Source organism: Portunus trituberculatus, chromosome 49 (genome assembly GCF_017591435.1).
Source record: "Portunus trituberculatus isolate SZX2019 chromosome 49, ASM1759143v1, whole genome shotgun sequence".
Classification (NCBI taxonomy): Eukaryota; Metazoa; Arthropoda; class Malacostraca; order Decapoda; family Portunidae; genus Portunus; species Portunus trituberculatus.
Window position 1 is genome coordinate 4,998,879 of NC_059303.1, and position 72,089 is coordinate 5,070,967.

Here is a 72,089-nt window from a genome sequence, read left to right on the forward strand (position 1 = left end):
TATTTGTAGGTTTTCTTTGCATATGAGAGTGAAAACAGTGCCCAAATGTTGAAAAGGTGATGGGTCTAACGAGCAGTTGTCGGTATTACCAGCTATTATTTGCTTCTTTGACTCACCGTAAGCCAAACATGTGTCAGAATGCAGCCACTACTGTGTTTCCTGGCCAAGTTTTCCCGATGGCTTAATTTTGTTGTGGTGAGATAATAAATGCAAGATAAGGATTATGGAGCCCGCGCTGCAGTGTTCCCGGATGTTGTCTCCCGCCCGGCCTCATCCCCGCCCCGGAACCCCACCCTGGCAACCTGCGGGTTCCAATACTTTTTTTGATATATTCTCTAAAAATAATATTACGCTTCCATGGTGTGTTTTTATGGTTTCTCTAAATATTTGGTTGTATTTGAAGTGTGTTCCGCGCCTGTGTTCGGTAAATGTGTGTCGTTTAGTGGTGTTTTATAGCTTAGATATGAGGTGCCATAACTGTCCAAATTTTCCATCTCCTGATTTCAACTCTTTTATTTCGAGGTGTAACTGGGCCTTTATAGTATATAGAAATTGCCTGTGCTTTTTTAGGCGTGAAATAATTCCATTGAGTGAAATATGTGGACTTTAAAGTGGTGTTTTGTCCTGTTTAACGTAAGTATTATTTTTTGTAATTTTATTTCTTTACGTTTCTGTTTGACGGTCAAACTCGTTGTAGAATGCCTTAAAAGAAAGCTCAGACTCTGTAGAATGTGTTAAAATACTCGCCAAGTGAAAATATCTGGACTTTACAAGAGTTTTTAATGAGTTTAGAGTTTAATGGTTTTGTTTTACATTAATGCTCTTTCACTCGTTCACTTCTGGTTCTAGGCCAGTGTTGGATGCCTGAGAAGAGAGTTTATATTGTCTAATATTTTTCGAAAGAAATATAAAGTCGAAATGGCTGGACGTTTTGGCAGCGTTATAAGTGGAAGTGTTTATATACTCTTTATATACTTAGTTTAGACAGTTGTTTAAAACTAGTTAAGCAGGATATGTTTTGATGTTTTGGATATTAATTAAAGTATCTAATAAGTCATAAAAAAGTAAGCATTCGGCCTTGGCTTCGTTTTTTCTTGAAGTCATTTTAAAAATTATTTACGTAATTCAGCCGATTCGTCACTATTCCCGCGCTCTTGATGACGTCACAGCCAAGGTGGTGACTCATCATGGCCCAGGCTGGCGTCCCTCCCTCCCTACCGCCCAGTTCGTCGATATTTTGCCTAATATCTAGTGATTTCTACGTGTTTTCCTGTGTTTCTTGGCTCAGGTGTGTAGATATTAGTAGCAGAAGGAAGAAGAAAAGAGAAATAAAGAAGGATGAGGAGGAAGGAAGGATAAAAGGGAGGAATAAGTGAAGGAGCAGGCAAGCCACAATAGCTACTCTCCCTCCACTTCCTCAATATTTTTCCTAATATCTCGTGTTTTCTAAGTGTTTTGGTGTGTTTCTAGGCTCAGGCGTGTAGATGGAAGCAGTAGAAGAAAGAAAAAAGGGAAGAGGACGAAGAAGAAAGGAAAAATGGAAATAGAAGAAGAGGAGGAGCCAAGCCACAATATTTAGGTAAGTCCCCTTTTTAATCTTACCGTTCTTTTTAACGCATATTTGTATTTTTGGGTTATACCTGAAGTATTTTGAGTATGTTTGGTAGTGTTGCAGGGTGTTTTCAGTGTGTGTTAGATGTTTTTAGGTATATTTTACATATCTTGAGTGTGGTGTAGAGGGGTATTTGAATGTATGGGTGTGTTCTGAGTGCGGTTAGGGGAATTTTGAGGTGTTGTATGGTGTTTTAGATTAGTTTTAAGGGTTGGAAGTGGTTTGTGTGTGTGGAGTGTCTTGGGAGTGTGTAGTGGGTGTTTTAAGTGGCCTTTGCATATGTGTGGAGTGTCTTAGTAGTGTGTGGGGATGATTTGGGTGTGTGCTGGGTGTTTGAAGTGGTCTGTGCATGTGTGTGGAGTGTCTTGGGAGTGTGTGGGGATGATTTTGGTGTAGTCAGGTGTTTCTAGGTGAGTTATGGGTTTATTCGTTAATATTTTGAAGTGTTGCGTAGTGTTTTGAGTGTGTTTTGGGTTAATGTACTCACTTACTTTTGTTAGTGTTGTATAATTTCATGGTATGATGGACGCAGCTGAGGTGGGCCTCCGCTGTGGCCAGGCAGTTCAGCCTTGCCGTCAACCCTCCATGTGATGAGTGAGTTGCCGGTTGAGCTGGAGTGTTCTGGTATTGGGGGCTCGTCTGGTATTGTAGACAACCATCTGTGTAACCTTTTCGTGAAGAGGTCTGGTGTGACCCGTCAGGTTCCTGATGGTGTCCGGCACAGTGTTGAAGAGGTGAGCACCATTGTGTGAGAAGGAGTTGTGCATGCAAGTGTTTATTTTATGAGCTGTTGCTTCTTCCCTCTTCACATAGCACAACCACCTTCTTCGATGTGGTCAAGTTGTATGCCCACATTTGGTACAAGGCCCTCCAGGATCTTGGGATTTTGAGCATTTTAAAATTGTTTGGGTGCGTTTTGTGGTGTAGGGGTGTTATTGGTGTACATTCTAATTCTGATTTGTAAAGTGCAGGGCAGGCAAGTTTTTTGGGGGTGATTGAAATATTAGTGTTGTCTTTCATTAACTGTGTTACTGAAACAGGAGTCTTTTAGAAATACAACTTAGGCGCCACTGTTTTTCAAAGTCCACAGTTAGGAGGAAGTTTGTTCTTAAGAGTGTTTCTGCTTTTGATTTGATAGTTATCATGTTAATCTGTCAATAGATCATCAAACGTCACTTCAAAACTGGAGGGGTTTGGGTGTGTTTTGGGGATTTTGGGGGTGTTTGGGGTGAAAGAGTGTGTTTTTGTGGGGTTTGTGTGTGTTTTTGGGGTGTTTGAGTGTTTTGGGGATTTAGGATATCTGGGTGTGTGTTTAGGGATGTTTTTGGGGTGTTTTGAGTGTGCTTTGGGTGTGTTTAGGATGTGTTTGGATGTGTTTGGGTGATGTTTGGATGTGTGTTTCATCTGCATGTTCAAACACTAGCAGGTGGTGTGACTTCATTTTTTTTTTTTTTTTTTTACTTTTCAACAATGGTTGTGGTGGTAGTGGTGGTGGTGATGGTAGTGGTGGTAGTGGTGGTTGTGGTTGTAGTTGTGGTGGTGGTGATAGTGGTGGTGTGGTGTGGTGGTGGTGGTGGTTGTGGTGGTGGTGGTGTGGTGATGGTAGTGGTGGTTGTGGTGATAGTGGTGGTTGTGGTGGTAGTGGTGGTTGTGGTGATAGTGGTGGTTGTGGTGGTGGTGGTGGTTGTGGTGATAGTGGTGGTTGTGGTGGTGGTGGTGGTGGTGTTAGTGGTGGTGGTGATGGTAGTGGTGGTTGTGGTGGTAGTGGTGGTGGTGGTGGTGGTGGTGGTGGTGTGGTGGTGATGGTGGTGGTGGTGGTGGTAGTGGTGGTGGTGGTGTGGTGGTGGTGGTGGGTGGTAGTGGTGGTGGTGGTTGGTGGTAGTGGTGGTGTGGTGTGGTGATGGTGGTGGTAGTGATGGTTGTGATGATAATGGTGGTTGTGGTGGTGGTGATGGTTGTGGTGGTGGTGGTGGTGGTGATGGTGGTGGTGGTGGTGGTAGTGGTGGTAGTGGTGGTAGTGGTGGTAGTGGTGATAGTGGTGGTAGTGGTGGTTGTGGTGATAGTGGTGGTTGTGATGATAGTGGTGATAGTGATGGTTCTGGTGGTAGTGGTGATAGTGGTGGTGGTGGTGATAGTGGTGGTGTGGTGGTGGTGGTGGTGGTGGTGGTGATAGTGGTGGTTGTGGTGGTAGTGGTGATAGTGGTGGTTGTGGTGATAGTGATAATAATAATAATAATATTGTTTATTCCATGAAACATGGTTATTCATTTGATCATACACAAGTACAAGTAAAATAAGAAAGCAAATGTAGCTACATCATCAACTTCGCGTAAGGCCATAATGCTAAAATGATGAGATAAAATCTACGAGAAATACTATAAAATACTATAAAATAATACCTAAAATAAAGCTAAAACTAAAATAAGACTAGAAACAAAATTAAAATATTGGAGAAATGTTAAAATGTGAAATCTAGCTAGATAGTGTAAAAAATAAATACTAATGTGGAGACCTAATTCAACACATTTAACAGTAGATTTCTAAGACTAGATTTGAAACTGTGTAGGCCCTCGGAGGTGGTAATATAGTGAGGGAGCTCATTCCATAACTTGGGCCCACACACCGTAGTGGCCCTGGCACCAGTGTCTGTTTTAGTTCTTTTTAAATACAGTTTATTTCCTTGTCTTGTTGTGGTGGTTGTATTATCTCTGACTGTGGGAAGGTTCAGGTACCAGTCTGGGTATAGTCCATTCATTGATTTATACACTGTAGTACACTTCTGTAAATAATATTTGTCTTTCACAGTCAGCCACTCTAGTTCTTTTATGATAGGAGTCACGTGGTCATATTTTCTTGCACCTCCAGTTACAACTTTAGCAGCGAAGTTCTGTAGTTTTTGTACAGTATGAATGAGAGTTTTGTTGGTAGAACCCCAGATACAAATACAATAATTAATGAGGCTAAGCACTAAAGACTGTACAATAACTTTACGAGTGGGTTTGTCAAAGTTCTCACTAACTCTGTTTATAAACATTAATGTTCCCATTATTTTAGTATTTAATTCTGCAATGTGCACATCAAATAACATGTATTTGTCAAAATAGACACCCAAATTGTTTACATGCGTAGTCGGGTATATATGTACTCCATTACAATTTATAGAAATGTCAGGGGGAACATGGGCTAACAGTTGCCTATTTCCAATGAAAATGCATTGCATTTTTTTGTTATTTAATAATAGACCATTTGTTAGGAAATAAAGTTCTATATTTCGCAATGCATTTTCAGTGTTGGAGATGAGCTCATCAAAATTTTCGACAGTATCAGCTTCGAGGAATTGGGTGTCATCCGCGTATTGTATCAAAGATGTCTCGACTTTCTCGTTAAGATCATTGACGTATATAGAAAATAAAATTGGGCCAAGAATTGAGCCTTGTGGAACCCCGTAACGTACGTTTTCTTTCTTAGATATTGTATTATTTAAGCGAACGGATTGTGATCTATCTTGAATATAATTTGCAAACCAAAAAATTGTCAATATTAAGCTTAGTGCACTTATTTGATAAATTATCGTGGCTGATACTGTCAAAGGCTTTTGATAGGTCACATAAAGTCAATACAGAGATTTTTTTTGAGTCCATATTATCATAAATTTTATCTGTAACGACAGTAAGAGCAGTTTCTGTAGACAGTCTAGGACGAAACCCGTGCTGCGTATTAGACAAGAGTTTATTAGTTTCCAAATAATGCGAGAGCTGGCTAGCAACTACTTTTTCAAGAATTTTAGAAAGAATAGGTAAAAGAGAAATAGGTCTGTAATTATTAAAATCATTAGTATCACCACTTTTAAAGAGTGGAACTACCACAGCATGTTTCCAAGTAGTAGGATAGATACCTGTGACAATGGAAGTGTTAACAATGCAAGTTAGATAGAATGCGATAACAGACAATGAGTCTTTTACGAAAGTTAAAGGAATACCATCAGAGCCTACTGAGCTTGTGTCTTTAAGTCCCTTTATAGTAAGAATTATAGTGTCAGTGTCAACAGGTTGCGGTCTAAAATTATTGTCACCATCAAGGGTATTAGTCATATCATTAAAAAGCATCACATTTTCACCATGGAGCATCTCTTGAGTTTTTTCATAAGTATTTCTTCCAACATCTGCAAAGTGTTTATTAAAATCTTTAGCTTTAGTAATTTCATTATCTAAGTTGCAATTACTGGCATTGTGTTTAGAATTGGGGATTATTTCTCTTATTGTTTTCCATGTCTTTGCAACATTACCTTTATTTTCATTAAGTTTATTACTGTAGTACTTGTTTTTACTTTCATCAATGAGAGTCTTGATTTGCTTCTTCTCTCCCTTATACTGATCCTGAAGGGCAGCGTTTTGTCTGTCAAATCTAAGCTTTTTTCGAGTTTCATTTTTAAGTTTTATGAGCTGTAGATGATTCGTCATCCATGGTGCAAATGGTTGTTTAATTTCTTTCGTTACATAGGGAGCACAATCGTCCAAACATTTAATAAAATTAGAAGTAAATATCTCAACCTGCCTATTGACATCGTCTGTGTATAAAATTTTATTAAAATGTTCCCTACTTTCAAGTATTTTAAAACAAAGATCTTCTTTCGTATATTTACCGAGGTGGCGGAAGGTTTTAATCATTGGCAGCCTCTTAGGTTTGTTAACGTCAACAGTTAAGCCGACGAGGTCGTGGTCTGCTACCTCCTGCGGGACAACGTCACAAATGAGCACAGAACTAGGCTTATTGGTGATGATAAGGTCTAATAGTGTCGAGGACGTATGGGTAATTCTAGTGGTGGTAGTGGTGGTGGTGGTGGTGGTGATAGTGGTGGTAGTGGTGGTTGTGGTGATAATGGTGGTTGTGGTGATAGTGGTGGTTGTGGTGATAGTGGTGGTTGTGGTGGTGGTGGTGGTGGTGGTAGTGGTGGTGGTGATGGTAGTGGTAGTTGTGATGATAGTGGTGATGGTGGTTGTGGTAGTTGTGGTTGTAGTGGTGGTGGTGGTGGTAGTGATGGTTGTGGTGATGGTGGTTGTGATGATAGTGGTGATAGTGGTGTGTGGTGGTAGTGATGGTTGTGGTGGTGGTGATGATTGTGGTGATAGTGGTGGTTGTGGAGGTAGTGGTGGTGGTGATGGTAGTGGTGGTTGTGGTGGTATGGTGATGGTGATGGTGGTGGTGGTGGTGGTGGTGGTGGTGGTGGTAGTGGTGGTGGTGATGGTTGTGGAAGTAATGGTGGTTGTGGTAATGGTTGAGTAGAAATGGGTGATGGTGGAAATGGGTAGTGGAGGAAATGGGTGATGGTGGAGTTGGATCAGTGAAAATGGGTGAATGGAAAAGAGTGGAAATGGGTGGTGGTAGTGGAAATGGATCAGCAGAAATGGGTGAAAGTGGAAATGGGTGATGGTTAAAATGGGTGGTGTTGGAAACCAGTGATGGTGGAAATAGACAAAATTAATTTTTTTTTTTTTTTTTTTAAAGTTCAATTTTTTTAATTTGAAAGTTAAAAGGTGTACACTTATCCAATTTTTCTTTGAAACTCTGCACACTCGTTGGTGACACCACTTCTTCACCCAAACTGTTCCACGTCCCAACACATCTTTGCGGGAAACTCTATTTTTTAACATCTCTCAGACATCTTCCCTTCCTCAGCTTTTTACTATGCGATCTTGTTGTTTGAATGTCATATTCTTCTCTCAATCTAACCTAACCTTGTAATTTTATTTATTTATTTATTTATTTTTCCCTAACCTAATCTAACCTAACCAAACATTTGCAGGTCCGCAGAAAACGACACGCCAATTTATTTGAAGTCAAGGAAGGAGATTAAAATGGCCTTGAAAAACACCACACCCGTTTTGTCCACCGCCATCACCACCTTCTCCCAGATCAAGGACAAAGTGTATTACAGACTCACACATAAGGAAGAGGTGCGAGTGAGTGTGTTTGGATGCGTTTGGGTGTGTTTTGGGTCAGTTTGGGTGTGTTTTGAGGTGATTTGAGTGTGTTTGGTGTGTTTTGGGGTTCTTGGGAGCATTTGGGGTGTGTTTTGAGGTGTTTTGGATGTGTTTTGAGTGTGTTTAGATGTGTTTGGTATGTTTGTGTATATTGAGATGTGTTTGGGTGTGTTTTGAGTGTGTTTCATGTGTTTTTGATGCATTTGAATGTGTTTCTGGATATTACAAGTGTTTGGGTGCAGTTTTGGGTGTGTTTGTTTGTGTGTTTCAGCGTGTATTATGATGCTAATGTATTTTAAGCTAACCTAACACCCAAGACTCTCTCTCTCTCTCTCTCTCTCTCTCTCTCTCTCTCTCTCTCTCTCTCTCTCTCTCTCTCTCTCTCTCTCTCTCTCTCTCTCTCTCTCTCTCTCTCTCTCTCTTTTCTCTCTCAATATCTTGTCAGTGATTTTTCATGTTAATCTTTGAATGGCACCATAAAACTACCCTTAAAAACCGTGTCACTGAAACAAGAATCTTTTGGAAATGCAAATTATATGGCCACTGTTTTTCAAAGTCCACAGTTTTGAGGCACTTTGTTTGTAAGAGTGTGTTTGCTTTTGATAAGGTAGATATCAATGTAATCTGTCAATACAGCCATCAAACCTCCCTTAAAAACCCATGTGACTGATACAAGAGTGTTTTTAAGATATAGGTTAGGTTGCCACAATCTTCAAAGTCCACAGATTTGTGGAGCTTAGTTCGTATGAGTGTTTTTGCTATATATAAAGTAGAAATCATATTAATAATGGATATGATAGAGTTATTTAAAATGTTCTCAGATACAAACTACTTTTTGAAATATAGGGTATGTTGCCACAATTTTCAACTGCCACATGTGGCTTTTGATATCAATGTAATCTAGATTGTCAATACAGCCATTAAACCTCCCTTAAAAACCTGTGTGGTTCTGATTTGTAAAACGCAGGGCACACACATTTTTGGGGGTTGGTTTTTGCGGGTGATTGAAATAGTAGTGTTGAAACAAGTGTTTAGGAGTGTTTTTTGGGGATTTGAGTGTGCTTTGGGTGTGTTTAGGATGTGTTTGGTGGTGTTTGAATGTGTTTGGGTGATATTTAGATGTGTCACATCTGCATGTTGAAACACACCAAAGCACCTCAAAGCACACTCTAAGCATACCAAAAACACCCCAGAAGACCCCAAAACACACTAAAACACACCAAAACAAGCACACTCGAAGCACACCAAAAACACCCAGAAGACCTCAAAACACCCTAAAACACACCAAAACACACCAAAACACACCAAAACACACCAGCATTCTCTAAGCACACCAAAACACCCCAGATGACCTCAAAACACCCCAAAACACACGAAAACACACCAAAACCTCCCAAAGCACACCAAAAACACCACAGAACACACTCAAAACATCCCAAACACAACAAAACTTCCCAAAGCACACACTGAGCACCAAAAACACCACAGAACACACTCAAAACACACCAAAACCTTCCCAAAATACCCTCGCTTTTAAGGTAACCTAATCTAACACCCCATAACCATTCCTCTCTCTCCCACAGATTTGAGTTTTGTGTTTTGAAATTTTTCATGTTTTTCTGTTTTTTTTTTTTATTTTTTTTACATAATTCCTGTGTTTTAATGTTTCCATATGTTGTTCATTCATTATTCCTGTGTTTTAATGTGTTTTTGATGCTTCCATATGTTTAACATTCATTATTCCTGTGTTTTAATGTTTTTTAATGTTTCCATATGTTTTCATTCATTATTCCTGTGTTTTAATGTTTTTTTGATGCTTCCATATGTTTAACATTCATTATTCCTGTGTTTTAATGTTTTTTTGATGCTTCCATATGTTTAACATTCATTATTCCTGTGTTTTAATGTTTTTTTAATGTTTCCATATGTTTTTCATTCATTATTCCTGTGTTTTAATGTTTTTTTGATGTTTCCATATGTTTTACATTCATTATTCCTGTTTTAATGTTTTTTTAATGTTTCCATATGTTTTTCATTCATTATTCTTCTGTTTTGGTGTTTTTAATGTTTCCATATGTTTTTCATTCATTATTCCTGTGTTTTGGTGTTTTTTTTAATGTTTCCCTTCATTTTTCTTACATTTCGTTAGGTTTTTCTAATTTTTTTGACAATTTGAGCCTCATTTCCAAACTGACCAAAGCTAGCCTAACCAGACACTCCAAACCACTCGCTCTCTCTCTCTCCTGCAGGCCATGAGGGAGGCGGTGGAGGTGTGTTGGGTTCAGCACGCTATCAGTTCATGCTTGGGATGGGACATACTAGGACAACCTCGGACCGTTGGTGGGAGCAAGACAAGGCTGTGGCAATTCTGCGGAGGTTTGCCACTCAGACCTGTTGCCATGTTACTATTATTGCACATCCTAAGAAGGTGTGTGTATGTGTGCATATGTGTGTTTACATAGTTGTATTTACCTAGTAGTATTGTACAGGGTTCGAGCAGGCCTCATAGCGTCCTGTCTCCATCTCTCCATTTATCCAATTTTTTCCTTAAAGTTATGCACATTATGTGGTGTAAGAACTTCACCACTCAATGCATTCCACTTTTCCACCATTCTATGAGGAAAACTATTTTCCAATATCCTTCACACACTGCCTCATCCTGATCTTCTTTACATGTCCTATTGTCCTTCCATCTTCTGTCACCAGCACCAGATCTTCCTTGTCTATTTTTTTCAATGGCATTGACTATCTTGTACATTATATACATGTTTTAAGGTGTTTTATATAAAAAAAACTAGTTTTTGATAAAAAATTATCTTTTTCATAAAACACCTTAAAAACACATAAATAAGATGTTTTAACAAATATAATGTAATAATATAATAACACTTTTTTGACATATTTCAGTTCCTTAAACAAATTGTTTAATAATGCGTTTTGCCTGCATTTCTATGTTTTAGTGAAAAAAAAGCTTAAAACTACGTAAATAACACGTTTTTCTTACTTTTACTTTGGTTTTCTCTATATTGGCTTGTTTTTATGAATTTTATCGCTTTCAAGCATAACAATGTAAAATGACTTGTATATACAAAGCTTTCATTCTAGATGTTTTTTTTTTTTTTTTTTTTTTTTTTTTTTTTTTAAACACCTTAAAACACATAAATAAGACATTATAACAAATATAGTGTTTTGCTTGCATTTCTGTTTTAGTGCAAAAAATGCTGAAACTACAAAAATAACACGTTATTGTTACTTTTACTTTGGTTTCTCTATATTGATTTGTTTTCATCAATTCTATCGTTTTAAAGCATAAAAATGTGAATTGACTTGAATATAAAAAATTTTCAATGGAGATGTCTTTTTTCATAAAACACCTTGAAAACACATAAATAAGAAGTTTCAACAAATATAGTGTTTTTCCTGCATTTCTGAGTTTTAGTGCATAAAATGCTGGAGAACACCATATTAACCCATTCTTTACATATATCAGTTCCTTAGACAAATAGTGTGTAGTCATGCGTTTTGCCTGCATTTTTGTGTTTTGGTGCGAAAACAAGCCAATATAGAGACATGAAAGTAAAAGTAACAAAAATGTGTTATTTTACTAGTTTTCAATTTTTTTTTTTTTTTTTTGTAAGAAAACACAGGAATGCAGACAAAATGCATGATTACACACTATTTGTTTAAGGAACTGAAATATGTCAAAAATGAGTTATTAAGGTGTTTTCAAGCATTTTATACACCAAACCAAGAAATGCACGCAAAAGACTATATTTCTTTAAACGTCATATTTATGTGCTTTTAAGATGTTTTACGCAAAAAAAAAAAACTATCTCTATTGGAAATTTTGTATATTTAATTAATTTTACATTGTTACCTATGTCTCATTATAAAATTGATGAAATCAAGCCAATATAGAGAAACGAAAGTAAAATTAAGAAAAACTTATTATTTTATTAGTTTTCAGCTTCTTTTGCACCAAAACACAGAAATGCAGGAAAAACAAATGATTACACAATATTTATTTAAGGAACAGAAATATGTCAAACATGGGTTATATTGGTGTATTCCAGCATTTTATACACCAAAAACTCAGAAATGCTGGCAAAACACTATATTTGTTAAAACATCTTATTTATGTGTTTTTAAGGTGTTTTACAAAAGTAACTTTTTATTTATTTATTTTTTTTTTCATAAAACACCTTAAAAACACATAAATAAGACTTTTTAACACATATAGTGTTTTGCCAGCATTTCTGAGTTTTGGTGCATAAAATATTTGAAAACACCTAAATAACCCATATTTGACATATATCAGTTCTTTAACCAAATAGTGTTATTCATGCGTTTTGCCTGCTTTTCTATGTTTTGGTGCAAAAAAAGCTGAAAACTACTAAAATAACACTTTTTGTTCCTCTTTCTTTGGTTTCTCTATATTGCCTTATTTTCATCAATTGTATCGTTCTGAGTCATAAAAATGTAAAATGACTTAAATATGAAAAATTTCTATCGAGATAGTCTTTTTTCATAAAACACCTTGAAAACACATAAATAAGAAGTTTCAACAATATAATGTTTTGCCTGCATTTCAGAGTTTTAGTGCATAAAATGCTGGAAAACACCATAATAACCCATTTTTGAGATATTTCACTTCCCTAAACAAATAGTGTGTAATCATGCGTTTTGCCTACATTTTTTGTGTTTTCCTGCGAAAACAAGCCAATATAGAGAAATGTAAGTAAAAGTAACCAAACCGAGTTATTTTAATAGTTTTCAGCTTGTTTTGCACCAAAACACAAAAATGCAGACAAAATGCATGATTACACACTATTTGTTTAAGGAACTGAAATATGTCAAAAATGGGTTATTAAGGTGTTTTCCAGCATCTTATGCACCAAAACTCAAAAAATACAGGCAAAACACTATATATCTTAAGACATCTTATTTATGAGTTCTTAAGGCTTTTAAAAGAAAAAACTTTTAATATATATATATATATATATATATATATATATATATATATATATATATATATATATATATATATATATATATATATATATATATATATATATATATATATATATATATATATATTTCATAGAACACCTTAAAAACACACAAATAAGACATTTTAACAAATATAGTGTTTTGCCTGCATTTCTGAGTTTTTTTTTTATTATTATTATTACCTTAAAAACTCATAAATAAGACATTATAAGAAATATAGTATTTTCCTTGGATTTCTGAGTTTTGGTGCATAAAATGTTTGAAAACACCAAAATAACCCATTTTTACATATTTCAGTTATTTATACAAATAGTGTTATTCATGCGTTTTCCCTGCATTTTTTAGTTTTGGTGCATAAAATGCTGGAAAACACCAAAATAACCTGTTTTTGATATATTTCAGTTCCTTAAATATTGTTTAATCATGCGTTTTGCCTGCATTTCTGTGTTTTGGTAAAAAAAAAGCTGAAAACTACTAAACTAACATGTTTTTCTTACTTTTTCATTGGTTCTCTATATTGGCTTTTCATGAATTTTATTGTTTTGAAGCATAACAATGTAAAATGACTTGAATATACAAAACTTTCAATTGAGATAGTTTTTTTTTTTTTTTTTTTTTTTTTTTCATAAAACACCTTAAAAACACATAAATAAGACATTATAACAAATATAGTGTTTTGCCTGCATTTCTGAGTTCTGGTGCATAAAATGCTGGGAAACACCAAAATAACCCATTGTTGACATAATTCAGTTCCCTAAACAAATAGTGTTTTATCATGCGTTTTGCCTGCATTTCTGTGTTTTAGTGCAAAAAATGCTAAAACTACTAAAATAACACGTTATTGTTACTTTTATTTTGGTTTCTCTATATTGGCTTGTTTTCATCAATTCTATCGTTTTGAAGCATAAAAATGTAAAATGACTTGAATAGAAAAAATTTTCAATGGAGATAGTCTTTTTTCATATAACACCTTAAAAACACATAAATAAGAAGTTTCAGTAAATATAGTGTTTTGCCTGCATTTCTGAGTTTTAGTGCATAAAATGCTGGAAAACAATATAATAACCCATTTTTGACATATTTGAGTTCCTTAAACAAATAATGTGTAATCATGCGTTTTGCCTGCATTTTATGTGTTTTGGTGCGAAAACAAGCCAATATAGAGAAATGAAAGAAAAGTAAGAAAAATGTTTTATTTTACTAGTTTTCATCTTTTTTTTGCACGAGAACACAGAAATGCAGACAAAACGCATGATTACACATTATTTGTTTAAGGAACTGAAATATGTCAAAAATGAGTTAAGGTATTTTCGAGCATTTTATGCACCAAAACTCAGAAATGCACGCAAAAGACTATATTTCTTTAAACATCTTATTTATGTGCTCTTAAGATGTTTTATGAAAAAAAAAAAAAAAAAAAAAAAAAAATGGAAATTTTGTATATTGAATTCATTTTACATTGTTACCTATGTCTCAAAATGATAAAATTGATGAAATGAAGGCAATATAGGGAAACGAAAGTAAAAGTAAGAAAAACGTATTATTTTAGTAGTTTTCAGCTTTTTTTGCACCAAAACACAGAAATGCAGGAAAAACAAATGATTACACAATATTTGTTTAAGGAACAGAAATATGTCAGAAATGGGTTATATTGGTGTATTCCAACATTTTATACACCAAAACCCAGAAATGCAGGGAAAACACTATATTTGTTAAAACATTTATATGTGTTTTTAAGGTGTTTTATGAAAAAACTATTAAATTTTTTTTTTTTCATAAGACCTTAAAAACACATAAATAAGACTTTTTAACAAATATAGTGTTTTGGCAGCATTTCTGAGTTTTGGTGCATAAAATATTGTAAAACACTTAAATAACCCATATTTGACATATATCAGTTCTTTAAGCAAATAGTGTTATTCATGCGTTTTGCCTGCTTTTCTATGTCTTGCTGCAAAAAGAAGCTGAAAACTACTAAAATAACACTTTTTGTTCTTCTTTCTTTGGTTTCTCTATATTGCCTTATTTTGATCAATTTTATCGTTCTGAGGCATAAAAATGAAAAATGACGAATATACAAAATTTTGAATTTTTTTTTTTTTTTTTTTTTTTTTTCATAAAACACCTGAAAAACACATAAATAAGACATTTTAGCAAATATAGTGTTTTGCCTGCTTTTCTGAGTTTTGGTGCATTTTCTGAGTTTTGGTGCATAAAATGCTGGAAAACACCAAAATAACCCATTGTTGACATAATTAATTTCCTTAAACAAATAGTGTATTATCATGCGTTTTGCCTGCATTTCTGTGTTTTAGTGCCTAAAATGCAGGAAATCATAATAACCCTTTTTTTTACATATTTCACTTCCTTTAACAAATAGTTTATAATGATGTGTTTTGTGTGCATTTTTGTGTTTTAGTGCGAAAACAAGCCAATATAGAGATATTAAAGTAAAAGTAACAAAAACATGTTATTTTAACAGTTTTCATCCTTTTTTACACCAAAACACAGAAATGTAGACAAAACGCATGATTACACAGTATTTGTTTAAATAGTGAAGTATTTGCTGTACAAAACCTTCGAATGCACTTGCTCTCTCATCAACATAGTCATCATCTTCTTTCATTCTTTCCATAGTCTCATACCTGCATTTAGATAGAATCTCTTCTTTACTCATGATTTTCTAACACTTGATTTCATGAAAAACGAGTCTACACTACTCGCCCAGGCCAGTGCAAATACTATACAACAGGTGTGTGTATTTACCTAGTTGTATTTACCTTGTTGTAGTTTTATAGGGCCTGGGCTTTATGCTCGTGTGGCACCGTCTCCATATCTAAACTTATCCAATCTTACTTTAAAAGTATGCACACTCGTTGCAGACACTACTTCTTCATTTAAACTGTTCCACGTCTCAATACATCTTTGCGGGAAACTATATTTTTTAACATCTCGCAGACATCTTCTTTTTCTCCGCTTTTTACTATGCGATCTTGTGCTTCGGATGTCATATTCTTCTCTCAGGATCAGTTTCTCATTATCCACTTGGTCCATTCCGTTGATCAATTTAAAAACTTGTATCAGATCTCCTCTCTCCCTTCTTTGTTCCAGGGTTGGTAGATCCATAGCCTTTAGTCTCTCCTCATATGTCATCCCTTCAAATTCTGGAACGATTCTTGTAGCCATTTTTTGTAGTCTCATATTTCCTTATGTGTTTCTTTTTATGAGGGATCCACACTACTCCTGCATATTCCAATCTGGGTCTTATTATAGTACCTATCAATTTCTTCATCATTTCTTTGTCCATGTAGTGAAATGCTACTCCAATATTCCTTAGCAAATTATATGTTTCTCTAAAAATTCTATCAATATGGCTTACTGGTTGATTGTTTTCTTCCATCGTCACTCCCAAATCCTTTTCCTTTTTTACTTTCTCCAGTTCTACCTAGTTGTAGTTTTACAGGGCCTGGGCTTTACGCTAGTGTGGCCCCATCTCGATATCTACACTTATCTAATTTTTCTTTCAAACTCTGCACACTCGTTGCTGACACCACTTCTTCACCCAAACTGTTCCACGTTTCAACACATCTTTGCAGGAAACTATATTTTCTAACATCTCTCAGACATTTTCCCTTCCTCAGCTTTTTACTATGCGATCTTGTTGTTTGAATGTCATATTCTTCTTTCAATCTAACCTAACCTTGTAATTTTATTTATTTATTTATTTATTTTTAACTAACCTAATCTAACCCAACCAAATATTTGCAGGTCCGCAGAAAACGACACGCCAATTTATTTGAAGTCACCACACCCGTTTTGTCCACCGCCATCACCAGCACCAGGTCTTCCATCTCTATTTTTTTCAATGCCATTGACTATCTTGTACATTGTTATAAGGTCCCCTCATTCTCTTCTATCTTGTAAGGTTGGCAGTCACATTTCCCTCAGCCATTCTTTGTATATTAGATCCTTTAGTTCTGACACCATCTTTTTAGCAATCTTCTGTATCTGTTCTAATCTTCTTATATACTTTTCAGAACTCGTGGAGACCACACCACAGCTGCATATTCCAGCCTTGGGCGTATCATGCTTGTGATGATTTTTTTCATCATATCTTTGTCCATGAATTGAAATGTCATTCTTATATTTGTCAACATTTTACATGATAATCCAAATATCTTGCTTATGTGTTTTTTGGGTTCAGATTTTCCTGTATAATCACTCCCAGATCTTTTTCCTCTTTAGTCTTCATTATTTGTTCCTTATCCATCAGGTAGTTCCATACTGGTCTTCTCTTACTCTTTCTTAGTTCCATTACGTGACATTTCTTGGCATTAAACTCCAATTTCCACTTCCTGCTCCATTCATAGATCTTGTTTATATCTTCCTGTTGTAACAGCTAAATGTCCTCCCTGGTTTTGATAACTCTTAGCAGCTTTGCATCATCAGCAAATAGATTATTATAACTGTTTACCCCATTGTGAATGTCGTTTACATAAATCTGGAACATAATGGGGGCTAACACTGACCCTTGTTGCACTCTGCTGGTTACTTAACCCCAAGTTGAGTATGTATCTCTGATCACAGTTCCAAGTTGAGTATGTATCTCTGATCACAGTTCTCATTTCCCTGTCCTTCAAATAATCCATTATCCATTCTGATAAGGTTCCTTGCAATCCTCCTATGTTCTCTAGTTTCTAAAGTAATCTTTCATGAGGGACTTTATCAAAAGCCTTTTTCATGTCCAGGTATACTGGGTCCACCATCCGTCTCTGCTTTCCAGTCCTTCTGTAACTCTCGAGTAGAAGCTTAATAAGTTTGATACACATGACCGTTTTGTCCTGAACCCAAATTGTCTGTTCTATATGACTTTTTCTTCTTCCAGATGTTTAACCCATTTTTCTTTGATAATTATTTGACACAACTTCCCCAAAATGCTTGTAAGTGACGCTGGTCTGTAGTTTAGTGGTTCAGTTGCCTTTCTTCCTTTAAATATCAGTATTACCTTGGCTGTCTTCCATTCTAGTGGAACTTTCACTTCATTTAGTGAACTTGTAATTATTTCCCAAATTGGTGTGTGTGTGTGTGTGTGTGTGTGTGTGTGTGTGTGTGTGTGTGTGTGTGTGTGTGTGTGTGTGTGTGTGTGTGTGTGTGTGTGTGTGTGTGTGTGTGTGTGTGTGTGTGTGTGTGTGTGTGTGTGTGTGTGTGTGTGTGTGTGTGTGTGTGTGTGTGTGTGTGTGTGTGTGTATTTACCTATTTGTGTATTACAGGGCCCGAACTAAGCTCTCTGTGACCTGTCTCCTTGTCCATTCCTGTCATATCTCTCTTTCATCTGATTGACACACACCGTCAACGACATCACTGCTCAGTTTATTCCACTTATCAATGCTACGATGCGGGAAACTGTATTTTCTCACGTCATTTAGACATGTCTTTTATTAGCTTTTTTCCATGTCCTCGGAGATGATTACTTGTGGTCACCTTCATCAACTCTCTGTCCAGTATGTCAATCTTGTTCACCAATTTATACATAGTTATCATGTCTCCTCTTGTTCTTCTCTCTTCTAATGTGGTCAGCCCCAGCTTCCTCAGTCTTTCCTCATAGTCTAACTCCCTGAGTCCTGGTACCATCCTTGTTGCTAGCCTCTTTACCCTTTCCACCTTCTTCACATTTTTCTTCATATGCGGTGACCAGACACATGATGCATATTCTAACTGGGGTCTTATGAAGGTACATAATATCTTCTTCATCATTTCTTCATCTAGGACTCTAGGTAGTGGAATGCAAGGCCAATATTTTGAAGCATGTTATATGTTTTCCAAAAAATCTTGTTAATGTGTTTCTCCGGTGACAAGGTGTTTTGCACGGTTACTCCTAAGTCTTTCTCCTCATTGGTCTCTTTAATTTTCTCATCACCCAGCCTGTAATCCCTGTTTGGTCTGTATCTACTTCTTCCCATTTTCATAACATGGGTCTTGTCTATATTAAATTCCATCTACCACTCCTTACTCCACTCATATATTTTATCAAGATCTTCCTGTAACTTGTTACAATCTTTCACATTCTTTACTCTCCTCATAATTTTAGTATTGTCCACAAACATGTTCATGTAACTGTCAATTCCTACTGGCATATCATTAACATAAATCAAAAACATGATGGGACCCAGCACTGACCCTTGTGGAACTCCACTGGTGGTTACCTTCTTCCACTCGGACTTCCTTCCTCTCACCACTGTTCTCATTTCTCTTCCCATTAAGTAATTTTCTATCCATTTTGCTAGTTTATCATTTACTCCTCCAATCTCCTTTAGTTTCCACATCAGTCTATTGTGTGGTACTTTATCAAAGGCCTTTCTCAAGTCCAGGTAGATAGCATCCACCCATCCCTCTCTATGTTGTAGTATGTCAGTCACTCTTGAATAAAAACATAATAAATTCCCGACGTCGGATATTCTTGGGTTGCCATTGATCGCTGGCTGTTTTAATACGCGACTCGGTATAGCTCGCAAGAGAGACACATTCTAAAATTCATATTATAATCAATCTTGAGGTATTGAGTCTTTGTACTGCAAAACATTAATTCTAAGTGTTTATCCTAACATTATCCATATGATTTGGTAATACACGCTCTACAAAAATGTTATTATAAGCTTAATACTCACAGTCGAGGTTTCAATGCTCTCGCATTTTTTACTAGTCTCAACTACATATTTGGTTTGAAAAATTTTTTCATATAGTTCAACAGAGAGCACTGTTTCTCCTCTAAATATTACAAAGGAATACATTCTGTAATAATCTTAGTAGAGCAACATTTTTGCGGCCGAAGGCATATCAAACCGAAAAGACTAACTGAACTCGGGAACAACGAGTCCTCTCAAAACACCAAAACAACCCCGCGGCCTGTGGTTGTTTGGAAGCTTGTGTGGAGTAGGGTGACCAGACGTCCCCGATTTTAGTGACCTGTCCCCGGCTACTGCTGTCCCCGGTTTTCTGTAACTGAAAGATCACTTGATGCGTTAAAAAACTACTCCTTTTGATTATGATAATTATGTCCTTTTATCATTACTCTTTTAGAATGTCAAGAATAAGGAGAAGGCCTTAGTTACCGTGAAGATGGTGAAATGTATAGCGGACACATTCTAACAGCTAATGGGTGTTCATGATCTCAGATATTTCATCAGGTAGAGATTTTTTTTTCTTTGCAACTTGGGTAAATGATTGCTGGTTTAGAAATGGTACAGATAGTGTCCTCGTTTTAGTTTTTCCAGTGCAAAAACACTACATGTTTTTACCTCCCTGAACTGAAAATGTCCCTGGAACTTGTCTCAGAAATCTGGTCACCCTAGTGTGGAGTGTTCATAGAGCTGGAACAGAATGCCGGTTTATACATGTGCTGTAGCTGACTGCAATTCTATATCAAAAAAGAAAAACCAAGGCGTGAAAGGATGGACTGTGTTTCCCAGGAAGAAAGACGGACCGTCAGCATTGCATCCAGACCCTGAACTGTTTGCCTATAATCGGTGGGGAGCAGGTAGAAACCTGCTTGATGTTGTTTACATACGGAACGGACAATCTTTCACTGAAGTCATACAAGGATTTTGCATCAAAACATCGTGTTTATTTGATATTCGTCACATTTTCTGGATTTGATTGCTAATTAATTAACTTGAAACAATGAAATGTGCTTGCTTACTGAAAATAATGTAATTCACTCAAGGTGATGAAGTGTCCCAAAACTGAGACCATGAACCAAGCATTTTTGGCTTGTTTTGCCATATTACGTTCTCTGTGCTTGGTGAAGCTAATTAGAGATGTTCCTAATAATTTATTACTTAGTTTGATAGCACATATATGACGTAATATTTTTTTTCCAGCATACCGAGTTGAATGTGCTAAATTAAGTTATCTGGCGAATCTGGCAGCTTTTCAGCACTTTCTGACGTCGGGAATTGGATACGCACAATCTTCCTTTTCTGAAACCAAACTGTCTTTCACTAAGAATGTTTTCACTTTCTAGATACTCACTCCACTGAGCTTTAATTACTTCTTCACATACCTTGCACAATATACTAGTCAACGATACTGGTCTATAATTTAGCGGTTCCATTCTACTACCATTCTTATATATAGGCACAATGTCAGCTCTTTTCCACTCTTTCGGGACTAATCCTATTCGTATGGAGGTTTCCACAATATCAAATACGGGGTTCAACAATTGATCCTTACATTCATTTAGCAACCTCCCAGATATGCCATCAGGCCCCATTGATTTATTAATATCCAGATTGTTTATAATTTTCCTTACATCTTTCTTAGTAACCATGATGTCCTGCATTTGCTTTATTTCCGTAGGCCTTCTTCCCATAAAATGCTCCTCTTTGGAAACACTTTGCAAAAGTTGTCGTTCAAAATTTCAGCTATATCTCCAGCATCCTCATATACTTCTTCCCCATTTTTTACCTTTTCTATTGCCTCCCTTATATTTAGTTTTCCATTTATGAATTTGTAAAACATTTAAGGGTCACTATCACAGTTTTCCACCATCCTCTGTTCATATTCCTTCTGTGCTGTTCTCCTTACTTCAACATATCTATTCCTTGCTGTTTTGTAAACTTCTCTTGATAATACATCATTGTTTTTCTTAAGTTTCTTCCATGCCTTTTCTTTGTTCATTTTTGCTTCTTCCCAATTTCTATTAAACCACTGTTTATTATTTAAAGTGCTCTTTCTGTAATATGGCACAAACTTTTTCACAGCAGAGTTATACAAATCCATAAATTTATCGTATTTCAATTGCATATCCCTTTCCTGGTATACCACGGACCAGTCAATTTCATTAAAGAACTCCCTTATATGGTTATAATTTGCCCTAATATAATAAAATTTTTCCTCTCTGCGTTTCACAATCTTATTCGTGCTTAATTCCGTATCCAACTCAAAGCTTAGGACATCATGATCGCTTTTCTCCAAGGGACATTCATGTTCAATTTCCTCTTTTAGAGAGATGCCCCTGGTAAATACCAAATGTGTGTGTGTGTGTGTGTGTGTGTGTGTGTGTGTGTGTGTGTGTGTATTCACCTAGTTGTATTCACCTAGTTGTGATTTTACAGGGCCTGGGTATCATACTTATGTGGCCCCGTCTCCATATCTACACACATCCAACTTTCCTTTAAAGCTATGCACACTCCTCGCTGACACCACCTCCTCACTCAAACCATTCCACACCTCCACACATCTTTGTGGGAAACTATATTTCTTCACATCCTTCAAGCATATTCCTTGGCTATCTTTTTACTATGCGATCTCGTAGTTCTATTTAAGTTTTCCTCTCTCAACATCATTTGCTCATTATCCACTTCGTCCAGTCCATTCAACAGTTTATAAACCTGTATTAAATCTCCTCTTTCTCTTCTTTGTTCCAAGGTAAGCAAATTAATTTCTTTTAATCTCTCCTCATAGGTCATTTCTACCAATTCCGGAACCATTTTTGTTGCCATTCTCTGCAATCTCTCCAACTTCCTTATATGCTTCTTTTTATAAGGGGACCAAACCACTCCAGCATATTCCAATCTTGGTCTAATTACCATACTAATTAATTTCTTCATCATATCTTTATCCATATAATGGAAAGCTAATCCAATATTTTTTATTAAATTATATGTTTCTCCAAACATCTTATCAATATGAGCCTCAAACTGCCTCAAACTTGTATTATCATTCCCAAATCCTTTTCTTTTTCCACCTTTTTCAACACTACTTCTTCACCCATCTTATATGACCCTCTTGGCCGTCTTCCACTCTTCCCCATCTCCATCACATGACTTTAGCTCAGATTAAATTCCATTTGCCACCTCTTGCTCCACTCCCAAATCTTATCCAGATCTGCCTGTAAAATTTCACAATCTTCTTCACTCTTCACACACCTACACAACTTTGCATCATCCGCAAACAAATTAATATAACTGTTTACTCCCTCTGGCATGTCATTAATATATACAAGGAAAAGTATTGGTGCCAGCACTAAGCCTTGTGGGACTCCACTCTCCACCACCAACCAGTCCGACTTTGCATCCCTTATTACCGTTCTCATCTCCTCCATCTCAAGTAGTTTTCCATCCACTTTAACACTTTTCCTTTCAGTCCTCCATAAATCTCTAATTTCCATAGCAGTCTCATGTGAGGTACCTTGTCAAAAGCTTTCTTTAAATCCAAATATACACAGTCCATCCATCCCTCTCTCTCTTGTATTTTGTCAACCACTCTTGAATAAAAGCTCAGTAGATTTGTTACACATGACCTCCTTTCCTAAAGCCAAATTGATGATCCGATAATAACTTATGATCCTCCAGGAACCGTATCCAATATTTCTTTATCACCCTCTCACAAATCTTACCGACCACACTTGTTAGAGACACAGGTCTATAGTTAAGAGGCTCTTCCTTACTGCCTCCCTTATAAATGGGCACCACTTCTGCTCTTTTCCACTCTACTGGTGTGTGTGTGTGTGTGTGTGTGTGTGTGTGTGTGTGTGACCACTTCCACGTCTAAACTATTCCATGCTTCCACCCTTCTATGAGGTGTGTGTGTGTGTGTGTGTGTGTGTGTATTTACCTAGTTGTATTTTACAGGAGGGGAGCCTATGGTGGTATTGTCGCATCTCTGTATCTCACAGTGTCTAATTTTGTGTTCAAGTGGTGGTGGTGATGGTGGACTTTGCACACACCACCTCTCTGTCCAGTCCGTTCCATATATCTAAAACTCTATGGGGGAAGCTGTTTTTCTTGAAGTCTCTTCCGTAGTTGTCTTTTGTGAGTTTTAGTCCATGTCCTCTTGTGTCCCTTGTGTCCCTCTTCAGCAGGTCCATCCTATCAGGAAGCTCCATATTATTCATTATTCTGTAGATGGTCAACAGGTCGCCTCTTTCTCTTCGCTGCTCCAGTGTTGGTCTGTCCAGTCTCTTTTTCATACGTAAGAGCCGACAAGGTTGGGGCCAGTTTGGTGGCCGGTCTTTGTAGCCTTTCAATTTTGGTGATATTCTTCCTGGTGTGAGGTGACCACAGTACTGCTGCATACTCCATCCAGTCGTGGTCTGATCAAGGATGCCAATAACTTTTTCACCATATCTTCATCAATATATGTGAATGCAATTGTAATATTTCTCAGTAAGTTGTAGGTCTCACCAACAATTTGATTGATATGTTTATTGGGGGACATTTCCTTTGTTATGAGAACTCCCACTTTCCACCTTCTTAATCTTCTCTTCTCCAAGTTTGTATTGTCTTGTTATCCTATTTTTGCTCTTCTCAAATTCCATTATGTTACATTTGTTAATGTTGAATTCCATCTCCCATCTTTTCCTCCATTCCCATAGTCTATCTAAGTCCTGCTGTAGAGTTCCACCATCATCGTGCGAGCCAATTTTCTTCAAAAGTTTTGTGTTGTCTGCAAAGGAACTCGTGTAGCTTTAATTTGTGTATGGGTGACTTTTGACGTGCTGGAACGCATTCCTTACTATTACATGTTGTAATGGGTTCGGTATACGGTGATTTTGATTTACACTAAGGTTTTCAGGAACGCATATGTACCGTATAATGAGGACTTACTGTATATTGTTATGATATTGTATTTTTGATTGATTGATTTCAGCTTCAATATGGCCTGTGAGGGAAAAGGTATGTAATCTATTTTCTGTATAGCATGTTTATTGTTAAGTCCTCGTTTGTTAGTGTGTCGTGCATGAATACTTTTTTTCAAGCTAACAATTAGTCGTATGTTGTATCTATGGTGGTGTTTGCTTGATTTAGGTTGAACCAATACTAAAGTGTGCTTATTGTGTTGTAGTACAGTTTTGTGCATGAGAAGTGAATGTTATTACCTTTAGGTTTTCCTATTACACTTGTGTGTAGTTTGTATTGCTTTGCTTTACATTGTTTTTGCTTTGCCTCACTGATTATATTCATATCCTTGACCAAATATACTTTATTGCCAGTCTAACTGGTTTTCATGAATGGAAAGACAATTGTATGATTTTTTTTTTTCTGAATTGAAACATGTTTGTTTGCATTGATGTAGGATACCTAGCTATGTGTTAAAATGCTTAATGTATATTTGACTTGCTTGTGTGACGTCTCTGCTTTCCATACATACTCTTTAGTGATATTTTGGCTGTAGCTAGGGCTTACAAACCCGTGGGTATTCCCACAAAACCACCCCACCTGCTTCTAGGTGCTTAAACATGCATCTTTTATTTTGTAACTTTGAATGGTGATATGCTTATTGTGTTAGTTTCAACGCTGATATATAATGCTAATAATGTCTGAGGTCTGTGGTAATGGTGCATGCTCTGTTGTGGCATCTTGCATACTTGATGTGATCAACTATGTAGCTTTTGTCTGCATGTACACCAATTTACTTTTCTCTATATATACCTTACTTCTTTTGCTTGTTACATGTATTGTGTATGCTTAGAAAAACTGAAATTCACTCAACATGCTGTGTTCCATTATAATCATTAGTGACTCAAGTATTTTCTGTTCTGTGAAACTAAGCCCCTCCTACCCATTATCCTGATAATTACTCAAATGTCAATTTTTCACTGCTTAACTTTTTCACTTTTTTTCAAAGTAATCCCTTTGGAAGAGAATTAAGGGTTAAGACACATTTCAAACTAAGTTGGGCCTCCCACCTTGTTATTATTTTGTGAGAGCCCTTTGTTTGTTTGTGTGTGTTGCCTGAGGTTAACACCTTTATCATGTAAGACACAGTTTCCCTTACAGTTTTGATCATCATTAGGATTGAGAGACTAGAGTACCCTGACTTATAGTTTTGTCTTCAACATTTTTAGAACAATGATAACAATTATGATGAGACACAGCATGATTAATACATTGAAGTATTCATTATTGTTTAAATATCATATTTGGATACTAAACATGAAATAAAAACACAAATAAACCATTGTTTTTTTCTGCTACCTTTATTATAAGTGTTGACTCAACACACTACAAAAAGGTACATACACACATACTGTGTATGTACCTTTGGGCATGTGTATATTAGATAGTTTGGCTTCTTTACTGATGTTATAAGCCTTTGTATGAAGTGAACATTTTCTTGACTTGGAACAATGAGCGATTCTTTATATAGTGAGAATAAGATCTCATATACTATTATATGCAGCTAAGAATTTATTATTCCCTCCTAGTGTTGGTGGTTATTTTTTGTGATAGTATTTGTTAAATATCTAGTATATACATGCCTACAGTGACCTCTAATAGCAGAAAGAAGAGTTGATAGGAGTAGCGGTACCTAATTAAGCAGAGTTGGAAGTCAATACATGTGGTGAGCGTGTCATCAGATCACCCTAAATACGATATGAAATACCACAACCAGGCAGTGGTAGCACTGAGATGAGTTTGAAAGCACGCGGTTTGAGAGTTGTTTGCTTACGGTTATAGGTGGCGTTGGTGTGAAATAAGGTAACTGGCAACCAGTAATGTACGCAGTTTAACCAGTACTCTCAATCCTTCACCACTATTCTGTCCATCTCACTAATGCAAGAGTTAACCAGTACTCTCAATCCTTCACCACTATTCTGTCCACCTCTCCAATGCAAGAGTTAAACAGTACTCTCAATCCTTCACCACTATTCTGTCCACCTCTCCAATGCAAGAGTTAACCAGTACTCTCAATCCTTCACCACTATTCTGTCCACCTCTCCAATGCAAGAGTTAAGAAACAAGATTGATGAATTACATGGACTTGTAAGGTGGGATTGGTCCTTTAGAGAATCTTCTTTGATATGCTTAACAGAGATTTGGCTCCAAGAAGATAAAGATCCCGACTCTGCCTTTACTTTAGATGGTTTTACATTAATGCGAGGTGACAGTACTGCTGATTCAGGTAAGTCGAGCGGAGGTGGCGTTTGTGCTTATATCAATAGCAAATGGTGTACTGATGTTTCCATGTACGAGAAATGCTGCAATGGTAATATTGAGTATATAGTACTATCTCTGAGGCCTTTTTATCTACCTCGAGAATTTAACTAAATATATGTTATTGTAGTACCGTATACATCCCTCCGAGTTCTGATGCAAAGGAGGCTGAGAATATTCACACCACACTGCTCTCTTTCACTATCACCCCACACACCATACACCACACTGCTCTCTTCCACTCTATCACCACACACACCACACACATTTTGTATTGTTTTTATTTATTTATTTATCTATTTATTTGTGTTGCTTTTTATTAATTTTGAATGTCGATAATTTCACTCATCTCACGGTTTATCATGTTTTTTTTTTAATAATTGTGTTATTTTTGTTGTTTCGTATATTTTTGTTGTATTTATTTGTTTATTTCTTTATTAGGTTTATATATATTGTGTTTTGAATGTTGAATTTGGTAATGTCGACATTTTGAAGCTCCTCCCCACGGCTACTTGTATCTTCAAATAGATTAAAACCATGAAACATTGAGTATTCCACACATAATTCCCAGATAACTTTCAAATACTGAGAATTTAGCACAAGCAAGGACATAGTATTGGAATTTATTGTATTGTGAATGTTGAGTTTGGTAATGTCGACATTTTGAAGCTCCCAATGGCTTCTCGTATCCTTAATTAAATAAAGTAAAACCATAATAACACTGAATATTCCACACAAAATTCCGTGCTAATTTTGAAACAGTGAGAATTGAACACATACAAGGACATAGTATTGGAATTTGTAGCAGGCAAGGAGAAGAGAGTGAATTCCTTTAGAGAGCCACAGGTAATGATGGCGTCGGTACCTCCCGCCAAGACACACGGTTGACCTCACTGGAGTGCCGTTATATTTCCAGCCTGTATAGAGGTGACAGTGCCGTGACAGAGGTGGTGGAGGTTATTAATGCACCAAGGAACAGGTGTGTAAGGTGCGGCAGTGGTGTTGATAAGGGATTAGTGTGTAAGGAGGGAAAGAAGTGTGGTGAGCCGAGTGCACGTCTGCTCCATGTCAACAAACTTATGGTGACGGCCGTGTGGTGTTTGGTGTTGCTTATACACCCCATAAACACACTCAACACATCCACAACATGCCCATATACACCCAAACACCCCCACACACACAAAGTGAAGTGATGACATTCCCGACAGCACCAGCGGCGAGACAAGAGAGCAATGCAAATCTTCACCACAACGCCTCACCATCATTTATTTCAGGTATTTCTAAGGCCACTCTCTTATTTGTAGGTTTTCTTTGCATATGAGATTGAAAACGGTGCCCAAATGTTGAAAAGGTGATGGGTCTAACGAGCAGTTGTCGGTATTACCAGCTATTATTTGCTTCTTTGACTCACCGTAAGCCAAACATGTGTCAGAATGCAGCCACTACTGTGTTTCCTGGCCAAGTTTTCCCGATGGCTTAATTTTGTTGTGGTGAGATAATAAATGCAAGATAAGGATTATGGAGCCCGCGCTGCAGTGTTCTCGGATGTTGTCTCCCGCCCGGCCCCCTCCCCGCCCATCCCCGCTCCCCGAACCCCACCCCTGTCACCCCGTGGCAACCTGCGGGTTCCAATACTTTTTTTTATATATTCTCTAAAAATAATATTACGCTTCCATGGTGTGTTTTTATGGTTTCTCTAAATATTTGGTTGTATTTGAAGTGTGTTCCGCGCCTGTGTTCGGTAAATGTGTGTCGTTTAGTGGTGTTTTATAGCTTAGATATGAGGTGCCATAACTGTCCAAATTTTCCATCTCCTGATTTCAACTCTTTTATTTCGAGGTGTAACTGGGCCTTTATAGTATATGGAAATTGCCTGTGCTTTTTTAGGCGTGAAATAATTCCATTGAGTGAAATATGTGGACTTTAAAGTGGTGTTTTGTCCTGTTTAACGTAAGTATTATTTTTTGTAATTTTATTTCTTTACGTTTCTGTTTGACGGTCAAACTCGTTGTAGAATGCCTTAAAAGAAAGCTCAGACTCTGTAGAATGTGTTAAAATACTCGCCAAGTGAAAATATCTGGACTTTACAAGAGTTTTTAATGAGTTTAGAGTTTAATGGTTTTGTTTTACATTAATGCTCTTTCACTCGTTCACTTCTGGTTCTAGGCCAGTGTTGGATGCCTGAGAAGAGAGTTTATATTGTCTAATATTTTTCGAAAGAAATATAAAGTCGAAATGGCTGGACGTTTTGGCAGCGTTATAAGTGGAAGTGTTTATATACTCTTTATATACTTAGTTTAGACAGTTGTTTAAAACTAGTTAAGCAGGATATGTTTTGATGTTTTGGATATTAATTAAAGTATCTAATAAGTCATAAAAAAGTAAGCATTCGGCCTTGGCTTCGTTTTTTCTTGAAGTCATTTTAAAAATTATTTACGTAATTCAGCCGATTCGTCACTATTCCCGCGCTCTTGATGACGTCACAGCCAAGGTGGTGACTCATCATGGCCCAGGCTGGCGTCCCTCCCTCCCTACCGCCCAGTTCGTCGATATTTTGCCTAATATCTAGTGATTTCTACGTGTTTTCCTGTGTTTCTTGGCTCAGGTGTGTAGATATTAGCAGCAGAAGGAAGAAGAAAAGAGAAATAAAGAAGGATGAGGAGGAAGGAAGGAATAAGTGAAGAAACAGGCAAGCCACAATAGCTACTCTCCCTCCACTTCCTCAATATTTTGCCTAATATCTCGTGTTTTCTAAGTGTTTTGATGTGTTTCTAGGCTCAGGCGTGTAGATGGAAGCAGTAGAAGAAAGAAGAAAGGGAATAGGACGAAGAAGAAAGGAAAAATGGAAATGAAAGAAGAGGAGGAGCCAAGCCACAATATTTAGGTAAGTCCCCATTTTAATCTTACCGTTCTTTTTAACGCATATTTGTATTTTTGGGTTATACCTGAAGTATTTTGAGTATGTTTGGTAGTGTTGCAGGGTGTTTTCAGTGTGTGTTAGATGTTTTTAGGTATATTTTACATATCTTGAGTGTGGTGTAGAGGGGTATTTGAATGTATGGGTGTGTTCTGAGTGCGGTTAGGGGAATTTTGAGGTGTTGTATGGTGTTTTAGATTAGTTTTAAGGGTTGGAAGTGGTTTGTGTGTGTGGAGTGTCTTGGGAGTGTGTAGTGGGTGTTTTAAGTGGCCTTTGCATATGTGTGGAGTGTCTTAGTAGTGTGTGGGGATGATTTGGGTGTGTGCTGGGTGTTTGAAGTGGTCTGTGCATGTGTGTGGAGTGTGTGGGGATGATTTTGGTGTAGTCAGGTGTTTCTAGGTGAGTGGTGGTGGTGATGGCAGTGGTGATAGTGGTGGTTGTGGTGATAGTGGTGGTAGTGGTGATAGTGGTGGTTGTGGTGATAGTGGTGGTTGTGATGATAGTGGTGATAGTGATGGTTCTGGTGGTAGTGGTGATAGTTGTGGTAGTGGTGATAGTGGTGGTGGTGGTGATAGTGGTGGTGGTGGTGATAGTGGTGGTGGTAGTGGTGATAGTGGTGGTTGTGGTGATAGTGATAATAATAATAATAATAATAATATTGTTTATTCCATGAAACATGGTTATTCATTTGATCATACACAAGTACAAGTAAAATAAGAAAGCAAATGTAGCTACATCATCAACTTCGCGTAAGGCCATAATGCTAAAATGATGAGATAAAATCTACGAGAAATACTATAAAATACTATAAAATAATACCTAAAATAAAGCTAAAACTAAAATAAGACTAGAAACAAAATTAAAATATTGGAGAAATGTTAAAATGTGAAATCTAGCTAGATAGTGTAAAAAATAAATACAAATGTGGAGACCTAATTCAACACATTTAACAGTAGATTTCTAAGACTAGATTTGAAACTGTGTAGGCTTCCGGAGGTGGTAATATAGTGAGGGAGCTCATTCCATAACTTGGGCCCACACACCGTAGTGGCCCTGGCACCAGTGTCTGTTTTAGTTCTTTTTATATACAGGTTATTTCCTTGTCTTGTTGTGGTGGTTGTATTATCTCTGACTGTGGGAAGGTTCAGGTACCAGTCTGGGTATAGTCCATTCATTGATTTATACACTGTAGTACACTTCTCTAAATAATATTTGTCTTTCACAGTCAGCCACTCTAGTTCTTTTATGATAGGAGTCACATGGTCATATTTTCTTGCACCTCCAGTTACAACTTTAGCAGCAAAGTTCTGTAGTTTTTGTACAGTATGAATGAGAGTTTTGTTGGTAGAACCCCAGATACAAATACAATAATTAATGAGGCTAAGCACTAAAGACTGTACAATAACTTTACGAGTGGGTTTGTCAAAGTTCTCACTAACTCTTTATAAACATAAATGTTCCCATTATTTTAGTATTTAATTCTGCAATGTGCACATCAAATAACATGTGTTTGTCAAAATAGATACCCAAATTTTTTACATGCGTAGTCGGGTATATATGTACTCCATTACAATTTATAGAAATGTCAGGGGGAACATGGGCTAACAGTTGCCTATTTCCAATGAAAATGTATTGCATTTTTTTGTTATTTAATAATAGACCATTTGTTAGGAAATAAAGTTCTATATTTCGCAATGCATTTTCAGTGTTGGAGATGAGCTCATCAAAATTTTCGACAGTATCAGCTTCGAGGAATTGGGTGTCATCCGCGTATTGTATCAAAGATGTCTCGACTTTCTCATTAAGATCATTGACGTATATAGAAAATAAAATTGGGCCGAGAATTAAGCCTTGCGGAACCCCGTAACGTACGTTTTCTTTCTTAGATATTGTATTATCTAAGCGAAGAGATTGTGATCTATCTTGAATATAATTTGCAAACCAAAAATTGTCAATATTAAGCTTAGTGCACTTATTTAATAAATTATCGTGGCTGATACTGTCAAAGGCTTTTGATAGGTCACATAAAGTCAATACAGAGATTTTCTTTGAGTCCATATTATCATAAATTTTATCTGTAACGACAGTAAGAGCAGTTTCTGTAGACAGTCTTGGACGAAACCCATGCTGCGTATTAGACAAAAGTTTATTAGTTTCCAAATAATGCGAGAGCTGGCTAGCAACTACTTTTTCAAGAATTTTAGAAAGAATGGGTAAAAGAGAAATAGGTCTGTAATTATTAAAATCATTAGTATCACCACTTTTAAAGAGTGGAACTACCACAGCATGTTTCCAAGTAGTAGGATAGATACCTGTGACAATGGAAGTGTTAACAATGCAAGTTAGATAGAATGCAATAACAGACAATGAGTCTTTTACGAAAGTTAAAGGAATACCATCAGAGCCTACTGAGCTTGTGTCTTTAAGTCCCTTTATAGTAAGAATTATAGTGTCAGTGTCAACAGGTTGTGGTCTAAAATTATTGTCACCATCAAGGGTATTAGTCATATCATTAAAAAGCATCACATTTTCACCATGGAGCATCTCTTGAGTTTTTTCATAAGTATTTCTTCCAACATCTGCAAAGTGTTTATTAAAATCTTTAGCTTTAGTAATTTCATTATCTAAGTTGCAATTACTGGCATTGTGTTTAGAATTGGGGATTATTTCTCTTATTGTTTTCCATGTCTTTGCAACATTACCTTTATTTTCATTAAGTTTATTACTGTAGTACTTGTTTTTACTTTCATCAATGAGAGTCTTGATTTGCTTCTTCTCTCGCTTATACTGATCCTGAAGGGCAGCGTTTTGTCTGTCAAATCTAAGCCTTTTTTCGAGTTTCATTTTTAAGTTTTATGATCTCCTGTAGATGATCCGTCATCCATGGTACAAATGGTCGTTTAATTTCTTTCGTTACATAGGGAGCACAATCGTCCAAACATTTAATAAAATTAGAAGTAAAAATCTCAACCTGCCTATTGACATCTTCTGTGTATAAAATTTTATTAAAATGTTCCCTACTTTCAAGTATTTTAAAGTCAAAATCTTCTTTCGTATATTTACGGAGGTGGCGGAAGGTTTTAATCATTGGCAGCCTCTTAGGTTTGTTAACGTCAACAGTTAAGCCGACGAGGTCGTGGTCTGCTACCTCCTGCGGGACAACGTCACAGATGAGCACAGAACTAGGCTTATTGGTGATGATAAGGTGTAATAGTGTCGAGGACGTATGGGTAATTCTAGTGGTGGTAGTGGTGGTTGTGGTGGTGGCGATAGTGGTGGTAGTGGTGGTTGTGGTGATAGCGGTGGTTGTGGTGGTGGTGATGGTTGTGGTGATAGTGGTGGTTGTGGTGATAGTGGTGGTGGTGGTGGTGGTGGTGGTGGTGATGGTAGTGGTGGTTGTGATGATAGTGGTGATGGTGATTGTGGTAGTTGTGGTTGTTGTGGTGGTGGTGGTGGTAGTGATGGTTGTGGTGATGGTGGTTGTGATGATAGTGGTGATAGTGGTGGTGTGGTGGTAGTGATGGTTGTGGTGGTGGTGATGGTTGTGGTGATAGTGGTGGTTGTGGTGGTAGTGGTGGTGGTGGTGGTAGTGGTGGTGGTGGTGGTAGTGGTGATGGTGATGGTAGTGGTGGTTGTGGTGGTTACAGTGGTGGTAGTGGTGGTTGATGGTTGTGGAAGTAATGGTGGTTGTGGTAATGGTTGAGTAGAAATGGGTGATGGTGGAAATGGGTAGTGGAGGAAATGGGTGATGGTGGAGTTGGATCAGTGAAAATGGGTGAATGGAAAAGAGTAGTGGTAGTGGAAATGGGTGAAAGTGGAAATGGGTGATGGTTAAAATGGGTGGTGTTGGAAACCAGTGATGGTGGAAATAGACAAAATTAATTTTTTTTTTTTTTATTTGAAGTTTAATTTTTTTTTATTTTGAAAGTTAAAAGGTGTACACTTATTCAATTATTTTTCTTTGAAACTCTGCACACTCGTTGGTGACACCACTTCTTCACCCAAACTGTTCCACGTCCCAACACATCTTTGCGGGAAACTCTATTTTTTAACATCTCTCAGACATCTTCCCTTCCTCAGCTTTTTACTATGCGATCTTGTTGTTTGAATGTCATATTCTTCTCTCAATCTAACCTAACCTTGTAATTTTATTTATTTATTTATTTATTTTTCCCTAACCTAATCTAACCTAACCAAACATTTGCAGGTCTGCAGAAAACGACACGCCAATTTATTTGAAGTCAAGGACGGAGATTAAAATGGCCTTGAAAAACACCACACCCGTTTTGTCCACCGCCATCACCACCTTCTCCCAGATCAAGGACAAAGTGTATTACAGACTCACACATAAGGAAGAGGTGCGAGTGAGTGTGTTTGGATGCGTTTGGGTGTGTTTTGGGTCTGTTTGGGTGTGTTTTGAGGTGATTTGAGTGTGTTTGGTGTGTTTTGGGGTTCTTGGGAGCATTTGGGGTGTGTTTTGAGGTGTTTTGGATGTGTTTTGAGTGTGTTTAGATGTGTTTTGGTATGTTTGTGTATATTGAGATGTGTTTGGGTGTGTTTTAGTGTGTTTGGGTGTGTTTTGAGTGTGTTTCATGTGTTTTTGATGCATTTGAATGTGTTTCTGGATATTACAAGTGTTTGGGTGCAGTTTTGGGTGTGTTTGTTTGTGTGTTTCAGCGTGTATTATGATGCTAATGTATTTTAAGCTAACCTAACACCCAAGACACTCTCTCTCTCTCTCTCTCTCTCTCTCTCTCTCTCTCTCTCTCTCTCTCTCTCTCTCTCTCTCTCTCTCTCTCTCTCTCTCTCTCTCTCTCTCTCTCTCTCTCTCTCTCTTCTCTCTCTCTCTCTCTCTCTCTCTCTCTCTCTCTCTCTCTCTCTCTCTCTCTTTCGTTTCTACTCAATATCTTGTCAGTGATTTTTCATGTTAATCTTTGAATGGCACCATAAAACTACCCTTAAAAACCGTGTCACTGAAACAAGAATCTTTTGGAAATGCAAATTATATGGCCACTGTTTTTCAAAGTCCACAGTTTTGAGGCACTTTGTTTGTAAGAGTGTGTTTGCTTTTGATAAGGTAGATATCAATGTAATCTGTCAATACAGCTCAAACCTCCCTTAAAAACCCATGTGACTGATACAAGAGTACACAATCTTCAAAGTCCACAGATTTGCGAGCAATGAGTGTTTTTGCTATATATAAAGTAGAAATCATATTAATAATTGATATGATAGAGTTATTTAAAATGTTCTCAGATACAAACTACTTTTTAAAATATAGGGTATGTTGCCACAATTTTCAACGGCCACATGTGGCTTTTGATAAGGTAGATATCAATGTAATCTGTCAATACAGCCATCAAACCTCCCTTAAAATCCCGTGTGGTTCTGATTTGTAAAGCGCAGGGCACACACATTTTTGGGGGTTGGTTTTTGCGGGTGATTGAAATAGTAGTGTTGAAACAAGTGTTTAGGAGTGTTTTTTGGGGATTTGAGTGTGCTTTGGGTGTGTTTAGGATGTGTTTGGTGGTGTTTGAATGTGTTTGGGTGATATTTAGATGTGTCACATCTGCATGTTGAAACACACCAAAGCACCTCAAAGCACACTCTAAGCATACCAAAAACATCCCAGAAGACCCCAAAACACACTAAAACACACCAAAACAAGCACACTCGAAGCACACCAAAAACACCCCAGAAGACCTCAAAACACCCTAAAACACACCAAAACACCCCAAAACACACCAAAACACACCAAAACAAGCATTCTCTAAGCACACCAAAAACACCCCAGATGACCTCAAAACACCCCAAAACACACGAAAACACACCAAAACCTCCCAAAGCACACCAAAAACACCACAGAACACACTCAAAACATCCCAAACACAACAAAACTTCCCAAAGCACACACTGAGCACCAAAAACACCACAGAACACACTCAAAACACACCAAAACCTTCCCAAAATACCCTTGTTTTAAGGTAACCTAATCTAACACCCCATAACCACTCCTCTCTCTCCCACAGATTTGAGTTTTGTGTTTTGAAATTTTTCATGTTTTTCTGTTTTTTTTTTATTTTTTTATAATTCCTGTGTTTAATGTTTCCATATGTTGTTCATTCATTATTCCTGTGTTTTAATGTGTTTTTGATGCTTCCATATGTTTAACATTCATTATTCCTGTGTTTTAATGTTTTTTAATGTTTCCATATGTTTTCATTCATTATTCCTGTGTTTTAATGTTTTTTTGATGCTTCCATATGTTTAACATTCATTATTCCTGTGTTTTAATGTTTTTTAATGTTTCCATATGTTTTTCATTCATTATTCCTGTGTTTTAATGTTTTTTTAATGTTTCCATATGTTTTTCATTCATTATTCCTGTTTTTTGTTTTTTAATGTTTCCATATGTTTTTCATTCATTATTCTTCTGTTTTGGTGTTTTTAATGTTTCCATATGTTTTTCATTCATTATTCCTGTGTTTTGGTGTTTTTTTAATGTTTCCCTTCATTTTTCTTACATTTCGTTAGGTTTTTCTAATTTTTTTGACAATTTGAGCCTCATTTCCAACCTGACCAAAGCTAGCCTAACCAGACACTCCAAACCACTCGCTCTCTCTCTCCTGCAGGCCATGAGGGAGGCGGTGGAGGTGTGAGGGGCTTCAGCACGCTATCAGTTCATGCTTGGGATGGGACACACTGGGACAGCCTCGGACCGTTGGTGGGAGCAAGACAAGGCTGTGGCAATTCTGCGGAGGTTTGCCACTCAGACCTGTTGCCATGTTACTATTATTGCACATCCTAAGAAGGTGTGTGTATGTGTGCATATGTGTGTTTACATAGTTGTATTTACCTAGTAGTATTGTACAGGGTTCGAGCGGGCCTCATAGCGTCCTGTCTCCATCTCTCCATTTATCCAATTTTTTCCTTAAAGTTATGCACATTATGTGGTGTAAGAACTTCACCACTCAATGCATTCCACTTTTCCACCATTCTATGAGGAAAACTATTTTCCAATATCCTTCACACACTGCCTCATCCTGATCTTCTTTACATGTCCTCTTGTCCTTCCATCTTCTGTCACCAGCACCAGGTCTTCCTTGTCTATTTTTTTCAATGCCATTGACTATCTTGTACATTATATACGTGTTTTAAGGTGTTTTATATAAAAAAAACTAGTTTTTAATGAAATTTTTTTTTTCTTTTTCATGAAACACCTTAAAAACACATAAATAAGATGTTTTAACAAATATAATGTTTTGCCAGCATTTCTGAGTTTTCGTGCATAAAATGTTTGAAAACACCAAAATAACCCATTTTTGACATTTCAGTTCTTTAAACATATAGTGTTATTCATGCGTTTTGCCTGCTTTTCTGTGTTTTGGTGCAAAAAAAAAAGCTGAAAACTACTAAAATAACACTTTCTTGTTCCTTTTTTTTTGGTTTCTCTATATTGCCTTGTTTTCATCAATTTTATCGTTCTGAGGCATAAAAATGTAAAATGACGAATATACAAAATTTTCATTTTTTTTTTTTTTTATCACCTTAAAACACACAAATAAGACTTTTTAACAAATATATTGATTTGCCTGCATTTCTGAGTTTTGGTGCATAAAATGCTGGAAAACACCAAAATAACCCATTGTTGACATAATTCAGTTCCCTAAACAAATAGTGTTTTATCATGCGTTTTGCCTGCATTTCTGTGTTTTAGTGCAAAAAATGCTGAAACTACTAAAATAACACGTTATTGTTACTTTTACTTTGGTGTCTCTATATTGGCTTGTTTTCATCAATTCTATCATTTTGAAGCATAAAAATGTAAAATGACTTGAATATAAAAAATTTTCAATGGAGATAGTCTTTTTCATAAAACACCTTGAAAACACATAAATAAGAAGTTTCAATAAATATAGTGTTTTGCCTGCATTTCTGAGTTTTAGTGCATAAAATGCTGGAAAACAATATAATAACCCATTTTTGACATATTTCAGTTCCTTAAACAAATAGTGTGTAGTCATGCATTTTGCCTGCATTTTTGTGTTTTGGTGCAAAACAAGCCAATATAAAGAAATAAAAGAAAAGTAAGAAAAACGTGTTATTTTACTAGTTTTCATCTTTTTCGAGGATTTTACACACCAAAACTCAGAAATGCACGCAAAAGACTATATTTCTTTAAACATCTTATTTATGTGCTATTAAGATGTTTTATGAAAAAAAAAAACCATCTGTTCTAATCTTCTTATATCCTTTTCAGAACTCGTGGAGACCACACCACAGCTGTATATTCCAGCCTTGGGCGTATCATGCTTGTGATGATTTTTTTCATCATATCTTTGTCCATGAATTGAAATGTCATTCTTATATTTGTTAACATTTTACATGATAATCCAAATATCTTGCTTATGTGTTTTTTGGGTTCAGATTTTCCTGTATAATCACTCCCAGATCTTTTTCCTCTTTAGTCTTCATTATTTGTTCCTTATCCATCAGGTAGTTCCATACTGGTCTTCTCTTACTCTTTTTTAGTTCCATTACGTGACATTTCTTGGCATTAAACTCCAATTTCCACTTCCTGCTCCATTCATAGATCTTGTTTATATCTTCCTGTTGTAACAGCAAAACGTCCTCCCTGGTTTTGATAACTCTTAGCAGCTTTGCATCATCAGCAAATAGATTAATATAACTGTTTACCCCATTGTGAATGTCGTTTATATAAATCTGGAACATAATGGGGGCTAACACTGACCCTTGTTGCACTCTGCTGGTTACTTAACCCCAAGTTGAGTATGTATCTCTGATCACAGTTCCAAGTTGAGTATGTATCTCTGATCACAGTTCTCATTTCCCTGTCCTTCAAATAATCCCTTATCCATTCTGATAAGGTTCCTTGCAATCCTCCTATGTTCTCTAGTTTCTAAAGTAATTCTTCATGAGGGACTTTATCAAAAGTCTTTTTCATGTCCAGGTACACTGGGTCCACCATCCGTCTCTGCTTTCCAGTCCTTCTGTAACTCTCAAGTAGAAGCTTAATAAGTTTGATACACATGACCGTCCTGTCCTGAACCCAAATTGTCTGTTCTATATGACTTTTTCTTCTTCCAGATGTTTAACCCATTTTTCTTTGATAATTATTTGACACAACTTTCCCAAAATGCTTGTAAGTGACGCTGGTCTGTAGTTTAGTGGTTCAGTTCCCTTTCTTCCTTTAAATATCAGCATTACCTTGGCTGTCTTCCATTCTAGTGGAACTTTCACTTCATTTAGTGAACTTGTAATTATTTCCCAAATTGGTGTGTGTGTGTGTGTGTGTGTGTGTGTGTGTGTGTGTGTGTGTGTATTTACCTATTTGTGTATTACAGGGCCCGAGCTAAGCTCTCTGTGACCTGTCTCCTTGTCCATTCCTGTCATATCTCTCTTTCATCTGATTGACACACAGTGCGTCAACGACATCACTGCTCAGTTTATTCCATTTATCAATGCTACGATGCGGGAAACTGTATTTTCTCTCGTCATTTAGACAGATGTCTTTTATTAGCTTTTTTCCATGTCCTCGGAGATGATTACTTGTGGTCACCTTTATCAACTCTCTGTCCAGTATGTCAATCTTGTTCACCAATTTATACATAGTTATCATGTCTCCTCTTGTTCTTCTCTCTTCTAATGTGGTCAGCCCCAGCTTCCTCAGTCTTTCCTCATAGTCTAACTCCCGAGTCCTGGTACCATCCTTGTTGCCAGCCTCTGTACCCTTTCCACCTTCTTCACATTTTTCTTCATATGTGGTGACCAGATACATGCTGCATATTCTAACTAGGATCTTATTAAGGTACATAATATCTTCTTCATCATTCCTTCATCTAGGTAGTGGAATGCAAGGCCAATATTTTGAAGCATGTTATATGTTTTCCAAAAAATCTTGTTAATGTGTTTTAACGGTGACAAGGTGTTTTGCACGGTTACTCCTAAGTCTTTCTCCTCATTGGTCTCTTTAATTTTCTTATCACCCAGCCTGTAATCCCTGTTTGGTCTGTATCTACTTCTTCCCATTTTCATAACATGGGTCTTGTCTATATTAAATTCCATCTACCACTCCTTACTCCACTCATATATTTTATCAAGATCTTCCTGTGACTTGTTACAATCTTCCACATTCTTTACTCTCCTCATAATTTTAGTATCGTCCACAAACATGTTCATGTAACTGTCAATTCCTACTGGCATATCATTAACATAAATCAAAAACATGATGGGACCCAGCACTGACCCTTGTGGAACTCCACTGGTGGTTACCTTCTTCCACTCGGACTTCCTTCCTCTCACCCCTGTTCTCATTTCTCTTCCCATTAAGTAATTTTCTATCCATTTTGCTAGTTTATCATTTACTCCTCCAATTTACTTTAGTTTCCACATCAGTCTATTGTGTGGTACTTTATCAAAGGCCTTTCTCAATTCCAGGTAGATAGCATCCACCCATACCTATTTATGTTGTAGTATGTCAGTCACTCTTGAATAAAAACATAATAAATTGGATACGCACGATCTTCTTTTTCTGAAACCAGAATGTTTTCACTTTCTAGATACTCACTCCACTTAGCTTTAATTACTTCTTCACATACCTTGCAAAATATACTAGTCAACGATACTGGTCTATAATTTAGCGATTCCATTCTACTACCATTCTTATATATAGGCACAATGTCAGCTCTTTTCCACTCTTTCGGGACTAATCCTGTTCGTATGGAGGTTTCCACAATATCAAATACGGGGTTCAACAATTGATCCTTACATTCATTTAGCAACCTCCCAGATATGCCATCAGGCCCCATTGATTTATTAATATCCAGATTGCTTATAATTTTCCTTACATCTTCCATAGTAACTATGATGTCCTGCATTTGCTTTATTTCCGTAGGCCTTCCTCCTTTGTAAACACTGCAAAAGTTGTTGTTCAAAATTTCAGCTATATCTCCAGCATCCTCATATACTTCTTCCCCATTTTTTACCTTTTCTATTGCCTCCCTTATATTTAGTTTTCCATTTATGAATTTGTAAAACATTTTTTGGTCACTATCAGTTTTCCACCACCCTCTTCATATTCTTTCTGTGCTGTTCTCGTTACTTCAACATATCTATTCCTTGCTGTTTTGTAAACTCTTGATAATACATCACTGTTTTTCTTAAGTTTCTTCCATGCCTTTTCTTTGTTCTTTTTTGCTTCTTCCCAATTTCTATTAAACCACTGTTTATTATATAAAGTCCTCTTTCTGTGTTATGGCAAACTTTTTCACAGCAGAGTTATACAAATCCATAAATTTATCGTATTTCAATTGCATGTCCCTTTCCTGGTATACCACGGACCAGTCAATTTCATTAAAGAACTCCTTTATATGGTTATAATTTGCTCTAATATAATTTATTTTTTTCCTCCCTGCGTTCCACAATCTTATTCGTGCTTAATTCCGTATCCAGCTCAAAGCTTAGGACATCATGATCGCTTTTCCCCACGGGGCATTCATGTTCAATTTCCTCTTTTAGAGAGATGCCCCTGGTAAATACCAAATGTGTGTGTATGTGTGTGTGTGTGTAATTCACTGTTTGATTTGCTGCAGTCTCTGACGAGACAGCCAGACGTTACCCTACGGAACGAGCTCAGAGCTCATTATTTCCGATCTTGGGATAGGTCTGAGACCAGGCACACACCACACACCGGGACAACAAGGTCACAACTCCTTGATTTACATCCCGTACCTACTCACTGCTAGGTGAACAGGGGCTACACGTGAAAGGAGACACACCCAAATATCTCCACCCGGCTGGGGAATCGAACCCTGGTCGTGTGTGTGTGTGTGTGTGTGTGTGTATTTACCTAGTTGTATTTTACGGGAGGGGAGCCTATGGTGGTGTTGTCGCATCTCTGTATCTCACAGTACTCTCAATCCTTCACCACTATTCTACCCATCTCTAATGCAAGAGTTAACCAGTACTCTGAATCCTTCACCACTATTCTGTCCACCTCTCCAATGCAAGAGTTAACCAGTACTCTCAATCCTTCACCACTATTCTATCCACCTCTCTAATGCAAGAGTTAACCAGTACTCTCAATCCTTCACCACTATTCTTTCCATCTCTCTAATGAAAGAGTTAACCAGTACTCTCAATCCTTCACTACTATTCTATCCACCTCTCCAATGCAAGAGTTAACCAGTACTCTCACTCCTTCACCACTATTCTATCCACCTCCCTAATGCAAGAGTTAAGAAACAAGAGTGATGAATTACATGGACTTGTAAGGTGGGATTGGTCCTTTAGAGAATCTTCTTTGATATGCTTAACAGAGATTTGGCTCCAAGAAGATAAAGATCCCGACTCTGCCTTTACTTTAGATGGTTTTACATTAATGCGAGGTGACAGGACTGTTGATTCAGGTAAGTCGAGCGGAGGTGGCGTTTGTGCTTATATCAATAGCAAATGGTGTAGTGATGTTTCCATGTACGAGAAATGCTGCAATGGTAATATTGAGTATATAGTACTATCTCTGAGGCCTTTTTATCTACCTCGAGAATTTAACAAAATATATGTTATTGTAGTACCGTATACATCCCTCCGAGTTCTGATGCAAAGGAGGCTGAGAATATTCACACCACACTGCTCTCTTTCACTTTCACATGACATATGTGTGGTTTTATCACTTTTACTGAGCTCATGAAGCAATTTTCATGTATTTTACGTGACAAAGTATTTATTATTATTATTATTATTATTATTATTATTATTATTATTATTATTATTATTATTGGACGGCGCGCCGCGCACGCTTCTACTATTGAACACAAGTGAGCTCTCTCCTCCTAGTTGTCGATACTCGTTGATCAAGACCAGCTGTATTTTGTAACAGGCTCTGTATCACAAAGGCTAGTATTAACGCCATGGCCACTAGATATACGATAAAGGAAGATTAGAACATGGCTAAGGGAGCTGGCGTTGGGTAGCCTCTACGTGACGGAGAAGCAGAGATGAGGGAAGGGAGGCGGAAGGTTGAAGGTAGCCCGGCAGGGTGGATGGGGTCAAAGGAAGGCAGGCAGGCAGGAGGGAGATGGTAGGGAGGGCAGGAGTGTGTGGCGTGAGGATAACAAGCAGTTAGCAGCCTCTTGTTCCATGTCCCTGTGCGAAAGTATGGCAAGAAAACAAATCGAGTGCGGTATATAATTAATCTCCCACCAATCTCATCTTTTTGTTAGCACTGAAATGTGTCTCCGTGAGCACAAATTTAGTGTGATGTTATAGTGCGGTGTGGATATGAGGGCGTGAGGTGGGTGTGTGTCAGCCAAAGGAAGGGCAGCACATTCGAAGACAGCCGAGGTGATCCCACCAGGGCAGCAGCTGAACAAATCCTCGGCCTTTTGTCTTATGGCGGCGGGCGAGTGCGGTTCCTTGTGTGTGCGTGCGTGGCGTCGCGGTTAGTGTAGTGATAGATAGTGTGCGTTAGTTTATCCTATTGAATGCGTCTTCCTCGCGTTGGATTTGGTAAGTTGAGGTTGTTATTTAAGCCTCATTATCACTGCAATAAAGTACTAAGCATTAACCTGAACCACGTGACTCCTATACTGATCTCCGTTAATAATGAAATAGTAGCTTTGATAACCACACCACACTAACTCCCTCCTTCTCCTCTTTACAGGTGAGTACCCGTATCACAGGTCACACCGTGGGACTGACACCGCTGGAGCAACCCTTCGGAATAAAGTCAAGTACAAATTACTGTTTCCTAGGCGTTAGGCATAGGGCGATAGGCGGCGCGGCTAACCATTCTCTTCCAGGTACAAACTAACCTTCTCTTCCAGGTACATGTTAATTATCTAGTCTTCCCCAGTAATGTCCTCGTTAGCGCACCGTGGCGGCGATCCTGGAGCCTCGTGCTGGTGGTGGCGTGGCTGGCTGGCTGGCTGGCTGTGGCGGGCGTGCACGTGCTATCATATGGTACGTGAATGATTGGGTTTAGTACGGTTAGTGAAATGATGTACAGTTTCTTATCACTTTTTTACTTTTATTTATCTTTTGGGTGTGTGGTTTGATATGGTATTTTTTGTTGTTCCAGGGTTGCGTGGTAGGTGCGTTCACTGGTCTGGGCTGTTCTGAAGAGATGACCGCAGACACGCTGGCTGCTGATCACTATAGCCGCACAGAGGCAGTGTACTGTACAAGCTGGATGGAAGTATGCAAACCTCGCAATGAAAATGGAAAAGGTGAGGAAATGGTTCTATCTTGACTTTTGCCTAAAATAAGCGTCGTGTGTGTTTTTTCCTTTTTTTTTTTTTTTTTTTTTTTTTTAGCTTTTCCATCTTTCCATTCATATTTCTATCGTCTCTTATTTAGTGTATATTATATTTTCTATCTTTCTATACTTTCTATATTCTCTTTACTCGCATCTATCTTGTTTCTATTCATATTTCTCACTAGTGTTCTGAATCTCACATTCCTTTGTTTGAATACGGTAACATGAACAAGGTTGTGGATCTTCGGGGGTTGTGTGGATGAGCAAGTGAGCGAGCTGGCATTGGGAGCCGAGCGGGGAAGGAAGGCAGCGAGGCATGTGTAGGCTACATGAGGCTAGCCAAGATGTATGAAGATGTATGGAATGGTGTTGTTACTGTAAAGGATACTTAAGAAAGATAAAAATATGGCTGATTTCCTTGTGTATAAGTTTCCGGTGTGTGTGAGTGTGTGTAACTGTGTATGGTGGGTGGATGGTTGAGCGAGGGTGTGGGTGCAGGCTGCAGACTGGGGCACATGACGTGGAGCCTATGGTGACCGGTGACTGGTGAGGCGGTGACTGGTTCACTCTGGTATTTACACGACTGCCGAGGGAATAATACATAAGGTTCAGTCTTAGGCGCTCACGAGGGAATATACTTTAGCACTCCCGAGGGAATATACATACTGTAAGGTTCAGTCTAGCCAAGTTAGTTATTAAAGATATAATCGGACACCGGAATTCTGTTTCAAGGTAAGAAGGACTGCTATATACACGAAATGACAACTGCAACATATGACTGGAAAACAAACACAAGCAAGGATGGAAACGGAGTGATTGAAAGTGATAGCTAATTGCGCATTGATTATTTTCCTGACAATATTCTCCTTTTATCTTATGATAGTCTTATATTCTTCTTTAAGTGTCTGTGTGACTTCGCCGAAGCTAGTCATGTTCGCTAGACCCTTCTTCAGTAGCGACATCTTTCCTTGGTGAGTCCAGATATATATATATATATATATATATATATATATATATATATATATATATATATATATATATATATATATATATATATATATATATATATATATATATATATATATATATATATATATATATATATATATATATATATGAGTTTGGCGAAGTCACAGACACTTAAAGAAGAATATAAGACTATCATAAGATATAAGGAGAATATTGTCAGGAAAATAATCAATGCGCAATTAGCTATCACTTTTAATGAGAGAGAGAGAGAGAGAGAGAGAGAGAGAGAGAGAGAGAGAGAGAGAGCCAGCGCTTAGCATGTGTGGTGATTATCACCACACACACCACTGTCACCACACACCATACACGTACCACACTGCTGTCTTCCACTCTATCACACACACACACACACACACACCACACACACATTCATACCACACTGCTTGCTCTCTTTCACTCAATCACACACACACACACCACACTGCTCTTTTCCACTTTATCACACACACACACACACCACACTGCTTTCTTCCACTTTATCACTACACACACACCACACACACACCATGACCACACTGCTCTCTTCCACTATTATCACTACACACACACACACACACACACACACACACACACCAGTCACCACACTGCTCTCTTCCACTCTATCACTACACACACCACTGTCACCACACACCATACACCACACTGCTCTCTTTCCCTCTATCACCACACACACCACACACATTTTTATTTTTTTTTTTTTTATTTATTTGTGTTGCTTTTTATTGGTTTTGAATGTCGTGATTTGTAATGGTGGTGGTGGTTGTGGTGGTGGTAATGTCGATATTTTGTCTCATCTCTCACTGTTTATAATTTTTTTTATGATTGTGTTATTTTTGTTGTTTCGGATTCTTTTCTTATTTATTTCTGTATTTTTTATTAGGTTTATATATTATGTGTGGTGAATGTTGAGTTTGGTAATGTTGACATTTTGAAGCCCCTCACCACAGCTACTTGTATCTTCAAAGACTAAAACCATAAAAAAAAACATTGAATATTCCACACATAATTCTCAGATAACTTTCAAATACTGAAAATTTAACAAGCAATGACATAGTATTGGAATTTATTGTGTTGTGAATGCTGAGTTTAGTAATGTCGACATTTTGAAGCTCACCACGGCTACATATTTGTATCCTCAAATAAACTAAAACCATAATAACACTGAATAATCCACACATAATTCCTTGATAACCTTCAAATAGTGAGAATTGAACACATACAAGGACATAGTATTGGAATTTGTAGCGGGCAAGGAGAAGAGAGTGAATTCCTTTAGAGAGCCACAGGTGATGATGGCGTCGGTAGTCGGAGAGGTTTTATAGTGAATGAGGCGATTGGGGGTGTTGTTGGGGGTTGATGGAGGTGTTGCGGGAATTAGAGGAGGTTTGAGGAGGATGTTGCTGGGGGTTTACAGGTCCCCACACAGCTGTACGGAGCCCCTAACTAAGATTCTGTAATGTTTGTAAGGGCGTTTTTTTTTTTTTTTTTTTTCTCTCTCTCTCTGGTATGGGTGATTTTTGAGGTCCTATTGACTCAGTTCCCTACTATTATTGTTGTTTTGTTGTTGTGTACCCGCAGGCTCTCAATGTCTTTTTTGTGCTTATTTATTTATTTTTCTTTGATTTTATTTGTATTGTGACTCTGACTCTTGTTTTTGTTATTGAAATGTAGGGATTATTTGCGTAACTGACTGTGTTTTCTATTATCCTGAGAGAGAGAGAGAGAGAGAGAGAGAGAGAGAGAGAGAGAGAGCGGTGGTCTGAATAAAACAGATAAGAAATGGAAAGACAGAAATGAAAGAAGAGGATGCATAAGGACACAGGGACACTGGAAAACCGCCATTAGACAGACCATGGCAGGCATGGCACACACACACACACACGGATAGGTAATTTATCAGCTACAAATTATATAAACACAAGTAAATGGTCCTCAAATTTACGTTTCTAGAGTTATTGCTTATAAAATTAGGCTTGCCCTTTTCATATGTGCACGTAAGATAATTAAAGGAAACATACTGAAGTGATCTTAAAATATAAATAGACTACTACGCATTTCACGGAGAGTGAGTCATTGTTTTTCGCGAATATCTTTCAAACTAATGAATTGATCGGAATGGTACTTTGACACTGTGTACTAGACACCTTCCACTAATTTTTGGTCATACTAAGCATTGCCAAATGGTGTTAGTAAAAGCGTTTACTCCTGACGTTTAAAGCCGAAGTCACATGAGCCGCCAGAACTAACGTACACAATCGAACGTTCGCTGCCCCGCCTCCCTTCTCTCTGCGGGAGAGAGGAACGTAGGGAAGAATGGGATGGGGGATTGTAGACGTTCGTATGGATAGGTTGGCGAGGCTCGGCAACACCGTATATCTCAGGAGTAAACGCTTTTACTAACATTATTTGGCATTGCTTAGTATGACAAAAAATTGGCGGAAGGTGTCTTGTACACAAAGTACCATTCCGATTAATTCATTAGTTTGAAAGATATTCGCGAAAAACAATGACTCACTCTCCGTGAAATGTGTAGTAGATGTCATCCATCATAGACACACACACACACACACACACACACACACAATCGAGAGGCCTGGGTTCGATTCCCGGCGCGGCGAGGCAAATGGGCAAGCCTCTTTTAATGTATGGCCCCTGTTCACCTAGCAGTAAATAGGTACGGGATGTAACTCGAGGGGTTGTGGCCTCGCTTTCCCGGTGTGTGGAGTGTGTTGTGGTCTCAGTCCTACCGAAGATCGGTCCATGAGCTCTGAGTTCGCTCCGTAATGGGAAAGACTGGCTGGGCAGGAGGCGACCGAGGTAAATTACACACACACACACACACACACACCGCGTGGTGTAGTGGTTAGCATGCTCGGCTCACAACCGAGAGGGTTCGAATCCCAGAAAGCGGCGAGGCAAATGGGCAAGCCTCCTAATGTGTAGCCCCTGTTCACCTAGCAGTAAATAGGTACGGGATGTAACTGGAGGGATTGTGGCCTCGCTTTTCCGGTGTGTGGAGTGTGTTGTGGTCTGGAGGGATTGTGGCCTCGCTTTTCCGGTGTGTGGAGTGTGTTGTGGTCTCAGTCATAGCCGAAGATCGGTCTATGAGCTCTGAGCTCGCTCCATATTGGGAAAGGCTGGCTGGGTGACCAGCAGACGAGAGTGGTGAATTACACACACAGACACGTTAGTTCAGCTGGTAGCAGTCACCATAGCACTGACACCACCACCACATCATTACACACCACATCACACCACGACACACTATAACATACCACACAACACCACACCACCACCACCACTAACACCACACACAACAACACACTACACCACCACCACCATCATCACACACAACACTCACACTACACCACCACCATCACCACTACCATCACACACCATACCACACCTCACCACCACCACCATCGCCACACCACACCACACGACTATCATCACCGCTACCATCACAACACCATACCACACCACACCACACCACCACCATTACCATCACACACCATACCATCACCACAAAATACACCACACCACATCACTACCATCACACAAAACACCACCGTCCCACCACATCACCACCATCACCCGCGCTAGCACCCTTTCCAGTCTCCCCCAAACACCACCTGGCTCCTGCCCCGCTCCTACCTCACCCAGACCCGCCCCACTAGACCCCGCCGCCTCCCGCTACTATATGGAAACTATTCTTTAAACGTATTTTGTGATTTTTCTCGGGTATTGCATATATTTCTAGGTGTTTTCTGGACTCTGGGAGTAGGGGGAGGTGGAGGATGAAGGGAGAGGTGGAGTGTGGGAATGAGTGTAAAATATTTCTCCTTTATTAATGGAGTTGGCATTGTTCTAATATCTAATTTGTTATTAGAAAAGTAAACCAAGTTTCAAGCCACCATAGAATCGAGTCTAGCTGTATTCTGGTCCATCGAAAAAATAACATTAAAGTCACCACATAGAATATAACTTTTTTTTTTTTAATTATCACGCTTAGGATTATTTTGGTGCTTGATATAACACTTAAAAGATATGAAAAGCATGACCCAAGTAACAATATTCCATAGAATTTAGTCTAACTATTCGTATTTTCAAATAAAAAATCTTTAACGGTTCCAGAATAGAAAAAAAAAAAATCTTCATACTACAAGGAATCTGTGTTTTCTTTATTTGGTTGGAAAGCGAAAATTTTTCGTATTCAGAAAATGTAATATAATGTTGTTTGGCTGTGGTTTCCATCTCGACATTTTGATGTGTTTTGATGCCATTGTTTTGAATTAGAGACCTTTCGTTGGACCGCGCTATGTAAAACAACCACCCGGTAAGGATATTATATTTTGGCTATTAATTAAACTATTTGTCGCTTCTAAAAGTGTAGTATATACCAGTCTGGGAGCCTTTTTTCTTGGGTCGATTTTTAAAATGATTTACTTACGTAAATATTGGACCACAGGGTCACGTCAGCCGTGCCTTCCCCCGTGGTTTAGTCCACCAATGCTTGCCTGCACGCCCCTGTGTTTCCAAACTCAGAGAGTGAGGCAAAGCCAGAATCAATCACCACATTAGATAAATAGCCATTATTGTGTTGAATAAGGCGATGGTTATGTTTATCCCCGTTCAGACCGCCTGGCGCCCACCATGACTCGGACCCAGACTCCGCCCCACCCATCCTCGTCCCTCCTCGTGTTAGCTCGTCAACATTTCCTTCAATTCTCAGTATTTCTTGCTGTTGCCCGTCTGAAATGCATAAAGCGTAGTGATAGGAGGATGAAATGAGGAATAGAAGTGTGTGAGGGAGTAGTAGTAGTTGTTGTTGTTGTTATTGTTGTAGGAGCAGCAGCAGCAGCGTCATTTTCATTATAATGAATGTTAATGTGTGTGGGTGTGTGTGGGGGGAATGGCTCCTCAATGTAATAGTAGCCCTACTCACTCACTCTCTCTCTCTCTCTCTCTCTCTCTGAAACGTTGTGCTCTCTCACCACGACTGTTTCCAAGGCCACACAGATGACTAACTAACCGGGTTCCCAATAGTGTTTCTCCTTTTAATAATGTAGAAATGTTGTTAATATGTCTCTAGAACCATGAAAAAAAAAAAACCCTTAGAAACGCTTTGCTCTCTCACCAAGACTGTTTTCCAAGGTCATAGAGATGACTAGCCGGATTCCCAAGAGTGTTTATCCTGTTAATAATATAGAAATGTTAATTTGTCACTAGAACCTAAAAAGCACCATTGTAAACGCTCTGCTCCCTCACCACAACGGTTTTCCAAGACCACAGAGATGTCTAGCAAGGTTCTCATGAGTGTTTCTCTTGATTATAATGCAGAAATATTGTTAATCTGTCACTGACTCACTAGAACCTTAAAAACCTTTACAACTTCAACTATACTCTAGTGACGAAGGTTAGACACACAATCAGTCACATCGTTGGGGCTTAGCGGTGTCTAGTGTGGCTTGACAATGTTATTACTATTGCTGACTCCTCTCTTTGAACCTCAGCGAATCCAGAATGAAGACAAAGATCAAGATCACTCGCCACATGTAAACACAATTCTAGTCCTACGGTGTCACACGTGTGTGGCTGTGCGCCTCATCCTTCCACAAACAAGGTGACAACTAGGAATCCTCGCAGTAAATGAGGTGAAAGAACGATACTATTGTATTGCACCTTAAGGTAAAATTTTGGTCAATATGCAATGTCAGCCAACTATGGAATTTGATGGATTCATGTTTTTGTGTTGAGAAATGTAGTGAATTGATTGAAGACATGTCGAAAACTAATATTTTTTTTCGAGTTATGACTATTGTTAAGCTCCAAGTTATGCCAGTCTCTCATTCCCAGCAAGTAATGTGCGTTGCAAAAGAGGTCGGAAATCAACAATATATAAAAAATTGTGAAAATACTTTGATGGTGGAGGTGGCGGCTGGCAGTGGTGAGCGTTGCTTTGTTATTGTTGAGCAGCATTACCAACGATTCGCTTCGTTTCTGGATATATTCATTACATTTAACGAAAACCTAAAAGGCTAATTAACTAAACCCAACTTTATAACCTAGCTTCGGGGGCTGTGCCTCCCTGGATCCCCACAAGGGTTATTAAACAAACCCTTACTTTAAACCTTTCTAGCCGGGGGTGCTGCTTCCCCCTCAGACCCAAATAAAAGTTACTAACCAAACTTGATATTTTAACCTAGAAGGCCTTGTGATGCTTTCTTTGGACAATTTATAGTTTCTCCCAACTAACGATTTTAAAGTAAAGTTGAGTTTGGTTAGTAACCCTTGAGGTTTTGGAGGGGGCTGCAGCCTCCTGCTAGAAGGTTATTATGTTAAGTTTGGGGCACTGCCCCTGAGAAACCGTCCCGTGCGTTCGCCTTGATTCCCGGCTCCCACTTTGCAGCTCCTCCACCCAGCTGATTTGATGTCACATATATGAAGCCACCCTATTGGTCGGAGAGAGAGAGAGAGAGAGAGAGAGAGAGAGAGAGAGAGAGAGAGAGAGAGAATATGAATACGAATAAGAAGAGAGAGAGAGAGAGAGAGAGAGAGAGAGAGAGAATATGAGAGAAGAGAGAAATATGGTAACGAATAAGGCAGCGTTTCTCAATCTTTTTACCCTTGTGTAACACTTAGAATACATGACATGTCTCAAGGAACCCCTGCGCAAAAACAAAATGACATACCATATATTTATCATTTTATGTGACGTCAAATCAGCTGTGTGGAGGAGCTGCGAAGGGGGAGCTGGGAATCGAGGCGAGTGCGCGGGACGGTTTCTCGGGGACAGTGCCAAGTTTGGTTAGTGACGAGCTTTAAATTGAGGTTATAATGTTGGGTTTGGTTAGTAACCTTTTGGGATGTAATGTCTGGAGGTAGGGAATTGTTGGTAACACTGCTCAACAAAACATTGCTCACTGCTGCTGCAGTAAGCTGCTGTCTTCACCATCGAAGCATTTTCAGAGTTTCTTTGATGTGATTTTGTTGATATCTGACCTATTTTGCAATGCACATTACTTGATTTAATGCTCTTCCACCCAAAAAACCTGATTACCCAACAGGTTCCCCAAGGTCATTAGGAATGAGAGGTAAGCATAAGTTGGAGTTGAAAATAGTCATAACTTGAAAAATATGCATTTGGGATGGAAAAGATATAAACCATCAATCAATTTACTATATTGCTTAACAGAAAAACATAGGTCACATTAGAAATTCCATGGTTTGGTGAAATCGCAAAATGACATAATTTTTTAAAGTTATTTATCATAATGTTTTGTGAATTTTGCTCATTTTCTTTATTTTTTGTCAAGAACAATAATATTTAAGAAGACTTCATATAAATGGCTGAATTTTCTCTTTTCACTTTTTCATGTATTTCTTGGTGCTTAAGCCCTATCAAATTATAGTCACTTATATCTGGATAATATGGGTATAACTGTATCCTCTTCTTATGAAGTCAATACATACATGCCAGTTAAGAATAAGGTTGCAGAATATCATTTTTCAGTGCATATCTCATATAGGTACTGATAACTGATTCAGCGGTCAACACAAGATTTCTATGTATATAACTGTCTCCCTTATTGTCCTCCCTTATAATGCTGGGCAGGGTACCACTAGACTTTGCTGATATTTTTTTTACGATATATTGAAAAAAAAAAAATAAATAAATAAATAATCTCTTAGTGTAAAGTCGGGATCATATGTGTCAATATATGGCTGGAAATGTTAGCCACTAGAAATATTGACAAAGCCCTGCTAGCCGGAACATGTTCACACATGGTGGCTGAGAAGTATTGGCTGCTTGACCTACGTTTCTTATAAGAAGAGTGGTCATCTTAACAAAAGCCTATGCGATTAAATTAAATCATCACAAGTATTCAATCCTCACCTGCAACAGCACCCTGCAGAGGGGGAAGCAGTCATCAGAGACAGACAGTGATTCCATCAAATTTAGTTAGTTCTATGTAGAGTGTTTTGCTGTACGTCCTAGTAATTTTTTGGGTCCCAGACATTTCCAGTATCTTCTTTTCTGCCTCTGGACACCCACATATTCAGACCTTCCATGACATTGCAGTGTAAACAAAGCTGCTAGTGGCTGGACAAGACCAACATGTTGGTCTTGTTTTGTTTCTGGTTTCTCCAGCCACCAGGCACTGATATCCAGCTGAAAAGTTTAGTGGCTGGCAATTCCAGATGCATATTGACATGTATGAACCAACCTTAAGGAAAATTCACCTTCACTCAAATCCAAGCTAATGTAACAGTTACATCTAGCTTCCTAATTTATATACAATAGATTAATTCTCATTGTTTTATAGTAGAGGACTTATTTTTTGTTTATTCATGACATTGGCAGCATGATGGTAGGATGGTCATATGAAGATTAGGGAAAAGAAGTGGGATAATCCAATGGTGAGGACTTGAGGCTTGATGGTATGGTAGAGTCAACCTGGAAATGAATGGTGCTCCCTAGAAGAAAGAAAACATGCAAATAAGAGGCTTCCTAATGAATATTTTGGTTAACTTCATAAAAGATATTTAGTGCAATCCAGGTATTTTTCTTCTGGACTGTCTGATTCAGGTTCCTTCTCCTGATAGGTCCAGCTTCCTCATTTGCTTTAGATTGGGTTTTCAGTGTTATACAATAAAGAGTTTTCAGTCATGACATCCATTCTCCCTAGAGATCTGTAGGTCACTAATCAAATCCTCTAACTTAACCTAATGTTCAAACTGGAAGGAATGTATCTCCCTCTGGTCACAATCCTAATTAAGACTAACATATAGTATTTATTTTTTTGTCTTAAGTTTACTGTAAATAAGTTATTTTTACCTATATACTCTACTTTCTATATTAATTAACAGTTGCATGTAATGGCTAGTTTCTCCGTAAAGTGCAGGTCACAGGAGTAATTAATGTTTCCTCATGTTCTGGCACCAAATGAGTTTCCTGCATTTCTCACATCATAAACCACTAATAAATCATGTCTTACGAGTTGATGTAAAAAGATATGGTAATGTCCCTGAGTGAGTTGGCAGAAGAGCATAGAGATAAGTAGAAAACTTGAATAGCAACTTATAAAAAATAATATAACATTACTGGTACATTTTTGGTTAAGGTTATCCCAAAGATCTTTGTCATTGAAATCTCTAACCTTTACTAATTTCATCAGAACTAACAATTTACTTCAACTTCACCTTTGATAGTTAAACCTTACCCAATCAAATTTCAAAGCTGTAAGAATATTTGATGCTCTACCAAAAATGGATTTTCTAGCCCAGGGATTTGTTCTATGCTCACACCACTACTTATTTATTTATTTATTTTTTTATTCTATATACACAGCCTACTGCTACTCGCAGTAACAAATTTTCATAGCATGTGAATGAGTGTCTGGTTGTCTAGTAAGGAGGGGCTGCTGTGGTATAGTGGAACCAAGCTTGCTTTGGGGGCTGAGGGGTCTCCAAGTGCATGGGTTTGAATCCTGGCTACAGTCTAAGGGCAGGAAGGGCATCCATTGAAGGTAACAGTTTCGAAACGGGTGGGGAAAATATCTCTTTTTAGTTCATAAATTCTCATTAAAAAGCCCACATTGTAGAAAAAAAAAAAAAAAAAAAAAAAAAAGTTGCGTAGAAAATGGTAACATGTGACGCTGGTACCGAGGAAACGTTGATTGTGTGAACTGTGCTTGATAATGCTTGATCCTATTATGGAAATTTTTCAATGTACATTGTATTTTTATTGAATCAGTGTCATTATCATTTCCTGATAAAACACTTGCTTTTGTTGCAATATTAGGTGTGGCATGTAATGATTAATCTCATGCCTTGTGATGCTTTGCTTCACCTGGTGTTATTACCTGTTGTACTTCCTGAGCCCAACAATGACCAGCAAAGTACATGAAGCCACACTATTGATGTGCTTATAAAAAAATTTAAGAAAGAAAAATAGAAGTAAATATATTAGTTAGATATAGTAAAGTAGTACGTAATATTAGAATGAGTAAAAACAAATAAGTATAGTAGATCATGAAAGAAAAGAAGTGTAAAGAGCACCATTTGCTGTGAGATGTAACTGCTGTGGTGAAAGCAGCAGTAATATTATCATAGTTATCCTTGTACGAGAGTAAAAGATATCCAAAATAGCTATGTAATGCAATTTCAAATGCATTTGAATTAGTTGCATAAATCAAGATTTACAGGAGAGAGCTCGTTAAATTAATACTATATTCCTTGTATGTATTGAAGAAATGCTTCTTATTTTCAGACACATTCCTAACCTGGGTTAGGTTGAATTGGCTCCCTCTAGTTACAGATGGTTGAGGATGATGGAACAACTTAGACTTTTCTAAGAATTAATTAATACTAAACCATACATGTGCCTCAGAAATCTAATCTTTATTGAATACAAGTTGAGCTTTTTCAATCTTTTAATGCAATTTTCCTTTTCAAGACAACCAGTGTTCTTCACCCAGCAGCATTGTGTAGATTCCACATTTCTAATGTCACCAGCATCAAAGTGAACATGAAAGCTATTGACCATACGTTTCATCTTTCTTAAGAGATTATTTGTCATATGTCAGAATATGTTTTTAGTTCCATAAATCTTTTCTCCTTTTATTTAAGAAGAAAAAAAAAATGCTGAATGATTGCAGAATCACTTATGTCAAAATGACAAGCATTGGATATCATTGTACATATGTACTTGCTGTAATATCTTGTACCTATTGGCTACATCTCATAATCAGTGCAAATCTCACAATAGTGTCTTATTACTTGAAATAATGAAACTCAGTAATAGAAAGTAGAGGAAATTCATAGGATTATTCTTAAGTATTTGTTTACTTCATGGTTACAATAGCTCAGAGCTTTTCATAGATTAATACCTTTGGCAAGTTATTTATTGTTATAATTTGTTTCAGATTACTGAACTTCAGAAAGAATATGCTCAGCAATAGATGATTGGTGACCATAACAATTACAATTATTAGAGATAAAGATCCATTAGAACAATTTTGTTTAATCAATGTATCCACAAGGAAGTTCTCCATGTAATGGGACAGCTCTTGCCAACAATAGGCAAGGGATCTATAAAAAGAAAAGAAAAAGAAAATTCTTCCAAATAAATGAAGGTGCCACAAATTCATCCATAGAACGTACTTCAGCAACCACAGGAAAGCTTGATGATATGAATCAATCTGTCCAACCTAAAAAGAGAAGAAGAAATAAGAAGAAAAATACACCTGGAGGAGGCTCAGCAACAGAAGCTATTAAACCAGTTCTTATTGTGAAAAAGCCTGAAGACTATTCAGCTAACTGGAAGATGCTGAAGGAGGTTTGTAAGTTCTTCTGTACATTAATAACATGACAGGTGTAGCAATTCTTAATATCTTCAGGATTACTGATCCTGTTAATGACCTCACAAAAACGTTTGATAGATACAGTACAGGGGTACCTTGAGATATGAGTTGAATTCTTTCCTTGACGGAGCTTGTGTCTCAAATTACTCGTATTTCAGAAGAATTTTTTCTCATTCAGATGCATTGAAATTTTATTAATCTGTTCCAGCCTCCCAAAAAGAGCACCCCAGTTTTTTTTATGTGTTTTTAGGTAAGAAAAAGATATTCATAAATAAGAATTATTGTATAAAAACATAATGAAACAATAAAAGAGAATATTAATAGATAAATTACTTTTATAAAATAAATTTATATTGGAGGGGGTGCATTCCACAGGATGCTACCCCGCTACATCTTGTCCCTCACCCTCACCTGGTACTGTTGATCAGCTGGAGTGTACAAATATAGCCACTCACAGGAGACTGGTTGCTCCAATAATTGCAGAAGAGCTCATTGATGACCCCATAAACATTATTCATAGAATAAATGAAGATTTAAGTATGGAAGAGAGAGAAGGAGAGAGAGATATTTAGTGTTCTTATCATGGAGACAGATGTTTTCAGCTAATAGTGATGAATGGTGGAGGAGGAGGAAGGGAGGAAGGGATGCATGCACCATTCACACATGGATATTAAATGTGAATTAAAATGGCTCTTTCTTTAAACAAAAGAAGTAAGTAAATAGTCTGTAAATGATTAAAGAACAATGACATTGCATGAGATCCGTGGGAAACATGTAGATACTAGCTCAGCTGAGGCTGGACTGATGTATCAACTAGTGACAGCACCCCAAAGCATGACTCATATCTCAAAATTTCATTCATATCTCAGAACAAAAAAAATGAGCCAAGTTGTGGTTCATATCTCGAAAAACTTGTATCTCAAGTAGCTCGTATCTCAAGATATTAGTACTGTACATGCAAGCACACATATAGAATAAGTCTATAACTATTTGGTTGGTGAATCTCATAGCCTTTGAAGTTCACCACAATTTTTTGTAATATTCTACTACTACTACACTTCCTACTTGACTATGTACATTCAGCAGCATTTCATATTATTTTTTTTACTATTTGTTCTATAGAAGTAATGTACAGTATAATCGTCAGTAAGTAGAATAAATTCTAAAAGGAGAATACACCAGGTATATATTTTACATGCAAGCTCTTGTTTTGTAAAAAAGCCTTCTTGATAAGAATCGGCATATATTGAATCTGTCATCTCACTAATTATTGGAGTTAAGGTACTTGACCCATTTCCTCTAAATATTTAATCCTCCTCTAAAACTATTATAAAACTCCATAGTAAAGATAAATTGTAAGTTGTGAAAAGATACAATAAACAAACAAGGAAGGCATCAAAGAAGCACAAAAATAGTAATTCCAAACACTGCAGAGCGAATAGATGCCCTTGTAATGGAGATAAATGCAAGACTGATGTGCATGTGGGCTGTGTGCGGTGTGAGGGAAGCGTGGGAAACATTTGCACCCACTGCCTTTAGTATGAGTCAGCCACCACACCTCACCAACCAATTGCACCACTGCCATTATTCAACATTATGTGGAATTTTCCTCACTTACTTAGAATACTTGGCACATTAAAGTTAGTTATGTTAATAAAATGTTGCATATTTTGAACTTACATGCATTGAATACTCATTGTATGATGAAATTCCTGCTAAAATATCTGTAACTCTTTACTTCAGATCATAACTCAAGATGATAAGAAAACAGTAAGAGATAAAAGTAAATTTAAGTACAGAAAACCAAAAGGTAAGATGCAGAAGACAAACGGAACAAAGAGTTCAAGCAATGAAGTGGAAAATCAGGAGGCCCCCATACAGAAAAAGGAAAAGCTAGAAATCTGGTTTGACAATGTTGACCCAATCCTTCTTGAAGAACACGCACCTAGTCAAGGTACAGAAAAGCCAGGCGCCATGAAGAATGACAAGAAATCTGCAAGTAAAACATTGGTAAAAGAAGACTCATTTGAAGGGTAGGTGTGGGATACTGTTCTGTAAATTGTGATTATTTTACAGGTTGCTACGTAGTGAAAAGTGGTTAGGAAATGAATGCACTGTAAGTAAGGAGTTGCTGTTTATCATCTTGAAAAGCAACTGGCAAAATTCAGTTCACCTCTGTTTGTATGACTCAATAAGTAAGGATTCTACCAAAGAATCTTGCTTATACTATATAATGATATTAAGGTGGAAAGAAACAAAGAAAAAAACAAGTATATTGAGTTATCCTTACCTTGCAGCATCATACTCATCACTTAGCTTCATGATATAATAGCAAGGAGCTGAGTTGTGCATAAGAGGTACACTTATAAATATTTATAAAACTTAAGAGGACTCCAGTGTACTGGCTATAATTCATATTTGTATTTTGAGAAAAATTGTGACTTCCTTTACTGTACTTAATGATAGAACATCTCCAAACCATTTTTGATTCTCAATGTTTGACAGTTGGTACTTTATAATTAGGCTTATGATCTAGGGAGATAGAGCACCTGCAATATGCTTTCACCATGGAACAATTGTTTTCACTAATTAATATTCTGTGGAAATGCTTTTTGTTACTTGCTACACAAGTTCCTCATATAGTTCTTAATTAAGAAGTGGTTTCTTGTGACTGTAAATCACTCTCTTTGTAGAATTGATGCTGGATTGTGTTGAGTGAGATATCTTGTAACAGACACCATTAATTGACTATGTTTATTTACTGTACCTTTAGATGTCCAGGTGCCAGGCCTTGACCTGCTGTCAATACCTTCGTGACAGTTTCTCAATGGTGCTTACATACCATTTTCTTATATCCAAACAATAATCCAGACCCTTTTATTCCTTAAAATACTAGTCTTATTATATATATTGACATGATACTGAAAGATTACTTAGCAAATATAGGGCAAGAAGAAAAGATGGATGTGCAACCTAAGAACAGCTTGAATATATATTCTTTTGTTTCTGGGTTGACACTGGTATAATGCTGATCACCTCTTTAGTATTCACATTAGTAGGAAAGCAAACTGAAAATAAAGGGAGGCACCAATTCCAAAAGGATTCAGTAGAGTTCTTGAGTCAGTTGGCAATAGTTATATGACCTCTATCAGGTTTCTTCTTAACTTATACCTCCCTAAGGAATATAGATTAAAAGCTGCTGTCTCCATTCATGAGGAATACCTCTTATCCCCTGTACCCTTTTAGTTATTGTATAGCTTTAGTATTATGGTAGGACTTCTTCAATAAGCACTCTTATGAATTACTCCAAATATCTCTGTTTGCTTTTGTTTCTGATCTCTATGCATCAGAGATGATCAAAGACCATCAGCTAACTATAATTGTTTTAATCTTTCATGTTTTCTGGCATATATATCTGTCCATTTATTCAGCCTATCTATCTAAGTGTCTGCAGAAAAGTGGCTTAAATGACCTGGAAGGAGACTATACTCTAAAGCAATATTTTCTCTCTCTCTTTCAGTGTAACAAAATTTGTAGCAATGGATTGTGAAATGGTTGGTGTGGGAATGAATGGTAAAGATTCGATACTAGCCAGAGTATCCATTGTTAACCAACATGGGAAGGTGTTGTATGACAAGTTCGTGAAGCCCACTGAGGAAGTGGTGGACTACAGGACTGCAGTCTCTGGGATCAGGCCGAAGGACTTGGTGGATGGTATGTTGTCTCTTATGCTTGTTTTTGTCAAGGTTTGATAGAATTTTTTTTTTCGTGTAGCTTTACTAAAATTTTTCAGGCAAAGATGACATTGAAATAATGCATGTAATGAAGGTAATAATTTAGGCTAATTTAGAACATTTAAAGTTGTCTTTTAGATATGTTGTATTGAGGTGGTGTTCTCTAAACTTTTATATGTACTAGTAAGTCAGCATAGATAAATTCAATTAAATTCATACTCACACACATATGCATGCTAACACGCATGCATGCACACACATTGTAACATATGTGCCACCAAAAACAAATTCATGGACCAATCAAGAATATAAAGACATGATAGATGACACAATAAGGAGTCTAACAAGAATCGTTAAAGAAAGGAGAAAAGTGATATTAGTAGGAGATTTCAACTGTAAAGAAGTGGACTGGGAAAATTATGAAAGTGGTATGGGGGAAGAAGCCTGGGGAGAAAGATTCTTGAACCTAATGATAGACAATATGATGGACCAGAGAGTAAAGGAATGCACAAGATTCAGAGGAAACGACGAGCTGGCGAGATTGGACCTAGTTTTTACAAGGGTATACAAATGAATTATGATATAAGATATAAGTGCCCATTGGGAAAGAGTGACCATGCAATATTAGAAATAGATATAGAAGAGAGAAAGGAAGATAGACATGATTCATACAAAGGAAACTGATTAAATTACAGAAAGGCTAATACTATTGAGAATCTCAAGAACTATTTTAAAAACGTAGACTGGGAGGAGATGGAAAACTCAGAGACGATGCAAGAGAAATATAACTTATTTTTGGAAATATACAAAACAGGAGTCAGGGAATATGTCCCAAAATATAGACCTAAAGAAGAAGGAAAGAAAGATTGGTTTAATGCAAGATGTGCCAAGACAAAGGAGAAGAGATGGAGCATGGAAAAGGTGGATGAGAAATAGGAATCCAGCAAATAAGGAAAACTTCAAAGCAGCGAGAAATGAATATGTTAAGGTGAGGAAGGAAGAGGAAAAGAACTTCGATAAAGACATTGTCGAAAAATGTAAGGAGCAACCAAAATTGTTCTATAGATTCATAAATGGAAAAATTAGGCAAAAAGAAACAATAGAAAGGTTAAAAGGAGAGAACGGGATGGTGGAAGACCCAAAAAGTATGGCAGAACTATTAAATAAAAAATTCAGGAGGTCTTTACTAAGGAATCGAAATTTGAGAGGCCACAGAGTAATAGAGAGACAATCTATATGAAAGAGATTAAAGTAACCAAGCTTGAAATAAAAGAGTTAATGAAGGAACTGGATGAAGAGAAGGCAATGGGACCAGATGAAGTCTCAGGCAGAATACTGAAAGAATGTAGGGAAGAACTAGCAAGTCCTATATACAACATCATAAAATGCTCAATAGAAAATGGAACAGTGCCAGTAGAATGGAAAAGAGCTGAGGTGGTTCCCATATATAAGAGTGGAAGGAAGGAAGAACCTTTAAATTACAGACTGGTATCACTAACTAGTGTAATATGCAAGATGTGTGAAAGAATAATAAAGAAACAATGGATCAAGTTCCTTGAAGACAACAAATTAATATCAAATAGCCAATTTGATTTTAGAAAAGGTTGGTCTTGTGTAACTAATTTATTGAGTTTCTATTCTAGAATAGTTGATAGAGTACAAGAGAGAGAGGGATGGGTTGACTGTATTTATTTGGATTTAAAAAAGGCGTTTGATAAAGTGCCACATGCAAGGTTACTGTGGAAGTTAGAGGAGAAGGGTGGCTTAAAGGGAAGCACATTAAGATGGATGGAAAATTATTTGAGGGTGAGAGAAATAAAAATGGTAGTTAAAGATAGGAAGTCCATATGGAGAGCAATAGAAAGCCAAGTGTCACAGGGGTCAGTATTGGCACCAATACTTTTTCTCATATATATAAATGACATGCCAGAGGGAGTGAACAGCTACTTAAATCTGTTTGCGGACGATGTGAAACTGTGTAGAGTTATAAAGCAAAAGGAGGATTGTGAAATACTGCAGGAAGACCTAAATAATATCTGGAAATGGAGTAAGAAGTGGGAGATGGAATTCAATGTGGACAAAAGACATGTCGTGGAAATGGGAAAGAGTAAAAGACGACCAGTGGGAATCTATAAGATGGGAGATGGAATAGAACTGGAGTGAGTTAAAAAGGAAAAGGACTTGGGAGTGAAGATGGAAGAAAATAATTAACTGGTAAGCCATATAGATAGAATTTTCAGAGAGACATATAATTTGCTAAAGAATATTGGATTAGCATTTCACTACATGGACAAAGAAATGATGAAGAAATTGATAAGTACTATAATAAGACCCAGATTGGAATGTGTGGACCCCTCCCATAAAAGGAAACACATAAAGGCGTTGGAGAGACTACAAAAAATGGCTACAAGAATGGTTCCAGAATTTGAAGGGATGACATGAGAGACTAAAGGCTATGGATCTACCAACCCTGGAACAGAGAAGGGAGAGAGGGGATCTGATACAAGTTTATAAATTGATCAACGGAATGGATAAAGTGGATAATGAGAAACTGATCCTGAGAGAAGAATATGACATTCGAAGCACAAGATCGCATAGTAAAAAACTGAGGAAGGGAAGATGTCTGAGAGATGTTAAAAAATATAGTTTCCCACAAAGATGTGTTGAAACTTGGAACAGTTTGAGAGAAGTGGTGGTGTCAGCAATGAGTGTGCATAGTTTTAAAGAAGAATTGGATAAGTGTAGATATGGAGATGGGGCCACACGAGTGTAAAGCCCAGGCCCTGTAAAACTACATCTAGGTAAATACACACATGCACAAACACACACACACACACACACACACACACACACACACACACACACACACACACACACACACACACACACACACACACACACACACACACACACACACACACACACACACACACACACACACACACACACACACACACGTATGAGCGAATGTAATGTATTCCAACATAAATGGAGTGATATCGAGAAGAACTCAACGATTACTTGAGGGACAAGAACCCAGATATTGTGGGTCTTACTGAAACAAAACTGAGAGAGGAGAAGATCTGATGATGGTTGGAGAAGGAAATATAATGTTTGGAAAAGAAATAGAGTAGGTAAGATGGGAGGAGGAGTGATGTTGCTGGTTAAAAAGATATAAAGGTGGATCAAGTGAAAGAAGGTATGGGAAAGGCAGAAGTGCTAAAGATCAGAGCAGAAACTAATGAAGGAAAAAGAGGCACTACATAGTGGTGTACGTACCACCTAAGACAAATGCATGGTCAGTACAGGAATATGAAGAAATGATAAGTGATACAGGAACATGTCTGGAAGAAATGTTGGGTGGCTGTGAACGAACTATAATGATGGGAGATTTTAATTGTAAAGAGGTGTGTTGGGAGGACTGGTCAATGGAAGGATCAGAGACAACATGGGAAATACACTATTGACACTGGCAATGGAAAATGTGTTAACTCAGTGGGTCAAAGAAGATACTAGGTTTGGAGGAGAGGAGCATCGTCAAGACTGGACTTGGTCTTTAGTACAGAGCCAATGGTCATTGAGGAGATGAGGGTGGAGTGCCCTTTAGCAAAGAGTGATCATGCAGTTTTGGAGTTCAAGGTGATAGACGAAGAGAAATCTAGAAGAAATGAAGAATATAAAGTGGGAAGATGGAATTATGCCAAGACAGATTTTGGAAACCTAAAGAAATTCTTTCAAGAGACAAATTGGATGAAATTCAAGAGTGCTAAGGAGCAAATGAAAAGTGGAAGGAATTTATAAAATATACAAAGAAGGTGAGAAAAATTTGTACCAATAAGACAACATAGAGAAGTTGGAAAGCAGGACTGGTTTAACGATAGATGTGAAAAGGCTAGAACAAGAAAAGAGGATGCATGGAAGAGGTGGAGAAGGAAAAGACGGATTAAGCAGTGGGAAAGTTACAAAAGAGCAAGAAATGAATATGTGTTGATTAGAAGAGAAGAAAGAAAGAAACAAGAAAAGGATATAATTGATAAATGTAAAGACCAACCAAGGCTTTTTACAGACATGTGAACAACAACATCAAAAATAGAGAAAGTATTGAAAGTTTAGAAGTAAATGGAGTATGCAGTGAAGATCCCAGGAAATGGCAGAGGCTATGAATGGATGCTTTGGAAGGTATTCACAAAGGAGACTGCTTTTGACAAACCACTGGTAATGGAACAGAAAGGGATTATGAAGGAGTTTCAAGTAACTGTGGAGGAGATCAAGAACATGATGGGAGTTTAGAAGTGAGAAAAGCTGTGGGACCTGATGGGGTATCAGGATGGATTTTAAGAGAATGCAGGAGCAACTGGCAGAAAAAGTTTGTGAAGTAATTGATGCCTCATTAAGGGAAGGTGTAGTGCCCCAAGACTGGAAAAGAGCTAACATTGTCCCAATCTATAAATCAGGTAACAAGAGAGACCCATTGAACTATAGACCAGTGTCACTTACAAGTGTGGTAGCTAAGATGTGTGAGAGGGTGGTGAAGAATAGATGGACAGACTTCTTGGAGAAAAATGACATACTTTGTGAGTGTCAATTTGGTTTTAGAAAAGGGCGTTCATGCACGACAAACCTGATATGTTACTATTCGAGGGTGATAGATGTAATACAGGAAAGAGATGGTTGGGCTGATGGAATATATCTGGATTTAAAAAAGGCCTTTGATAAGGTACCACACGGAGACTGATCTGGAAACTTGAAATGGTAGGAGGAGTGCATGGCAGTTTACTAAAATGGATGGAAGACTTTTGGTAGGAAGAGAAATGAGAACAATAATTAAGGACAGACCATCAGAATAGGGATTGGTGGAGAGTGGAGTTCCACAGGGATCAGTGTTGGCACCAGTAATGTTCGCGGTCTACATAAATGACATGGTGGATGGGGTGTCCAGTTATGTGAGCCTATTTGCAGACGATGCAAAATTGTTAAGAAAAGTGAGATGTGACAAAGATTGCGAACTACTCCAGGAAGACTTGGACAGAATATGGAAATGGAGCTGTACATGGCAAATGGAGTTCAACACGACAAAATGCAAGAAAATAGAGTTTGGCAAGAGTGAAAGAAGAATCAGGAGTATGTACAAGATAGGAAATGAAGACATAAAACCAGTCATGAAGAAAAAGACCTTGGGGTGACAATTACCAATGACCTATCGCCAGAGAGACATATAAACAAAATAATTGGAGAAGTATTGAACTTATTGAGGAACATAAGAGTGGCGTTCGTATATTTAGATGAAGAAATGATGAAGAAAATAATTACTGCAATGATAAGACCGAGGCTTGAATATGCAACAATACAGTGGGCTCGAACTTAAAGAAACACATAAGGAAACTAGAGAAAGTACAGAGGGCTGCAACAAAATGGTGCCTGACTTAAGAGATTTGACTTATGAAGACAGACTGAAAAGAATGCAACTTCCGACCCTGGAAAACAGAAGAAAAGGGAGACCTGATAGCAATATACAGAGTGATGATTGGCATGGAAAAATGGATAGGGAAGATCTGTGTATGTGGAATGAAAGAATGTCGAGAGGGCATGGAAAAAAACTAAAAATGGCCACTTATAGGAGAGATGTGAAAAAATATAGCTTCCCTCATAGAAGGGTGGAAGCATGGAATAGTTTAGACGTGGAAGTGGTCAACGCAAGGAATATTCATGATTTTAAGAAAAAGCTGGACATTAATAGATATGGAGACGGGACAACACGAGCATAGCTCTTTTCCCGTATGTTACAATTAGGTAAATACAATTAGGTAAATACACACACACACACACACACACACCCGGTAGCTCAGTGGTTAGAGCGCTGGCTTCAAAGCCAGAGGACCGATTGATTCCGGGTGGAGATATTTGGGTGTGTCTCCTTTCACGTGTAGTGTTCACCTAGCAGTGAGTAGGTAGGATGTAAATCGAGGAGTTGTGACCTTGTTGTCCCGTGTGTGTGTGTGCCTGGTCTCAGGCCTATCCGAAGATCGGAAATAATGAGCTCTGAGCTGTTGAGAGGTAACGTCTGGCTGTCTGAGAGACTGCAGAGATCAAACAGTGAAACACAACACACACACACACACACACACACACACACACACACACAAAAAAAACACACACACACACACACACACACACACACACACACACACACACACACACACACACACACACTTGTATCTGAAGTGAAAGAGAGAAATGATGAAAGAACAGAGGAGGAAAAGACCAAGTTTTTTTGGAGGATGAGAAATGGGAGGCTAAAGAAGTGGTGGATAAAACAGATGGAATAGGCATTACATGGAAGAATGAGACTAGGAATGGAATAAAAGTAACTTACACGAACATAGATGGATTTCTGTCTAAGAGGCTAGAATGTATGGATTACCTAAGAAATAACGAACCGGACATAATGTGTGTAGTGGAAACAAAGCTAAGACCCGAAATAAAGCTAGACTGGTTTGTTGTAAAACACTACAAAGTATGGAGAAATGATAGAAAGAATAAAGGAGGTGGTGGTATAATGGTTTTTACTAAGAAGATCTGATAGTGAAGAAGGTGAACTTTAGTAAGGGAAATGAGGAAGTGATAAGTATGCTTATAACAGATACAGATGGTAAGAGGGACATTAATATTATAACAGTATACATACCACCCAGAACCAGTGCTTGGGAATATGAACAGTACCAAATGGTGATGAGAAATACTTTAGACAGAATGAAGCAAGAACTCAACAGAAAGGATAGAGTGATGATAGTTGGAGACTTTAATTGCAAAGAAATAGTGTGGGAAGACTACGAAGTGGTGAATGGTGGTGAGTGGGCAGAAGAATTGTTAAAGGTAGCAACAAATAACTTGATGGCACAGTGGGTGAGATCACCAACAAGGTGCAGGGGACAAGATGTTGCAGCAAGGTTGGATTTGGTATTTACCAGGGAATCTCTAAAAGAGGAAATTGAACATGAAAGTCCCTTGGGGAAAAGCGATCATGATGTCGTAAGCTTTGAGCTGGATATAGAATTAAGCACGAATAAGATTGTGGAACGCAGGGAGGAAAAATTAAATTATACTAGGGCAAATTATAACCATATAAGGAAATTCTTTAATGAAATTGACAGGTCCGTGGTATACCAGGAAAGAGATATGCAATTGAAGTACGATAAATTTATGGATTTGTATAACTCTGCTGTGAAAAAGTTTGTGCCATATTACAAAAAGAGGGCTTTAAATAATAAACAATGGTTTAATAGGAATTGTGAAGAAGCAAAAAAGAACAAAGAAAAGGCATGGAAGAAACTTAAGAAAAACAGTGATGTATTATCAAGGGAAGGCTACAAAACAGCAAGGAATATATATGTTGAAGTAATGAGAACAGCACAGAAGGAATATGAACAGAGGATGGTGGAAAACTGATAGTGACCCAAAAATGTTTTACAAATTCATAAATGGAAAACTAAATAAAAGGGAGGCAATAGAAAATATAAAAAACGGGGAAGAAGTATATGAAGATGCTGGAGATATAGCTGAAATTTTGAACGACAACTTTTGCAAAGTGTTTACAAAGGAGGAGCATTTTATGGGAGGAAGGCCTACGGAAATAAAGCAAATGCAGGACATCATGGTTACTAAGGAAGATGTAAGGAAAATTATAAGCAATCTGGATATTAATAAATCAATGGGGCCAGATGGCATATCTGGGAGGTTGCTAAATGAATGTAAGGATCAATTGTTGAACCCGTATTTGATATTGTGAAAACCTCCATACGAACAGGATTAGTCCCGAAAGAGTGGAAAAGAACTGACATTGTGCCTATATATAAGAATGGTAGTAGAATGGAACCGCTAAATTATAAACCAGTATCGTTGACTAGTATATTGTGCAAGGTATGTAAAGAAGTAATTAAAGCTAAGTGGAGTGAGTATCTAGAAAGTGAAAACATTCTGAGTGAAAGGCAGTTTGGTTTCAGAAAAGGAAGATTGTGGGTATCCAATTTATTATGTTTTTATTCAAGAGTGACTGACATACTACAACATAAAGAGGTATGGGTGGATGCTATCTACCTGGACTTGAGAAAGGCCTTTGATAAAGTACCACACAATAGACTGATGTGGAAACTAAAGATGACTGGAGGAGTAAATGATAAACTAGCAAAATGGATGAAAAATTACTTAATGGGAAGAGAAATGAGAACAGTGGTGAGAGGAAGGAAGTCCGAGTGGAAGAAAGTAACCAGTGGAGTTCCACAAGGGTCAGTGCTGGGTCCCATCATGTTTTTGATTTATGTTAATGATATGCCAGTAGGAATTGACAGTTATATGAACATGTTTGGACGATACTAAAATTATGAGGAGAGTAAAGAATGTGGAAGATTGTAACAAGTTACAGGAAGATCTTGATAAAATATATGAGTGGAGTAAGGAGTGGCAGATGGAATTTAATATAGACAAGACCCATGTTATGAAAATGGGAAGAAGTAGATACAGACCAAACAGGGATTACAGGCTGGGTGATGAGAAAATTAAAGAGACCAATGAGGAGAAAGACTTAGGAGTAACTGCAAAACACTTTGTCACCGGAGAAACACATTAACAAGATTTTTTTGAAAACATATAACATGCTTCAAAATATTGGCCTTGCATTCCACTACCTAGATGAAGGAATGATGAAGAAGATATTATGTACCTTAATAAGACCCCAGTTAGAATATGCAGCATGTGTCTGGTCACCGCATATGAAGAAAAATGTGAAGAAGGTAGAAAGGGTACAAAGGCTGGCAACAAGGATGGTACCAGGACTCAGGGAGTTAGACTATGAGGAAAGACTGAGGAAGCTGGGGCTGACCACATTAGAAGAGAGAAGAACAAGAGGAGACATGATAACTATGTATAAATTGGTGAACAAGATTGACATACTGGATAGAGAGTTGATAAAGGTGACCACAAGTAATCATCTCCGAGGACATGGAAAAAATAAAGGACATAAATAAAAATACAGTTTCCATCGTACATCTGAGCAGTCATGTCGTTGATGCGTGTGTGTCAATCAGATGAAAGAGATATGACAGGAATGGACAAGGAGACAGGACACAGAGAGCTTAGCTAATACACAAATAGTAAATTGCATCGTAGCATTGATAAGTGGAATAAACTGAGCAGTCATGTCGTTGATGCGGTGTGTGTCAATCAGATGAATATGACAGGAATGACAAGGAGACAGGACACAGAGAGCTTAGCTCGGGCCCTGTAATACACAAATAGGTAAATACACACACACACACACACACACACACACACACACACACACACACACACACACACACACACACACACACATGCAAAATTGTTAAGAAAAGTGAGATGTGACAAAGGAGATTGTATGACAAGACATCTCTGAGCAACTTGAAAGGAAACTAACTGAGGATATTATGAACAAAGATTTTTCTGGATTTAAGGACGAAAGAGGTAGTATGAGGAGGTTCATCAATGTAGAAGGCTTACTATATACTTTTTATAGAGTTCAGAAAAAATAGACGTTTGGTACAACGCTAGATGCATAGAAGCTAAAAAGGCAAAAGATAAAGCTTGGAAGAAACTCGTAAAACAGAGAAATGACAATAACAGACAGCAGTATAAAGATGTAAGAAATTAATATATTAGAGTAAGGGGAAAGGAAGAAAGAAACTTTGAGAAAGATGTGGTGAATAAAAGCAAAGACGAACCCAAGCTTTTCTACCAGTTTATAAATGGCAAAACGAATAACAAGGAAACAATAGAAAAAATAATTAAAGCAGGGAAGACATACCAAACAGAGAAGGAAATGTGTGAAATAATGAATAAGATGTTCAAAATGGTGTTCACTGCAGAAGATTTCATGGAACTGAATAGGACATTGCATTGCCAATGATTACAGGAAATTGCAGTGCACAAGGAAGATATTGGAAGATTATTGGATAAATTGGTTGTCAGAAAAGGAATGGGGCCAGATGGTGTATCAGGCTGGGTGTTAAAAGAATGTAAAAAGCAACTATTGGATCCAATTTGGGAAATAATTACAAGTTCAATAAATGAAGGGAAAGTTCCACTAGAATGGAAGAGAACCAACATAATACTGATATTTAAAAAAGGAAAGGCTAGTGAACAACTAAACTAAAGACCAGTGTCACTTACAATTGTTTTGGGGAAGTTGTGTGAAATAATTATCAAAGGAAAATGGGTTGAATATCTAGAAGAGGAACAAGTCATATGGAACAGACAATTTGGGTTCAGGACAGGGTGGTCATGTGTATCAAACTTATGAAGCTTCTACTTGAGAGATATTGCAGGACTGGAAAACAGAGACGGATGGGTGGGCACAGTATACCTGGATATAAAAGAGGCTTCTGATAAAGTCCCTCATGGAAGACTACTTTGGAAACTAGAGAACATAGGAGGACTGCTAGGAACTTTGCTAGAATGGACAAGAGATTATTTGAAGGATAGGGAGATGAGAACTGTGATCAGAGATACATACTCATCTTGGAATAAGTAACAAGTGGAGTACCACAAGGGTCAGTGTTAGCCCCCATTATGTTTCAGATTTATGTAAGTGACATTCACATTTGGGTAAACAGTTATATTGATTTATTTGCTGGTGATGCAAATCTGTTAAAAGTTATCAAAACCAGAGAGGACTGTCTGCTGTTACAGGAAGATATAAACAAGATCTATGAGTGGAGTAGGAAGTGGAAATTAGAGTTTAATGCCAAGAAATGTCATATAATGGAACTAGGAAAGAGCAAAAGAGAACTGGTATAGGACTATTTGATGGGAGTGGAACAAATAATGAAGACTAAAGAGGAAAAAGATCTGGGAGTGATTATACAGGAAAATCTGAGGCCTAAAAATCACATAAGCAAGATATTTGGATTATCATATAAAATGTTGACTAATATAAGAGTGGCATTTTAATACATGGACAAAGATATGATGAAAAAATTCATCACAAGCATGATACGTCCAAGTCTGGAATATGCAGCAGTGGTGTGGTCTCCGAGCTCTAAAAAGGATATAAGAAGATTAAAAAGGATATAGAAGATTGCTACAAAGATGGTACCAGAATTTTAGGACCTAACATATGAAGAACGACTGAAGGAAATGGGATTACCAACCTTACAAGATAGAAGAGAACCTAATAACAATGTACAAGATAGTCAGTGGCATTGAAAAGATAGGTAAGGTGATGGTGACAGAAGAAGATGGAAGGACAAGAGGGCATGTAAAGAAGATTAGGATGTGGCAGTGTGTGAAGGATGTTGGAAAAACAGATTTCCACACAGAATGGTGGAAAAGTGAAATGCATTGAATAACGAAGTTGTTACAGCACATAATGTGCATAACTTTAAGGAAAAATTATATAAATGGAGACATGGAGACAGGACACTTTGAGCCCTGCTCGAACCCTGTACAATACAACTAGGTAAATATAACTAGGTAAATACATACACACACTGTGGCAGAGAGTGGGTGTGGAACAGCTGATCTCCTGTAAACAAACCAGCAACCACCTAACTTACCTAGAAATGTGTTGTCAGGAAATAGGGCTATGTATTAGTGCAAGGTCCTGTCTCCATACAGTAAAAAAAGGATTCTAAAGAGGTAAACATTCATAAAAGTATGGCCATGGCTTTCGCTTTAAATGATAGAGAGAAGGTGTGGGGATCACCTTTTCAGGGATTTAGTGATGACACAAACAAGGAACTACAAGTAGAAATGCAGATTAGAAAATTGAACCTTATGGAGAGTAGTGTAAGTGACCTGATAGAAAGAGTGATCAACTTGGAAAAGAGGCAACGTGATTTGGAAGAAAAAAACAGTGCTGAAAACCCAGTGTGCCGAGCTAAAAGAAAAGATGCAAGAGGGTGGAGAGTTAGTAAAGAAACAGGAAAATTAAGTGATAGAATGAACATCTAGAATAGAAAAAGGAAAGGGAGGAAGAAAAATGTAGATTTAAAGAAATCCTGGAAACACAAATGAAAGAAAAATGTAGATCTAACTTGAGATAGTGAAGGTAATCAAACAAAAAGGTATTGATGGTAAGGGGTACAGTGAACAAGAGGAAAAGTACTGTTATCTTTGGTTTGAATGAAGAAAAAGAACCTGCAAAATCTAAGAGGGAGAAAGAACAAAAAAAAAGGTAGCAGAGGATGTTGTAAGAAG

General features: G+C 37.5%; 1 protein-coding gene and 1 long non-coding RNA gene across 5 annotated transcripts in view; both read left to right on the forward strand.

Annotated features, from left to right (window-relative positions):
• The first annotated feature begins 27,306 nt into the window (after positions 1 to 27,306).
• LOC123499137 lies at positions 27,307 to 29,351 on the forward strand. The gene is made up of 2 exons (XR_006672887.1): positions 27,307 to 27,814; positions 29,316 to 29,351. It is a non-coding gene; the product is annotated as an uncharacterized LOC123499137 (long non-coding RNA).
• Positions 29,352 to 50,274: 20,923 nt separating this feature from the next.
• The window catches only part of LOC123499138 (RNA exonuclease 4-like), a 35,437-nt gene continuing 13,622 nt past the window's right edge, over positions 50,275 to 72,089 (forward strand). Inside the window, exons 1-4 of one of the 4 annotated variants that reach the window (XM_045246793.1) lie at positions 50,275 to 50,415; positions 55,690 to 56,102; positions 57,871 to 58,160; positions 59,648 to 59,841. In XM_045246793.1, the coding sequence (XP_045102728.1) occupies positions 55,794 to 56,102; positions 57,871 to 58,160; positions 59,648 to 59,841 (793 nt within the window). In that variant the 5' untranslated portion in view covers positions 50,275 to 50,415; positions 55,690 to 55,793. Of the gene's footprint in view, positions 50,450 to 55,689; positions 56,107 to 57,870; positions 58,161 to 59,647; positions 59,842 to 72,089 lie in introns of those variants that run through there. The other 3 variants (XM_045246795.1, XM_045246794.1, XM_045246796.1) reach the window with 3 other exon arrangements.